Source organism: Kogia breviceps, chromosome 5, assembly GCF_026419965.1.
Source record: "Kogia breviceps isolate mKogBre1 chromosome 5, mKogBre1 haplotype 1, whole genome shotgun sequence".
Taxonomy (NCBI): Eukaryota; Metazoa; Chordata; class Mammalia; order Artiodactyla; family Physeteridae; genus Kogia; species Kogia breviceps.
Window position 1 is genome coordinate 13,519,838 of NC_081314.1, and position 72,089 is coordinate 13,591,926.

General features: G+C 39.4%; 1 protein-coding gene and 1 pseudogene across 2 annotated transcripts; one reads left to right on the forward strand and one right to left on the reverse strand.

Annotated features, from left to right (window-relative positions):
* Positions 1-4,619: 4,619 nt before the first annotated feature.
* On the reverse strand, positions 4,620-48,842 carry SLC25A36 (solute carrier family 25 member 36). 2 transcript variants are annotated; one of them, XM_067033681.1, is made up of 7 exons: positions 48,533-48,842; positions 30,428-30,592; positions 26,141-26,218; positions 23,998-24,098; positions 15,965-16,031; positions 12,833-13,122; positions 4,620-6,224 (listed from the first exon to the last, which is right to left on the reverse strand). In XM_067033681.1, exons 1-7 carry the CDS (start codon positions 48,571-48,573, stop codon positions 6,208-6,210), a joined length of 759 nt encoding a protein of 252 aa, XP_066889782.1. In that variant the 5' UTR covers positions 48,574-48,842; the 3' UTR covers positions 4,620-6,207. The 2 variants fall into 2 exon arrangements, with proteins under 2 accessions (XP_066889782.1, XP_058919810.1); XM_059063827.2 differs by lacking the exon at positions 4,620-6,224 and adding an exon at positions 6,780-10,675.
* A 2,055-nt stretch (positions 48,843-50,897) lies between these two features.
* Positions 50,898-52,650, forward strand: LOC131757617 (SIN3-HDAC complex-associated factor pseudogene; annotated as a pseudogene).
* Positions 52,651-72,089: the final 19,439 nt, after the last annotated feature.

A 72,089-nucleotide genomic window follows, 5' to 3' on the forward strand; every position in this document is an offset into this window, starting at 1 on the left:
GTATGGGGAAGAGGCCTTTCATTGGTTATCCTATGTCTTACAATGTATATTTACAATTTTAAATGAATCAAAATCTTTGTCTTCCTTCTGGTTAATACAAGGTTCATAGAATGTTCAAACTCCCACTTAAACCTCCTTCCTCACTTTCATAAAGTTGTAATGTGCTCGGGGCTTCCCTGGTGGCGCAGTGGTTGAGAGTCCACCTGCCGATGCAGGGGACACGAGTTCGTGCCCTGGTCCAGAAGGATCCCACATGCCGCGGAGCGGCTGGGCCCGTGAGCCGTGGCCGCTGAGCCTGCGTGTCCGGAGCCTGTGCTCCGCAACGGGAGAGGCCACAGCAGTGAGAGGCCCGCGTACCACACACACACACAAAATCCGCCTGCCAGTTCAGGGGATATGGGTTCGAGCCCTGGTCCAGGAAGATCCCACATGAAGCAAAGCAACTAAGCCCGTGCGCCACAACTACTGAGTTCGCATGCCACAAGTGCTGAGGCCCGCAGACCTAGAGCCTGTGCTCTGCAACAAGAGATGCGACCACAACGAGAAGCCAGTGCACCACAATGAGAGAGTAGCCCCCGCTTGCCGCAACTAGAGAAAGCCTGCGCACAGCAACGAAGACTGAACGCAGCGAAAAATTAAAACATTTTTTAAAAATTGTAATGTGCTGTATTTTTCTGTTATTTAAAAAAATGCCACAATTATCTTTTATATGGTTAAACACCTCTTGCATTTGCCTGCCTAACTTACTGCTTTTTTGTTTACCATTTTATCCTGCATTTTAGGCCTTCCATTTGGTCTCAGATTCCTTCTGCCTAAATCTTTTAGGATTTCCTTTGGTGAGCTTCTGTTGATAGCAAACTCCCAAGTTTTAATTCTTCTGAAATTTCTTTATTCTATCCTCATTTCTGAAAGACTTTTACTGGGTATAAAATCCTAGTTTGGCAGTACCCTGGAATTGTTCCATTGTCTTCTGTTATTAATGTGGAGTTAGTTGTCAGCCTAGCTGTCATTGCTCTGAAGGCTCTATCAAAGAAAAAATTCTGGATGCTTTTGTCTCAAATTTTTCTCTTTGCCTTTGGTTATCTAATTTCACAACTTTGTGTCTAGATATGGGCCCTTTTTGGGGGGGGGGGGTAGGAGTTTATTTATTTATTTATTTTGGCTGTGTTGGGTCTTCGTTTCTGTGCAAGGGCTTTCTCTAGTTGTGGCCAGCGGGGGCCACTCTTCATCGCGGTGCGCGGGCCTCTCACTGTCGCGGCCTCTCTTGCTGTGGAGCACAGGCTCCAGACGTGCAGGCTCAGTAGCTGTGGCTCACGGGCCCAGTTGCTCCGTGGTATGGGGGATCCTCCCAGACCAGGTCTCAAACCCCTGTTCCCTGCATTGGCAGGCAGATTCTCAACCACTGCGCCACCAGGGAAGTCCGGGCCCATTTTTATTTATTCTCTTTGGGATTACCTGGGATTTTGAATCTGTGGAGTACTGTTTTTCATCAGTTTGAGAAAATTCCCAGCCTTTGTAGCTTCAGATGATCTCTATGATCCATTTTTCTCTCTGCTTCTCTGGGACACCAATCAAACATCTATTGGACTTGCTGTGTATCCTGCCTGCATCTTACTCTCTCATCTGTAATTTCTTCCTTTGCTGCATTCTGCATTTCTTCTGCTCCATCCTTCAGTTCAACAATTCTCCTTCAACGTTGTCCAACTGCGCTTTAAATTTTATTTTTCATTTCTAGAAGTTATATTTGGTTTTCAAATCTGTTCTACCATTTTTAAGTGGCCCATTCTGTTTTCAAGTAGGCCTTATATTTTTAAAAATGCACTAATTTGCATTTTGCAATCTTTATTTGATACCTCCAGAATCTGGGCGGGGGGATAGGCTGGTTTTGCTTCTATTTTGAGGGTTCTCACCAGTGGTGCAATCTCCTTCCTTGCTTATTATTCACTGTGTGCTGCTCACAGGCCTTGACAAACTCTTGATGTGGTTTTACCACGACCTGGGACGAGGGATGAGGATGGCTTTTTCCAGAAATGAAGGGGACTTGCTTCTACTGTGCACTTGAGAGATTTATATTTCTGGAACCATTCTAATTCATGACCCGAGGGTCCCCCTCCGCACTCTAATAATGCAGACTTGGGCTTTAATTCTGCTTAAGTGTCAGTACTTGATCTAGTCTCAGGGATAGGCTCTTTTCCTCTTTCAATTTTTCTTCTCAGTTCTGCTCAGCACCAAGGAAACTTTGTCTAGTCCCAAGGGGGCAGAAAAAAGAATCCAAATGTACTTCTGGGGTCCCAACTTAACGGGAAGGGCCTACTAGGTTCCTAAACTTAGGGGAGGCCTGCTTGGTCATCTGCTTCTGTCTCCCTCGTTCTGAAAGGCTATCAAGATTATAGTTAGATCAGCAAACACGTCTAAGTGCCTATTAACTTTATAGGTTCTTGCTGTATCTTGGATTTTGGCCTTTTTCCTATTATATTAACTCTAGGATGATAAGATTTTTGAGTATTTTATCTAGTATTTTAATTGCACTCATTAGAAACTTTGGCCCTAAAATGTAGCCCATTATGCAGGTAGCAGAAATCAAGATCTGCACCTTGCTTTGATGTTCTTCAGTTTCGCTCTGTGTATAGGCATGATTTAATCCTACTTAGGATACACTGTGATTCGTGGAGCTATGGATTCATGTTTATCAACTCTGGGAATTTTACCTTTTAAAATATTGCCTCTTCTCTATTCTCTTCATTAATATAATGTAGTATTAGACATTCTCATCCCATCCTCCATGTCTCCTAACTTCTCATTCATACAGTCCTTTGCTCTCTTTGCTGTCTTCTAGGTCAATTATTTAGATATATCTTACAGTTTAAATCACTACACTTATGTCTAGTCCATTTTTGACTTATCTATTGAGTTGATGTCACTTCCTATATTTTAACTTTTGGTCTGTTTATCCCTTATGTTTCTTATTGTATGCTCATCTTAGTAATTACAGCTACTCTGCATTTTCTCTCTTGACAGTTGGAACCTATGAAGTGTTTGACAGTGTTAAATGTGTTGTTTCCGTGTTTCTGTAATCACGCATAGTGGCTGGTCTTGCGTGTTTGGTGATCATCAAGTAATGCTATGAGAATCTCGTAGGCCTAACTTGGAAAGTTTTCCTCTAACGATTTGATTCTACTTCTACTGGTATCTCCATCCTGGAAGCACCTCAGCCTGCTCTGACTCCCCTACTCTTCAGCCCCAGTCCCTACCCTGATTAATCCAGATTCACTCTAATTGTTTAGCTTTGTGCTTGGGGTAGAGTAGTGGAGGGGAAAAAGTCCTTGGGGAACCCTTCTATTTTTTTTGCCAGCAATGCCTTAAGCAGCATGTTCTAAGATTAGCTGTCACAGAAGAGATGAGTTGGTCAGAGGTCCGGCTTACTCATGATACCAAAATCATATATTCACTTGTAAAACCTCCTTTTTTTTTTTTTTTTTGGTACGCGGGCCTCTCACTGCCGTGGCCTCTCCCGTTGCGGAGCACAGGCTCCGGACGCACAGGCTCAGCGGCCATGGCTCACGGGCCCAGCCGCTCCGCGGCATGTGGGATCTTCCCGGACCGGGACACGAACCCGTGTCCCCTGCATCGGCAGGCTCTCAACCACTGCGCCACCAGGGAAGCCCCTATATATTTCTTGAAACATATTAAGCATGACTACTTTATGAACTGTACTTTGATACTTCCAGTATCTCAAGTCTTCATGGGTTTCATTCTGTAGCTTTCACTCAAAATTTACTCTTAAATATCTTTATTTCACGTTATTACTTTTAAAATACATGTTTAATGTGAACAAATATTAAATGTACAGTTAATGATTTTCATATTGTGTACACACCTATTTAACCACTACCCAAATCAACATGTGAGATTGCTATTACTCCAGAGTTCCACTAGGCCCCCTTGTTAGCTCCTCCTCCATACCTTCCAGTAAATATTAATTTGGCTTGTTTATCACGCTGACTAGTTTTGCCTGTTCCTGACCCTCACATAAATGGAATAGAGGATATACTATTCTGTGCCAGGCTTCTTGCATCTAACATGTTTTTGATACTCATCCATGCTATGGCATGTATCAGTAATTCACATCCTGCTTTTCGTTTTGCTTTGCAGTATTCCACTGTATGAACATAAACTGACCTTCTCTTGATGACCACCTTTAGTAATAAAGCTATGAACATTGGAGGACCACCTTTCATTTCTCTTGGGAAACTTTTCCTCCCCACCTGGTAATAACTCTGGGTGACAGAGTGAATATCGTTTTAAATTTTCCTAGAAATGGCATCTTTGCAAAGTAGCTGTACCATTTTACACTCTAAACAATGTATGAGCCCCAGTTGTTTGAACAACCTCGGTATGATGTCTACTTGTCATTGTACAGGGTGCACTGTAGTGTTTCCTTGGTTCTAATTCATTAAACATGTTAAGTATCTTCTCATATGCCTACTTTTTTGTCAAGTGGCTGTTCAGGTCTTTACCTTAAACATTTTGCTTATTAAATGTCCTGTCAGATATACTGTGAATATTTTGTCTGTGGCTGCATTTTTTCTTTTAAATTTTGACATTTCTTTTTAATGGTTAGTGCCTTTTTTGGGTAAATTTCAATCCTTGCCTACTCCAAGGTTGCAAAGATATTTTCTTCTAGGTTTACAATTTTAATTTTTACCTTTAGACCTATCATTCATCTTTTGTGTATGGTGAAGTAATTGTTCATTTTTATTCACATTATTGTCTAGTTGCCCTAGCACACTTATCAGGGGTGTGGAGACAAAAAGCAAAACAAAAAATCAGTATACAGTTTAAGAAGATATAGATCAAATAACCTGGGCCACTAAAACTCGCAGTTCATACAATTTTCATCAATCTTATTGGATAATCTTGAAAGCTAAGGTTCAGAAGTAGCAGTTGAAAATGGGCTATTTATTCTTGACAATGAGACTCAAGGAGGAATTATGAGGTGCTTTTAAGAGTAGGGAACTGGATAACAGAAAACGAGGGTCTACCAGTAAATTTTGTTGGGCTAGATGTAATGAGCTCCTTTGAATTTGACTAGGTTTAGAATCCTGGATCTACCACTAGTTTCAAAATGTCAAGACAGTTACTTTTGAATCAATTCCCAGGGAAGAATAAAAGAAAATGGGTTATTTTTCCTAAGGGACTATTAGAAAGCTTTGATCTTTATGTCAAGGAACACCCCTCCCTGTACCAGCCCATATTTCCATCCCTGTTTCAAAGTCTGGGTAAAAACGCTATTTTTTTCCAGGCAGCCTTTCCAGATTTTTCTAACAGAATTAATCACCATGACACTTCAGAGAAAATACGACATCCCTGAGGTTCACAGGCAGTATAACTGAGGGCTGCCCATCTAAGACAAACTGAACCTATTTGTTAAGTCTTATTTTCTATGATGCTTTGCAGGAAAAAAAAAATCCACTGCTGTTCCAGTAGCCTCAGGACGTAATCTAAGCTCTATATAGATCAAAGACAGACAGGCCATGTTGTTCCAGTTTACTTACTGAGCTCCATTTCTCATCACTCCCCAATGTTTCATTCTAAGCCAATCCCCATCTATCTTTTAGTTTTTTTTTTTTTAAATCATCTCGGTGTCATCTCAAGTGCTGATGAATAACCTAGTGTAGTGAGTAAACATGAACACCCAAATTGAAAAAGACCAGCTGTAACTAACAATCCTTTAAATATCATGTGTCTATTCACCCTATAGGCTGCTGGGAAATCACATGAAATCACTGTATAAACATAGCACTCTACAAATTCACTGAGTTGACTCCATATATAAAAGTAGTCAGCTGGTCTGTGCAATGCAAAAAATTAACAAAGGAAATCATTTAACTACACTTTGCTTGCTTGCCTGAGTATCAGCTGTACAGATGTCACACTTGAACCTTAAGAAATCATTAACTCACAGATTCCTTCTATCACAGATCCTGATATTTGGTAATGAACACACATCCACACAATTTAAACCTGGGACACTTGAGCCAAGTCATACCATTATTTCGCCAGTATCTTCACTCTACCCACCATTTCAGTCTTCAGTGGAAAGAGTACTGTCAGGAGGCCAAACAATTTCAGCTTTACGTTGAGAAATGGAACATGACAAATTTGTCCTGGTCTCCTTACTAACAAAACTAGGTGGTTCGACGGTTGCTACAATTTGGGAAAACCTAAAAAAACAAAACAGACAAAATACAAAGTGGATAGGTACTACATATCACTTATATCTGTGTCACTTGTATTTCAATCTATCATATGTGGATTCATCTGGTTATTATAACAAGTTTCCAGCTCTTTACCTTTAATATTCTTAGCTTTCCCAAAGGCTGAAATTAAAACAAACAAAAGCTCCTACTGTTAAAAAAAAAATTACAAGCTAGGGAGGAGTCAATCAAATAACCTAATCAGGCTCAAATTTCGCAAATATTCTTGGCAAATTAGATATTCTGATACAGGAAAAGTACTGGATTTACAGATCAACAAACCTGTGGGAAAAACGCAAGAACAGAAATTTCTTCCTGAACTATGAGTGGGATTATTTGACCTTTCAATTCCTAGAGGCATCATCTATCACTAGATCTAGCAGGTAGGACCCTAACACTTAACTTGAAAAAAATGGCAATGCACTTTTGTTCTACACATTAATCCTAAGAAAGTACGATTACATTCTCACCATACCAGAGTGTTAGGATACATTATAGAAAAACTGAAAAACGAACATCAGATTTTCATATGCATATTTTAATTTTTGGAATTTTAACAATTCAAATAAAATTCAGCTAGTTAACATAAATACAGAGTAAATGCACATAATTTACAGCCACATACAGGAATTCAATAGCAAATCTCACATAAATGGTCAAAGGATATCAACTCTTTGAATTTGATTATTTAGCTATGACTGACAGGTCATAATTTAATGGTTCACATACCCAGGGGTACACATTCAAAATGTTTATTAACTGAGTAAAACTAGAATCTTCAGTTTCTAAAAGGAGTAGCATAAAAAGCAGAGTGTAGATTGAGAAATATAAGGGCACAATGGAGATCTGTGTGGGCTGAAAGTTAGTACATTGTATTAAATACTTTTATATAGTTAAAATCCCCTTCCAATTTAAATCATTTAGAAACATCTATATTCTTAGGAATGTTAAAGTCATCATTAATACTAGAGGAGAAAAAGGCTGAACTATTATTTACCAGACCCAAAGGGGTCCCTATAGCGCTAAGAGTCCAGACAGAAGAGCATGTAAACAACAAAAGACAGCACGAACAATGCTGGAAGGGTAAAGGATAGACTGATTCCTAGCACTTAAGTCCTTCAAGATCAAATCAGTATTTTTAGTGATCCAAAACAAAATCTAAAAATGCTGACGTATTTATACTCCAGTTAAGAGTAAACACTCATTATTTTTAACAACCCAAACTCAGCTGGTCCTAATAGAATAATGCTATTCCACAATGGGCATTTGGTTTTAGGAGACAAAAAGGCTGGATTAAATAATGTAATGATATTCTCTCTTGGTGTCAGTTAAAAAATCAATTCTTGCGGGTCCCAACTAGTAGGATTGGTTCCATGAAATTACATACATAAGGAAAACCAAGACAAAAGCTCTGGTGATACAGTGTTTCCCCTGGATTTAAAAGCACTGTATGGCGCCCTACAATCACAGGTTGGTCATTCTCAGATTTTTGACTTTGAAATCTAGTAAGCTGTTTCTGTGAGCCGCAAGTACCAGAGTTCTTATCTGCTGCTCTATGAGTATGTTCTTTCAGCATGTACTGCTTTAACCTGAAAAGTTCAATTTTCTGAGATGATTCTCCAATAAAAGGACATACCAATTTGAAGAGTGCTGACTACCTCTACACTAGAAATAAAAAGCTATCTGATAGAAAACAGATGAAAATAAAACACAGTTTAAAAAAGAAGTCCAATGCTTTTAAAGTGTTTTTCTTTTTTAACATTTGCATCAATTAAAAAAAAATCTCCAAAGAAACGTTTCAAAGACAAACTTTATGTACAATTTTTATATAAAGTTTTCTTTTTAAATTATCTTTGTCAAACATAAACTATGGCAGATTGTACTTTGGGGGAAAAAAAAAAACTAAATTTCATTGCTCCTTGCCACTTGTCGCACAAAGAAACAAAGTGTGAGACTCTAAGATCTTTTTCCTTCCAGCACATAAATATACTCACTTTTAAAAGCTGAAAAAATTGCACTAAAGGGTCAATACAAATACACACAGGAATAGAATACGAGTTCATCCTTGAAGGACACTTGTTATGAATTTGCTACAACTAAATAAGATGTTCCTTAGCTGCTGGTTTTTATATCATTCTTAATCATTTGTGGGGTATTCAGATCACTATGATTAGAGAGTCTCTGTCTGACATTCAATACAACTAATGTTTACAGATCTTCACAAGGCAAATTGCACTGTATTAGGCAGTGTAAGTGGCACATGAAAATGAAAACACTATATATTGACACTTTCTTTACAGATTTAAGTTAGAAACCCCATTACTGTTTTTTGGGGGAAGGGGGCATGTTCCTCACAATAAATGTCAAAGCTGAAATTCACCATAAAAGGTATGAATAATCCCAAAGGTAATGAAACTGAATTTGCCTTTGGTCTCCAAAGAGATTGGAATATTTTAAATTCCAATCGAAGCACCTCAAAAACATCCAGTTACTGTTGACTGCAAGGAAGTTAAGGTGTAGGAATTTAAGAGGGCACTGTGTCTCACTGGTGACAGTGGAGAAGGCTTGCAATGACATGCTATGATTTTCTATATGTTAGGGGCACTACAGTGTACATAAGAATACTTAAAACATTTATAGTAAAGATCTCCAAAATATACCTAAATCCCAGAAAAATGTTATGAACACTGTTTCTGCCTAATACATAACCAATACTTTAAAAAAGTAATCTTAACTTGGGAATTCTCTCCTACTCTCACGCTCCCCCCCAAAAGGCCACAAAGTGCATTCACAAAAAGTCATTAAGATAAAGCCATTGCACAAAATGCACAGTTCATGTATACTGAAATGACTACCGCACTGGAGTTTAATTGTATAAGTTTCATACACCAGTATAGCAACATCCATAAGCGAAAGTCTTTTACTTGAATTACAGCAAATATCTTCATAAGGGCCATACATATAATACATTTAAAGTATTAAAAGGTGCAGTTGAACTTAAGAGCAAAACGTAAAAACTATATCCTGTTAACACGCTTAATCTGAATTAACTTGAATCTTTCTATGATTTACCATTCAAGAAATTCGGATGGAATAAATTCCTTGTCCAAAGCAGTTTGTTCATTTATAAAACTGTAAGTTAATTAGGATCACTACCTGCCCAATCAGATTGCAGAGGGCCCTTCTTCTCTAATGTTTATGCTGCCCCAGATATTTATAACGTCACCTTAAAAAAAGAAAACACCTCATAAGGACAAAGCTGAAAATTACCATTTTCTCTACTAAATAAATGCAATGTATGCAGAGCTTCTGGAAATAATTCAAACGTTCAAATTCTTAATGTGAAACCAAATAGAGAAGATTCAGAAGCAGTGAATTTTTTCCACTTTAAGAAAATGATACCTAGGTATGATAGGGGATAACTCAAGTTCATAATTAATAAGTCATTGAAAAGATACTGCATTCATTCATGTATCGTTAGGTTAGAAAAGATAAGAGGACATGCTCAAGTCACTGAAATGGCCAAGAATCAACATTTTACTGGTTTATTGTGTCCCAAATTATTACCATTTGAGTTGATACATTAACAAACAATTTAAGTGTTCACATTATGCTAAACATAAAAGCACCTGTGAGCAGTGGAAACCAAAACATTTTAAAGCTACAAATAAACACATGTTTAACACTACTTCATTTGTCGTCAAAAAGAGTGACTACTAATGCCAAATGATTAACTTTATAGTGCCAGATCCTCTCAAGGAAATGTGAAAATACTACTATCATTGTTATTTTTCAATTTTATAGGAATTATGCAGAAGTTAGAAATTTATGACTGTCAATACTATCTTTGGATAGTTATACAGTTACAGATGGCTCTGTCTAGAAGACTGGAAAAGTGCTCATGGAATAAACACTATACTCTGATTGCCATAAATCAACAAAATGCCAACTGTGTCCTGTGGACATGGCAGAGAAAATGGCAATTTTGAAGAATGTGCGCTTCTAAAGGCTTTTTCTTGGAGGCAGCCAAGGTTTTTATTCACATTACTAAAAAGACTAAGTAATGTGGTTATGATTACTTTAATTCCTACAACCAAACTTCCACTTAGGTATAGTTCCGTGTTCCTACACTATTTCCCTTCTGTCCACCAAGCTGGCTTCGGTACTCCATGGTCCACTGTATCTTTTGGTCTTCCCTCTTTATAGTACAGCAGCCTGGTGGTGCTATCCATTGAGCAGGTAGACCACTAATTCATAGGTAGCCATCATAATGGCTGTGTTTGGAATCTGTCTCACCAGATGAGTTGTCAGACCACGGTAAAGAGACCCATAGCCTTCTTCTTGAACAAGCAAGGACAGTGTCTGAAAAAAGGATCTATATTTTGTTCCCTCCTCACGCAGTCTTGTTCTTACAACTTCTGTATGGGAAAAAAATAAAGTCATTTTATTTAAACACCAGTGTGATACCTTTATACCCTCCTAATACTGGACACATCCCATTTATCAGACTGTTAAGTGTAAGCTCAGGATAAATGAGGAGTAATTTTTAATGTGCAACGTATTGAAACTAGTTACCATAGCCATGTCTTTCACCAAACTCCTAAGCTAGCTGGCTAAAATCACATATACTAATTATAAAATTTCATAGGTTCCTGAATGGTAAAAGACAGAATAAACAAAAGTATCAGCTGTATACTGGATACAGATAAAAGGGAGAATAGATGTGATAAATAAAGGTAAAGCTGGAAAGAGAATAGAGGTGGTATCAAAGATGGAGAAACAAGCAGGAAATATTTCTAAGAAGTGGACATTACAATGAAAAAATAGAATTATTAATTTATTCACAATGGTCCATATACATCAACATGAAATTTCATGTGGATAAGTCTGAAAATGTTTAAAATACTAGTGTCAGCTAAAAGGCCACATCTGGGAAGCAACCAGGCAAAAATCATAAACCTTTAGAGCTGAAAAGGATCTTAAAGGTTAGTCTAATTTTTCTTCATTTTAAAAGGTAAAGAAAGAAATGCGGGCTATGAAGAAGTTTTAGTCAGCTGAAGGCAGAGGCTGGGACAAGAATTAAGAGTTTCAACTGAAGAATCTGTTCTTTCCACACCCATTATTTTTCAAACTTTTTCAACACAATACTCCTGATGGGCCTGAGGGAAATGGCTGAAAGTAACTTTCACTGCAAATGTTAACATTTGAAGTCTCCTATGTCCATGTCATTTATATATTTGGCCATATATAATAATATTATATATATTATTTATATATTTCACTCCAAAATACTGTTTATAAACTGTACCTCTTCTTATAATGACATCATCTCACTTGAAGAGACAGGGTGCTTGCAACTCCAAAACCCCCTCTCTCTCTCTCACTTGAGCAGGTCACCATCTTAGACCTCCCATAGGAGGCCCGAACCTACCCAATGCTGCTGGTTTTATTCATAAATTACGTTTTAGAGCAAATACTCATTTTCTAGCTGTATTTCATTTTTCCTGACAGAGCTTTAATCACATAGCCTTAGCTTTACAAAGGTGACTGTAAACATTAATCAGCACAACGAAAGTGAAGCACTTAGATGAAAAACCCAAACCAAACTAAACCTCAAACATACCAAAATCAAAGTTTATACTTTAACAAAACAAAAAAAAGGTTACAAAAAAACACCTAGCATGTTAGAGAAATTCTTAAGTGGTTTTCTTAGTTATTAATGAAACAGGCTAATATTATAAAACTTAAAAAACAGAAGTTTTAAAAATCATTAATATATACTTATTTGCCAACATGAAACAATGTAAAATAACTTGGTCTTTGGGATTATAGACTTCAAATTTGAGCTCCACCACTGAGTAAGCTATGTGACCCTGAGCAAGTTACTTATCTTAACATTTCTGGTTTCCCATCTGAAAATGAAGACAATTCTGGTTATGTTCTGGCATACCTCTAGACTTATAAGTACTTTGCACGATTTTTGTGCAGATTAGCAATAATGTATACTGTATATATGTATGCAATAATAAAGTATCTAGTATGGCACCTACATTCATACTTTTTTTTTTTTTTTTTTTTTTTTTTGCGATACGCGGGCCTCTCACTGCTGTGGCCTCTCCCGTTGCGAAGCACAGGCTCCGGACGCGCAGGCTCAGCGGCCATGGCTCACGGGCCCAGCCGCTCCGCGGCATGTGGGATCTTCCCGGACCAGGGCACGAACCCGTGTCCCCTGCATCGGCAGGCGGATTCTCAACCACTGCGCCACCAGGGAAGCCCCATACTTTTTTAAAAAACAGAAACTTGCCCAAGTCACCTGGCTGGAATCTGACTCTGGGCTGAAATCTGACTGTCCAGAGCCCATGCTAAGTCACCACCATGCTACTACAGCATACCTATACTGACCTATTAAAACAGCCTTATGTTACTCATACAGATTTAATCCCATTACGGTGAACTGTGTTTAGTTACACTGTAATTCAGTAAAATTATAAATACTCTAATAAGTTGGCCATTGGCTGGGGTGGGAAAATATTTCTGATTTAATAGATTACTCATACACATTCAAGTCCTCTTACCATGTGGATATGCTATAGTTGTGGCACACGTTTTTGAAGTGGCAGCAGCTAGCATCATTCCCACAAAATCTGATGCTTCTTTTACAGACTCTTCTTCATTTTCCATCGTAGAAGCAATCTTATATTCCAGTAGTTTTTGCTTAATACTTTCATAAATAACAAAATGGATAACAGTCTCTGATATGCCAGCATATGAAGCAGACATGCCCCTATAAAATCCTCTAAGTCCATCTGTCTGATACACTTTACGGACACACTCAAAAGCGCCCATTCGCTTTTCCCCACGGTTCCTGAAAAGCAAAAGGGAAAACTTTATTAACAAAAATAAAATAGTACAGGTTTTTAAATAAAGTAAATAAAATATATAGAAATATGCCACTCTACTAAAGAATAACCCTCTTTAATTCATGAGGAAGTAAAATCAGAATTTTAAAACATTCATTTTAGATTTCCTAGTCTTCTGTCCCAAATTTGTCATATTAGATAGGTAACGTATAAGTAGCTTATTTTACTGAATGCAAAATAACTACTTTGAATCTTCAGTTTCACTTAAGTCTGACTGTATGAATAAGCAACAAAATCCACTGTGAGACTGTGTTCAAACACACTGTGACTGCAGCTCAAGATAAAAACAGAACAAAATAGACAAAAACCCCCTCACATTATATTAAATGTAGTTCTAAGTAAGCTGAGTCTTTCGCATTTAATAATATATAAAAAGAATGACGGGAACTTCCTTGGTGGTGCAGTGGTTAAGAATCTGCCTGCCAACGCAGGGACACGGGTTCGATCCTTGGTCCGGGAAGATCCCACATGCCAAGGAGCAACTAAGCCCGTGTGCTGCCAACTACTGAGCCTGTGCCCTAGAGCCCACGTGCTGCAACCACTGAAGCCCTCGCGCCTACAGCCTGTGATCCACTACAAGAGAAGCCACTGCAATGAGAAGCCCGCACACCGCAACAAAGAGTAGCCCCTGCTCGCCGCAACTAGGGAAAGCCTGAACGCTGCAACAAAGACCCAATACAGGGGGAAAAAAAAAAAAAATGACTGAGACACCAATGACAATAGAATATCACAAAGCAAGGAGTATAATTAAGCTAATTTCTGTGTACCTGGGGGATTCTTCCAAGCCCACCCAGTTCTTTCCCAAAAGTGACTGGGTGACTTTAAATCAAATTTCCTATGATCCTTTGAAGGTAATAGCCATATCTTTCACCTCAGTAAATAGTGAATGAGGACTTTTACAGTTATCAAGTATTTATGAAGCATTGTGCCCAAGAAAACTTCCTTAGTGCTACTTAAGGGTGCAGCATCTACTCTTTTACAACTACATAATTTTGAGTTTATAAAAATATTTATTACCTTCATTATGATTCCCCCAACCTTATCTGTCAGAAATGGGTTTAAATGCCACCCATGGGAAAAGAAATAGAAAACTTAACTATTTATAAATTATATACAACTGGATAACATAACAAAATAAAACCACAACTAAGACACCTATCTGATAACCTAGATTCCTCCAATTTTATAAACTAATAATTGTCTTGAATCAATGACTATCCTCAACTAATGGTACTGAATAAATAGCTTCTTAGTTGAATGATCCATGCAACCAACCGTAATTAGTTTCTGCTATCAAATCCTTTCTTACAAGGAAGTCAAGGGCTGTGGGTCCTCAAGGTCAATATGCAAACACATCAGCCCTGTTCTTGATCTGTGCTGTAAGGGAGCGTCCTCAAATCAACCTTTCACTACTACCCTAGCCCCATCCCATTTCCCCACCCCTAAGCCTAGGAAACTGTGCTGCCTTGATTATTATTTTTTTTCACTTACATTAAAGAGTTTTAATCCATGCTTTTCCGGGATCACCTACGATCCACCCTATAGCATACTGAAGCATATGCCCCTGGTAGTTTATCACAGTACAATAGGGACTGGCATCTCACACTTTTTAACCTCTGGGTTGGCTTACCTACCATTACCTTTCCGATCTCTGGCTTTAGGAGATAAACTCTGAGTCCTGCTGCAACACTCAACTTAAGATTTCATTAAAAATTATTCTAGATGAAACAAGAATTAGACATTGCTTGTCAAGTCTCCAAATAGCATACAATTCCACATGACAGGACGTGGAAAACAGAGCTTTAAGCAGGCATAATTATTAATGATTTCTTAGATCAGTTTTATTTATAATCTACGATATCTACACTAGACTTCCCAAACCCTAAAATATAAAAGACAGTGAAAATTGTTATACACAGTCTACTCCAGACTGAAAGGCTAAACAGGTTCAAAACTATCAACGTGATGATTATTATTGTAATACACCAGATAAGGTCATCTCTCTACTTAAAAGTGTTACTTTTTCCCTGTCCTCCATTCTGAAGGTCAACAGGAGTTGAGATGGCAGGACTCTAAGCCACACTGCTTCTAGCCTTCTCTCAGCTCCCAGAATACATCAAAGGCCCTAAACTTAGGATATGTGAGATTTGCACTATTGCCTCTGGTTAAAAATGGGCTCAAAAAACCATCCCTTGACTATTCCATTTAAAGTTGGTCCCAACTGTTTCCTGGTATATCTCTAGAACCTACCAGTACCTGCTCATTATAGATGTACTGAATGATCTTGCTGCTATAAAGTGGCTGGCGGTAACAGATGAAGTCCATGGATACACGAGAGCTAAATTCCACGCCAGAACGCTCTGGGTACAAGGTTCATGAGTTTGAGCAATGATCCTTAAAGACTCAGTCTAGACTCATTGATCATGTTGTTTATTTAGGTGTTAGGAGGCCGATTATAATCACACATGGAATGAATGGAAGTATCACAGCTTGGGCTAGATTAATATGTCCTTTTTCTTTCTTCTTCCTTTACTGAAAAACACAATGCATAATATACTTTCTTTCCTAGAAACTGTCATACTGTCAACTGTTAATGTCACTTTTGTCTCTGATGGTACATCCAAGTTTCAAAACCAAACCAAAAAACAAACAAAACAAAAAAAATCAGCAGCAAATGAAGGGAAAAAATGTTTAGATACCTGGCACTGAGATCTCACTGATACAAATTTATAGAAGAAATTAGTTGAAGCCAACTTTAACAAATTTTGTTTTAATGAATTAACGTACCTTGCATCAAGCTGTAACCGAGTCTTTATAAGCCAAATGGGGTTGGTCGCTGTGATTGCGGTAAAACCTAAACAAACATGTTTAAAATGAACTCTGGTAAAAATGAAGAACATACTATTAACTTCAAGATTTTTAAAACTATATAAATCTATATTAAAGAAAATATATTAATAAACTATCAACTGATGTATGCTTTATAACTTTTATTTTACAATCAACCATGAACATCTGTACTTTTTATTTCCAAATCAGTCTCAAATTCTGACCATAACTAAAAGATTCTTTTAAGAGCAAAATCTGATTACATATAAACTCCTCTTCCAACATATTCAGAATATCCTATGGGTGGCACTCTCTACTCTCTAAGCTAAATTCAGAAACCCATTTCTGCAAAGAAACAGAAATTTTGTGTATTCTAGGGCTTTTTAGCATGCAAACTCTACAATAGCTACTTGGGGTCCAACTAAAACACAAATCACTATGTTCAAAATGGAGTCTACATAAACGTCAGCATTTACCAATATCTGATCTTAAGTTGATTGTACAACAGAAAGAACTGTTGTTTGGCCTTGTGAATACTTTTTATAAGCACACAATTACTAGTACTGTTAAAATAATGGTATCACAGAGATAAGGTTTCTGTTAGGGTTATTAATAGGACAGACCTATTTTTCATCCACTTAAAAACATACAAAAACTTAAAAGTTCAAAAAGTTACAAATCAGGAACTTCCCTCTTACTTTCATAGACACTGAAGAGAGAAACTTAAGGTAGAAGGTAGTTCTATTTTACTTTAAAACTAAAGTACTATGTATTAACTATCAGTGCAGAAAGGTGGTCCCCTAAGATGGCTCATTCCAGATAGTAACATAAGATCTCTGGAACAGTATGTTTCTAGGCTAGTGCATATCTTTTACTTGCTATCTTCCTAGTGTTGTGGGAAAACAGCAGCACATGAAATGCAATCTTGATGATGGAAATTTATGAAGATTGCTTCATCTATACAAAACAGGATTTTCATATAATACTTGTGAACACTTAAGATCACTACACAAACTTGACAGAACTTACATCAACCTACATTTATTTATTTGGCCTTTAAATTCAGTGAAAACTTACATGCAGAAATGTCTAAGGATCTTAATTTTTAATACTTGCTATCAAATACTAGCATTATTTTTGGAAAGGTTTTGAAATATAACCAGCACATTTAATACTAGTAAAGTACTTTCAGGAACAAAAATGCTGTGGGATACACTTAGGAGTAATTTGTTTTTTTAGTTAACATATAGTGGAGAACTAATCATAAAACTTTTTTCACTTTCAAAGTTAGTATGGGTATATCTACAAAGACAAAATAATTTTACTAAATTGTTTACAAAGTAGAATTTAGTCTCACAGGTTCTTTTCCCTTCTATAATGTCAGATAATTAGCTAACTCAAATTTTACTCCCTTAATCCACTATATTAATACTGCGGAAACAGCTAGATGTTTCACAAAGAGATGCTCAAACTGACTCTATTATCAAGCAAAATAACTGAAATAATTTTGGTTTAATAACTCCTTCAATAATTTTGTAATGATTATATAGTCTCCATTTCTCAAGTGCTTTTAATACTACATACATACATAATATAAAACTAGAAAGGGACCGACAATTTTGTAAGCATCAGTCAGTACTAAAATAGTAAAAATTTAATGTGTTGGACAGGGTGTCAGGAAGATGTTTCAAATAAAAAGTTCTTTTCATGCATATATTCTTGATAAAAGGAAAGAGAAGAAAAATATGAAACCAGATCAGTTTAAATATTTTGTTTGGAAAAGATTTTTCTTGCATGTTGGCTTAACTGAGAATAAAGATATGGAGTTCATTTTTTTTCCTCTTGAACCCCATTCTTCTCAGCGAAAATGTCAAACTAAAGATACTCAAATTATATTCTAAAGCAAATGTGCACCTGACATCAGAATTCTGGTCATAAGCCTAATTTAATGATTCTTTATTTTAAACTTAAATATGTGCATTAGCTAAATGTCTATACAGTAATATTAGGAGTTTATTAGTAAAAAGCGGCTTAGCAGCACAAACCAACAAAACACTCTGCATTACTCACAATGGTTTTTATTAACTATGATGTGGAAATTTTAGGAGAAAAACATTTTTTTTAATCAAATTTTGAAAGCCTAAAACGGGGAATGCTTAATATCCAACTTTTAAAAAAGCAGTCTGTCTAGGTAAAAATCTCATTCAATTTATTATACTTTACTTGAAAAGAAGATGAGCATCAAAGCTTTAAAAAAAAAAAATTCTATGTCTAAAAATATAAGCTTAGGACCCAAGCTTACTAACACTCTTCCAAGTCTCAAATTCCTCAATTAGAGGCTGAAAAAAACCCCATATGTGCAAACTTTAAAATATTACAATACATATTTATAGATATTACTAGGAATAAAAATTTCAATACCCATAATGCTCTGTACATGTTAATAAACTAAACATGAAGCAAACAACAGGTATTTCTCACTTAACTAAAATTCATTTCCAGACACAGATTGACCTATGGAACATGACACATTAAAATTTAGGTAAGTGAGAGAATGTCATCATCTTATATCTATACAGCTTGTGCTTACTACAGGTGGGGCTCAACTCTCCCAGGAACAAGGTAGTTCTTAATAAAGACACTAGCCTAACTGCTAGCAAACCATTAAGTTAGACAAAAGAATCAAGGCATAAGCCACAGGTTTTTAGCTATTGGTCCTTTACCAGTTCTGGTCCTTGGGTTTTATGCTATTACATCCTCTTAACCAAAGACACTCTAATTATAAACTTATGGAGACACTATTAGGCTAATTAAATCTAGAAAAATATAATCTATTAATTCAAAACATGAAACAAGCAGGAAGAAGCCTAGAATTATATATGGTAAGGCAGTCTGAAGTTGACAAACAGTCAAAGTTAAACATATCTTCCTACTCCTTTTAAGACAAACAAAGATACTGGGGATGGTGCCCCTGAAATTTAGAAATTTCCTATTACTTTTTATTTTGACATTTAAATTTTGTGACATTTTGATAATATACTATTTCATATTAATATTCTGAGCACCCCATTAAACATTAAAACTGATTTAGAAGTATATGAAGAATCTATTTGTAGGGTAAGAAGAATTAATGTTGCTGCTCCACGGTCAGTTAAAGCAAAATGGCAGTATACTGGCCATACTATTAGTAGTATAGTTAATAGTTTATTAGAAAGTTAAAAAAGAAACTTTTAAAATGCAATTTTAAAAGTTTTGTTTCATCTAATATTCCATTTGATAATGTAAACCAATTAGAAATCCTGGTTATAGTAAACTTGCTGAAAATGTCTATTTCATTAAGTGAGTGATACCTGTAGTATTGCATTTTCAGTACTTTTTATTTCAATTAACTTGTGTAAGAACAAAGCCCACCTAACCTTCTAAGAAAAATATATTAAAACTACTAAAAAAAAAAACCCCAAAACCTAATTAAAACTAAAACAAGATCCTATATATTCTTGTCCCATATTTGGAAAGTAATGGTAGGTATTAAGATCAATGTTTTTGCAAGAAAGTAGAAAGCCAAGTATCAACAGACAAGAGAATAGAAAGCACTGTATTAGACTTTTATGCTAAGCGAAGAGAACTACTGTTTTTTCTAAAAGCTGTCGAACGGCATGATACCATTTATAGCTATGTAAATCTTAAATACTGCTAAGGAATTCTTTGGAGGTCAAGGCTACTATGGCCAAGCTAACGACCCCAAGCTTTTAGTACACGATGAATGAAAAGTTACCCAATTCTTCCTTCTAGAAGGAATATTATAAAGGAATCAGAATTAAAGTTTTATAAAATACTCAGATAATGCACACACAAATTCAGGAAATAAAAATTCATTTCCCGCCTTCTATTAATTCCACAGCTATTATAAATTCCCAGGGTGTGTTTCTTATAACTAGAGGCTGCAAGAGATGCTCAGATCAGTACTCACGAGGTTTAAGTTAGTCCATATTTCTACAGGAAGTGACCTGCGGATGGGGAGCATGAGATGACACGATCTCACTCTTTTCTCGGGAGAAATGTACAGTAAATGCCTAAAATAGACACAGGCTTTTCTGTATCATAACAACAAGCAGTGACCTCATCAGAAACATGTGTACAAAATGAATCCCACTGGAAGGATTTGAGAAATATTTACTGTGAGATCTAACTTTTTGAAAATTTTAAGTTAAAAAAGAAAAGGAAAGGAATATAAGAATGGGCCATAATTTTTTTAAAAAGTACCGAGTACTGAAAATTCTGCCATCTGTAGCAGTTTCAGAGTCCAAATACTTACCTAAAAGAAGATCAATTTTGCCTTAAAGAAAAAATGCTAACCTTGTCAAAGGGGAATCTAAGAAAACATTTAGAGGGGATTATCATACCCCATTTTCCTACCATTATCTACCATGCTCAGAGCTGAAATCACAATTTTCTATGCCTTAACGATCAGCCTACTTAGTAAATCTAAAAAAACAAAAACAGGGGAGAGTTCCCTGGTGGTCCAGTGGTTAGGACTCGACATATTCACTGCTGTGGGCCCAGGTTAAATCCTTGGTGGGGGAACTAAGATCCTGTAAGCTGCACAGCATGGCCAAAAGAATTAAAATTTAAAATAAATAAGTAAATAAATAACTAATAGAAAATTCAAGTAACTTCATTTTGTAACTATAATTTAAAAAAAATATATAGGTGGCTACAATAGTACCTTTCACCTTTTGCACTATGATCAGTAATATTGCACATCCATTTTTATGAAATATTTTGGATTATTTTGTATTCAGTTTCTTGTGCTCTACAAAATAAAAAACAGGAAGAATGTTTACATACAACCACACAAAACGTCTAGCCATCCATCTGGCTAAATAAACTGCCATGGACAAATTATTTAAAAGAATATTTTATAATGCAAGACAAAATTTCTACTTAATGAGTAAAAATTTAACCTTTAATAATAAATCAAATAGAAAATGTATCCTGAAAAATAACAGTGAATGCTATAAGCAAATAAAACCCACTAGATATGTAGTAAATGTTAAACAATTACATTGTTGGTACTGAAAAACTTAAGCAATCACTGTGTGAATATATAATCCAATAAAAATCAGAATTCATTTCTTTTAAATCTGTACTGTTGTATAGAAAAGTATATACAACCCAGATAAAAACTTTTGAAAACTGGGAGTTACTATAAAGAAGAAATGTAATACTACTTTTTTTTGTATACACACCTGTGTCCAGGTGTATACAGAGGGATATGCAAATTCATTTTAGCAAAAACACACAGAAACTCTCAAGAAAATAAATACCCTCAATAGCTAAGATACACTTAGTCTGGCAAATGTCATACGGGGTGGGGGTGGGGGTGGAGGGAAAGCAGGTAAAACAGAGTCACCATTACTTAATTTGATTAAATAGCCTCACAACTAGAAAAAAATTTTTCAATGTATGAAAATTCATAGCTCAAATTTAGAGGTTTACAAATTCTTATACTATTCCCTTGAAATACTAAAACAAAAGAAAATAAGATGGCTTTTAAACAAACTGTCCTTTTAATTAAAAAGGTTTAGTATCTAAAACACTCAAGTTCATATTAATAAAATACAAAATGCAACTGAATTGAGAGGTTACTTGGAATAAAAACTACGTACAAGGTATGTTACTAAAGCTTAATGCATGTGCTATTTAATGTGGCAAAATCTTGCAGACACTAGCATTAGTGGTGTATTTTAGTGCATTTTTTATGATAAAGTGACAAGGTTAGCATTTTTTTTTGAATAGCCAGTTAAAAAACAAGTTTTCACATGACTGCCTCTAAGCACTTTGCACCCCCAATTCATATTTTGAAGACCTCTAAAAATTATTCTGAAGAAAAACCAATGCAGTCTGGTCTAGATTCTTACAAGAATGAAGGGAGCAAAAGGCTACCTTAACAAGTCTGCATGGGACCATTCAGTTTCACCAACCATGTAGCTATGTATAAAAACTGCAAAGCTAAATGTTATTGCTCATGAATAGTGCAAGGAAGCTCTGAAGGCATAGTTCTCAGAAAAATCTAACTGCAAACAAATGGAAGAGGTATTTTCAAATTACACAATAAATGAATAGTGCAAGACTCTCTGAACAAGTATTAAGACTATCAATTTACCAAAATTCAAGAAATTCAAGTCGGGAAATAGAATCAATGTATAAATAAAAACTGAAAACTATGAGTTAACATTTGTACACATTTGAGAAAAAAAGTACAAAATGACAATTCCACTGAAATTCTCTGCAATGTGATACAAATATAGTAATAAATTCTGATTAGATATTCCAATGAAAAAAGATGTTCCAGTGGGAATTAAGATATTCTGAAACTCTAAATTTGTAATACTGAATATATAACTATCCTCAACTTAAAATAATTGCTTACCTACTTTCTTGACATCAATTCTTTCAAAAAAGAAAGATTAACATTTCTTTACAATTTTCTGGGGTTAAGAAACAAAAACATGAACACTAGTAATCCAGAAATATATTCTTAAAGACCCTAATACAGCGGTTATGTAGTTTGAAATTAGCCACTAACTTTACACTCAAATTTGTAGAGGGAAAAATCATATCTAGTTGTATTCAGCATCTGTAAAAGTATATTAAAAAATTCTAGTTGTAATTAGATGATCTCTGTGGTATTAAAGAACTAATTCTCAAAACATAAACCTATGTAGAGCAACCCACTCATTACAAGAATAAGGTAATGGAGATTCACATAAATTACCTAACTTGCCCAAGATCTCTCTCTTCACTGGTAAAGAGTATTTCACCACCTTGATCTTTAAAGCTTTACCTTCCAGCTTTAAAACTTCAATGAGTCAGTCAACAATTACTAAATATAAAAAGCCATGAAAATAATTTCTAAAGTACATGCTCGATTTATTATATGGCTATTGACCTTTCAGAAATTAGTATTTCAAACTTACTCTTAGTTCATTAAGTATGTGGTTGAAATTGATCCAATTTATTTCTAAACAGAAAATGGTTAACAGTTTAAGGCACTCATTATTAAACATCTAATTGCAACTCAATATACTGATCAACAGTTGACAAAAGTAGTTATAATTTGCTTTATAAAGTCACAGCATATTTTGGAAATGTGAGACATGGTTAAATATACAACAAATCTCAGAAAACTATAGAGAACTTTTCTAATGAGAACCAAAGGTCATGGCTTTGTCTAACATGCAGGGCAGCAAATGATTCCAGAACCACACTAGTCAAACCAATCTCCCTGTTTATCTTTAAGGCAGTGCGGGGGCCCAGGACTAGTTCTTTTAATTCAGAATCATATAGTCTCATCAATGATGACAGAAGAGTTCCTGGAAACATTTCTAGAGCACGCATGTACACATATCTGGTACCTACATTTTGAGTGTTATCTTAGTGCGATTTATGTGGAATGATAAACATTTTTCAATACATATGTTATAATAACTCTGAATTATCAATAATATATCACTCATAAAAATTTCAGCATTTGAGCACAGGACAAAATGAATACTTTACCAAGAACTGCCGGCACATTTCAGACAGAAGCCAAAACATGCAGCAAAAGGGGAAAAGGCACTAACAGAAATTGAGGAGAAAACAGTAAATTACAGCTCTGTAACTTATAAGTGTAATTATGGTTGGATTCTTAAAACTGTTAAAAGTGATCACTAAATATTCAGTGGACTACACAAGACAATGTAAATATTATATTACCTGCATGCTATCACAAACTCCTAAATACAAAAATGCCAACTGACAACAGATTTTACATATACCACCTAATCAAATTTATTGTATACTAATAAATGTAAAAATGTTTACAGATGCTAATCAATGAAAAGCACATTAACTGCCTTAACTTTACAAGGTTAAATTAATCAAAATTCAATATTAAGTCTCTAGGTGTCAGAAAATTTTTTGTTTTTTATATCATATATTCATACCTGCCATTGCAGCTGAAATCATGTGTACCTGGGTAGAATCAGGATCAAATAAACCATTCAACTTTTCCTTGCAGTTTGAATAAGCAGCAAAGTATATTGCTCTAAAATAAAGATTTAAATTTAAAAGACATATAAATTGATCTTTATTATTCCAGAGTCAGAAATCTAAAAACATAATGTCTTAGTTTTTTAATTTACATTCTCATGTAACATCACATACATATTTTTTAATGAAGACCATGAAGTACTTTTTGTATCAACTCATTAAAGATAAAGCATCCTCAGATAGTCCTACCCCAATAATTTGACAGCAACTAACTGAAACAGTATAAGACTTTGGCAGGCTTATATAATGCTAATAAGGCTAAGTTAAATACACTTGAGTTAAGTAAATGTGATATGAGTATTTCATGTTTTTTTGAAGAGAGGAAGGTAGAAATGACTCAAGTGATCAAAGTATATGTTAAACAATTTTGAGATACTGTGCTATATACCAATCTATACTACACAAAGAGTAGTTCACAGCACGCTTTAAAAGAACAATTGCAAAAGAAATCAGTCCTATCAGGTCAGATCTTGTTTTCTAACATTTGTAAACATTCCATTAAATCTGTAAATATTTTCCCTGTTAACTCATTGACTGTGACTTCACGCATCCCAACTACCTCCTCACTGTTTAGCTTTCCAGGCATTGAGTTATTTGCTTGCTGTATCAAATATCGTGCTATTACCCAACAATCCTGATTATCTGTCCAATAAGGGAAAGAGTAAACAAACAAGTAAAAATGGGGAAAGTATCACTGCTGGGCTTTTTTAATGTGCTTAAGAAAAAAAGGAAGTTAATATGACTGAAAATGAAACATTCTACTTCAGGAGAAAGAAAAAGGATACACTGAATGATACCAAATTAGCAAGGGGAATAAATAATGCATTACTAGAAATGAATAAGAAAAATAGCATCCTAATGAGAAAATGGGCAAGGAATATACATACATTCACAGAAGAGAGATACAAATGACAAATAATTACAAGAAGGAGGACATGAAAGCACCAAAATAAATCAAATGTATATTTTTAAAAAAAAACAGCAAAAAATCATGTTTAGTCTATTTGGCAAGAGACATGGATAGTAGCCAACATTGGTAATATGTGGATAAAGAACAACTAATTCATTATCTGAGAATAAAAAGATGGCATGCCTTTTCAGAAGGCAACTGAGCAATGTTCACTAAGTTTAAATGTTCATACGCCCTTTTATCCAGAAATTCTACTTTTCGGTAACTATCCTAAAGAAAAATACTTGCTTAAATACTCAAGGATAAAGGTACAGCTATGTTCACAAAACCATTGTTTTTAACAGCAAAAATCTGGAAATAAATCTAAAAGTTTATCAATAAGGGATCAGTCATACTATACAATTTTAAAAGCTTCACTTAGTTTCATGCAAAAAGCTTCAAAACAAATTTGGTGAAATATTTTTAATATGATTCAATTTACGTAAATAATAATGTCTACGTATTTTGCTTTTTATGTGCATAAGCCAGAAAAATTAATGGAAGACTATAAACCAACTGCTTATCAAAGGTGGTTATGTATGGGGAGGGAAGAGGAGTAACTGTGTGGAAAGGTGCACACGGTGAGAGGTGATGGGTTTAAGGTAATACGTCAAGCTTTACACTACACTTATTTTAGTCTTTACAGTAAGAATGAAATTTTGGATCATTTTAAAAAAGAAAGAGACCATAAAAAGTTGAAACCCAATAAATAAGATATGGATCTACTACACTGCTGAATACAGAGCTGGGTACACATTTTCACTCTGAATGTGAACTCTGCAGTGTTCTATCATGGAAGAAGTCAATCTAAGATAAAAAGAAATCATAGAAAAAAATGACAAATTAATGTATTAAGGCCTTCCTGGTTTCTTGAACTTGGTGCAAAAACTGCTTCACAACGATCTCACTAAGGTGCACCTCTGCACCTGCACACGGTGCAAACTGCCTATCCTCTGAGATGTGGCTACTGATACCCATTTGTTACACCATAGTGCTTTATCTTGATTTCTCTTCAGGATCCCCCCTCATGAAGCTTGAAACAAGAAAGACTGCCACAATTTGATTAACTTAAATGTACTTTTTTTTACCTGGAAGGGGCCACCCCCACTAAATTGGGGCCTAATCCTCTAAACAGGGAACGAGGCCCTTCTTTTTCCAAGATCACCCTGAAAGAGAAAAATATTATTTAGAAAGAAATGTCCTTCAAAGTGTGGTATTTTATTTATATAGCAAATGTAGAGTCTAAATTCCCCATGTTTGCACTATAATATGTTATAAATACTCTTTTGTCAGTGTTGCTCACTTATGAAAATCTGTTTTTCTTGACAAAGTATAAATTAATAAAGATTGATAATAGACTTAGTAGCAATAATTAAAAAGAATTCCTTTCAGATTCTTTCCTGAAAGTTTTCAAGACATAATTATCAATATAGATTTCTACAATTATTTTCATATGATCATGCTACTCTTATCTCCAATCTCCTCCATTTTACTACCTTTACCAGCAAATTCAATTCCCAATTAGAAATGTAGTCCCCTCCTAGTATTTGAGGTCCTTTCCTTGATATTGGACAACTCCCTCATACTGCAGCATTATCTTACCCAACCATTCCAGTGAAATGCCATGGCAAAATTTATCACCCTAACATCCTTTAGGGTACTAAAATGGTTAGTCTGCTACTATTTCTTCCTCTACTTAGTTAACATTTACTATATTGAACAGCTACTGTATAAAGACTAAGCAGAGTAAGGAGACAGAAAAGAGGATACGGCCCCTGCCACTGAGAAGTCTGCTATCCAGTTATGGAAAAAAGAATTATATTGAAATAAATAATTTAACAGACCATATCAATAACAAATACTATACAAGCTAGATATATATATGCCCAGTAGGAAAAGGAACAGAGGCATGTCCAAGTCATGGAAGGTTTTCTGAAGGTGAGTTATTAAATGAAGTTTTGGAGTAAGAAACAAAGATTGAGGAAGAGTAGGTATTTTAATTCAGACTTAACAGACTGGGCCAGTGGTTCTAAAGCACCTATATACTTAAGAATGATCTCTTTTTTTGTTTTGTTTTGTTTTGTTTTGTTTAACATCTTTATTGGAGTATAACTGTTTTACAATAGTGTGTTAGTTTTTCCTTTACAACAAAGTGAATCAGTTATACATATACATGTTCCCATATCTCTTTCCTCTTGCGTCACCCTCTCTCCCACCCTCCCTAAGAATGATCTCTTGAAAGGCAGCTGAGCAGAATGGTTAATTAAGGGCCTGAACTGTGGGGCCTGACTTCCCAATATAAAGGGTTCAATTTTGGTAAGTAATGACTTTTCTCTTATACTTATTTTCATCAGCAGTAAACAGAGAAAAACAGTACTTTTGGGGGAAGGGGGCAGGTAGGGTGGTGGTTACTATAAGGAATAAATAAGTTAATTTAAAAAAACAGCTTAAGACTTCCCTTGTGGCGCAGTGGTTAAGACTCTGCCTTCCAATGCAGGTAATATGGGTTTGAGCCCTGGTCCGGGAAGATCCCACATGCCACAGAGCAACTAAGACCGTGCGCCACAACTACTGAGCCTGCGCTCTAGAGCCTGTGGGCCACAACTACTGAGCCCAAGCACCACAACCACTGAAGCCCACATGCCTAGAGCCTGTGCTCCACAACAAGAGAAGCCACTGCAATGAGAAGCCTGTGCACTGCAATGAAGAGTAGCCCCCACTCGTTGCAAATAGAGAAAGCCCACGCACAGCAATGAAGATCCAAGGCAGCCAAAAATAAAAAAAATTTTTTTAAAAAGCTTAAAAGAGTATCTGGCTCACTCAAGTAAGCACTTGATAACTCTTACTATTATCATTATTACTGGAGCATTTGTTCAAAATGCAAATTTCTTAGATCCCACCCTCAAAGTATTCTTGATTCAACAGGTACAGGACAGTGCCCAGCAATCTACATTTTTACAAGGCCACCAGATGACTGACAAGGAAGGGAGGGGGAGGGAGGGAGGAAGGAAGGAAGAAAATTTATTTATTTATTTATTTGGCTGTGCCAGGTGTTAGTTGCAGCACACAGGATCTTCACTGCAGCATGCATGTGGGATCCATCCAGTTCCCTGACCAGGGATCGAACTCAGGCCCCCTGCATTGGGAGCACAGAGGACCACCAAGGAAGTCCCCAGAAGCACTTTTGATAAAACTAGATTAGACAGAAGCAGAATTAAGAATGACAAATTGTAGGGCACATTTTGAAAATTTCCATGTTTGCTAGCCCTTTCTGTGTTAATAATCTCTTTGAGAAGTAAAGGAAGATAAGCGGCCTTTAAAAAAACACACACACATTTGCAAACACTCACAATTTTGCATACAATTTCACCTAATTTACAGACCTCCTGAAGCTCATCCAAGAGCCCCTAAGAAATTGACAGAGCCTGGTGGGAATTCCCAAAGTTCCTGGTTAAGAAGCCATGAAACACTTCACAGCCACTAGGATGGCTATAATCAGAAAGACAGATGGAGTAAAACAAAGGTTGGTGAGAAATTTTATTTTATACTTTATTTTTTGGCAAGGAACTGGAAATCTCATTCATTGGTGGTGGGAATGTAAAATGATGTATCCGCTTTGGAAAACAGTTTGGCAGTTCCCTAAAGTGTTAAATATAAAGTTACCATACAACCCAGCAATTTCACTCCTAGAATATCCCCCAGAAAAATAAAACATGTGTTCCTATAACGGAATTACTCATAATACCCCAAAAGGGGAGACGATGCAAATGTTCATCAACCAATGGGTGGATAAATAAAATGTGCTATGTACCTATACGATGGAATATTTGGCAATAAAAAGATATGTTACAACATAGATGAACCTTGAAAACATACTAAATGAAAGAAACCAGTAAAAGACCACATACTACATAATTTCATTTATGTAAAATGTCCTGAGTATGCAAATCTATAATGACAGTAGATTAGTAGTTGTTGCCTAGGGCTAGGGGGAGAGGAAGAGAAAATAGGAGTGACTGCTAATAGGAAAGGGCTTCTTTTTGTGGTGGTGATGAATATGTTCTAAATTTAGAGTGTGGTGATGGTTTGAACAACTCTGTGAATATACTAAAAACAATTGAATTGTACACTGTAAATGGGTGAATTTTATGGTATGTAAATTATCTCCCAAGAGATGCTGGGAAATTAAAAACCAAAGGAAGAAAGCATGAAACAGACTGATTAGGACAGAGCCCCAGAGTGGGGGAAAAAATGGGAATAAGAGTCAAGAGAGTTTAAGGCAAGAGAATGCAAAATCGGAAGCCATCTGGATACCGATGACAGGTGAAACATTAAACTGACTCTTAAATGAGAAATTAAAACAGAGCCCAGAGGGATTCCTACAGTTCCTCTGAGGAAAGTCAGAGAAGGCAAAACCACTGAAAAATAGAAAAAAAAAAAAAAGATAGTATTGTCACAAAGGTCAAAGGAAGAATTTTAAGAAGAGGAGCATTACATTCGGTAATAACTGTCAAAATCATGCTATTAAAATACTCTATTATTAAGCAGATAGAAGTATATATCCACAACAATGGCATTTTAACCCCAAATTGTTAACAATTTTATTCTACCTACTCATGTACTTAAGTAAATTTGAAAAAAGAAAAGAGTGATGAAATCTTTTGGTAGTGAAAAACACACAGTATGAGTTTACTTGCTACTACAAAATAAACACTACTGAACTTAAGCTCAAATACATTATGTCCCAACTGAGCTGATAAGACAGACACACAAGGCATTCAGTTACATACCTAAGTTTAAACATATAAAACTCAATTTCAATAGTTTTGAAATTTCAAATCTAATATGTAACATAATGAAGTATGGTAAAATGTAAAAAGACATCTTTTTCAAACCATTAAGAAATGCCAAACACTGAAGTAAATTTTAAAATCAGTAGAACTCTGCTTTAAATCTTAGTTATATTTAGGTTATATAAAAATCAGACTGACATTAACTGGATGTACTTACTTGTGTGAGCACTTTGAAAATTAAAAATACACATAAAGAGTTAGCATTTAACATGATCACATTTCAAAAATAAATGAATTTATTTAAACAAAACAAAATACCTACAATGTCTTGAGAAAATAAATCCACTGGATAAATGTAGAAAAATACTCCAAATACACATGATTTGGAAATAATATTACATTTTATATTATCCAACTTACTGTTCCTCTCCATTAGGGATTATTGTTTCTACTGAATTTATGGGAGTAATTCTGTCATTAAGTTTGTAAAAACCTTTTTAATTATGGCAGAATATAAATAAACAAATATGGCATCATTAAGGTAAAACCGACAAAAAAAATTCATGAATACTGTGCTCTCACTTTAGACAATGGAGAGGTCCAGGAGACACTACTCGATTGACACTGGCTCCAGCCATGGTGTTCAGCTGAACTTCAGAGATATAAAGTGTCACAGAAGATGATTGCAGCCGTGTTTTTACAACTTCCAGTGGACATGTCAGAATAGCTCCCACCGTACCACCACATCTACAAAAAAAATGCAAAGAACAAAACTTATCTACTTAATTCACAAATTAGTACACATGAGCAGACCTGTGAAACAAATGAACAACTGGGGCTTTGTGAAGGTACTAAAATTTACGATTTTTGATTTTAGAAGACTAAGTAATTTTTTAAATGTTTCACTTATTTGACTGTATACAAACACCTTTAGTAGTTAAAAGTAACTGAGCTTAATATCTACCTAGCAAGAATAATTAGCTGAAGATTCCAAACAGTGGGTGTTACTACTGAAATTTTTTAGTACATCACATCATAGCTGTTCTAGGGCTTTATTCAGTACTCCTTGCCCAGATATTACTTGTGTTGAAACCTAGACCATTATTTGAAGTATATCCTATTTCTCAAACTCCTATCTTATCTTTCAAAATTCAAGAAATGGTCTTGAGAGCAATACGAAATAAACCACTGATGGATAATCATACATGTCCCCTTATTTTAAATATCCAAATACTCAGAGGCATTTCACCTACAAATAAATACAGAATTTGAGTCTCAAAATCTGTAAGGCCCACCATGTGGGAAGCTGTGCAAAGCAGGTAGGCTTAGCTGGAAGAATCCAATTTAAATATAAGGACCGATCACCAAAACAACAACAAAATAAATGCTCTTAAATGATATTATTTAAACTTTTTAAAGGTATATAAGAGACAGGCTGAGTAATTATTCTTTTTAAATGCAAGACTGGAAAATAATTTTCTCTTAAAGCATTAATAGTCACTCAGTGGAGTTTTCAGAACTGTTTTCTAACCAGAGGAAAATCACTCAAGAGACCACTTACTGCACTGAAAGAGAAAAGCAGACTGAGTCAGAAGTAACCTGGATCTCCAAAACAGGTATTAGAGCAAGAAGAAAAACAGCCCACCACAGAAAGACACTAAACAATTCTACATATAGAATTTTTTAAATGTGTATATACAAAAGATATAACAAAAGGAAAGCTGGCCTGAAAACAATACCATTCCAAAAAAAGTTAAGACAAGAAATCATTAATAAGAGTATTTCATATTAATTTAACAGTACATGCCATCAGGAAAATAAAATTGAAACAAACTTTATTCAATAAAAGTGAAAAATTAACGCAACAAATGAAAAACAGAGAACATCCACATGTAAAATAAAGCTTGATTCTTACCTCATATCATATTTTAAAAAGTAACTCAAAGTGGAATATACAGGGCTTCCCTGGTGGCGCAGTGGTTGAGAGTCTGCCTGCTGATTCAGGGGACACGGGTTCGTGTCCCGGTCTGGGAAGATCCCACATGCCGTGGAGCGGCTGGGCCCGTGAGCCAGCCATGGCCGCCGAGCCTGCGTGTCTGGAGCCTGTGCTCCGCAACGGAAGAGGCCACAGCAGTGAGAGGCCCGCATACCGCAAAAAAAAAAAAAAGGACTATACAAAACTTCTAGAAGGAGAAAAATCTTTTTGACTTTGGGTTAGGCACACATTTCTTAGATTGAACAACAAAAAGCAAACGCATGAATCATAAAAGAAAAAAACTGATAAACTGGACTTAACCAAAGTTTAAAAATTCCACACTCTGGAAGAAACTTAAGAAAATGAAAAAACAAACCACAGTCTGAGAGAACTATTTGCAAAACACTTATCTTGTAAATATGCTTATATTCAGAAACAAAACTCAAAAATAAAAACAACTAAAAAAAGATGAAAAGCTACTTCATCAAAGATATATGGATACAAATAAATACAGAAAGATTTTTCAAAATCATTTTTCATCAGGAAAATGCAAATTAAAACCTCACTGAGGGGCTTCCCTGGTGGCACAGTGGTTGAGAATCTGCCTGCTAATGCAGAGGACACGGGTTCGAGCCCTGGTCTGGGGGGATCCCACATGCCACGGAGCAACTAGGCCACAACTACTGAGCCTGCGTATCTAGAGCCTGTGCTCCACAAGAGACGCCACGATAGTGAGAGGCCTGCACACCACGATGAAGAGTGGCCCCGGCGTGCCACAACTAGAGAAAGCCCTCACACAGAAACGAAGACCCAACACAGCATAAACAAATAAATAAACTCCTACCCCCAACATCTTTAAAAATAAAAAACAAACTCAATGAGGTACACTGCACATCTACTAATGGATAAAATTTAAAAGATTGACAATAACAAGTGTTGATACAGAGCAACTAGAAACCTCAAACACTGCTGGTGGGAATGCAAAATGGTAGATTTTTTTGTGTGGGGGTGGGGCACGCTGTGTGGCTTGAAGGATCTTAGTTCCCCAACCAGGGATTGAACCATGGCCCAGCAGTGAAAGTGCAGAGTCCTAACCACTGGAACACCAGGGAATTCCCAAAAAATGGTAGATTTTGGAGAAAAAAAAAAAAGTTACAGTTTGAAAAAAAGTCTGGTGGTTTCTTACAAAGTTAAACATATTGCTGCCATACATCCCTGCAATCCCACTCCTAAGGTGTTGACCTGGGAAAAATCAACACATATAGGCATATTTTAGAGATATTGCAGATTCAGTTCCAGACCATCCCTATACAGTGACTACCACAATGAATTGAGTCACATGAATTTTTTGAGCTTTTAGTGCATATAAAAGTTATGTTTACACTATACTGTAGTATATTAAGTGTGCAATAATAGCATTATGTCTAAAAAAGTACATCTTAATTTTTTAAAATGCTGATCAAACGTAAGTTTTTTGCTTTGAAAAAAACATGTTTCATTTTAAAATTTATTTTATTGACATATAGTTGACTTACAATGTTGTGTTAATTTTTACTGTACAGCAAAGTGATTCAGTCATACATATATATTTACATTCTTTTTCATATTCTTTTACATTATGGTTTATTACAGGATATTGAATACAGTTCCCTGTACTGTAACAGTAGGACCTTGTTGTTTATCCATTCTATATATAATAGCAAATTTATAAGCTTTTGCACAGCAAAGGAAACCATAAACAAAATGAAGACAACCTACAGAAATGGGAGAAAATATGTGCACGTGATGCAACTGACAAGGTATTAATTTCCAAAACGTACAAATAGCTCATACAACTCAATATCAAAAAAAACCTAATCAAAAAATGGGCAGAAGACCTAAATAGACATTTCTCCAAAGAAGACATACAGAGGGCCAACAGGCACATGAAAAGAAGCTCAACATCACTACTTATTAGAGAAATGCAAATCAAAATTACCATGAGGTATCACCTTACACCAGTCAGAATGGCCATCATCAAAAAGTCTACAAATAATACATGCTGGAGAGGGTGTGGAGAACCCTCCTACATTGTTCATGGGAATGTAAATTGGTGCAGCCACTATGGAGATTTCTTAAAAAACTAAAAATAGAGTTACCACATGATCTAGCAATCCCACTCTTGGGCATGTATCTGGAGAAAACTAATTCAAAAAGATACAGGCACCCAATGTTCATAGCAGCACTATTTACAATAGCTAATATATGGAAGCAACCTACATGTCCATAAACAGATGAATGGATAAAGATGTGGTATTATATACACAATGGAATGTTACTCAGCCATGAAAAAAAATGAAATAATGCCATTTGCAGCAACACTGGATGGACCTAGAGATTATCATACTAAGTGAAGGAAGTCAGACAGATAGACAAATATATGATATCACTTCTATGTGGAATCTAAAAAAAATGCTACAAATGAACTTACAATCAAACTTATGGTTACCAAAGGGGAAAGGGAGAAAAGGGGAAAGGGAGAGTGAGGGAGGGATAAATTAGAGTTTGGGATTAGCAGATACAAACCAGTATATATAAAATAAACAACAAGGTCCTACTGTACAGCACAGGGAACTATATTCAGTATCTTGTAATAAACTATAATGGGAAAGAATCTGAAAAGGATATATATAAAAATAACAATCACTTTGCTCAACACCAGAAACTAACACAACATTGTAAATCAACTATACTTCAATTTTAGAAAAAAAGAGAAAAGCATACAATTTAATGTAAGTTTTATGTGGAAAACTTTATAAGAAAACGAAGACCCTAAGAAGTGGCTAAAACTAAGCATTTTTATGCTAGGTTTGATGAAGAATGGAAAATTGTGGGAAAATGTGATAGGACAGAAAAAGGGTATGAACAAAGAAATAAAAATGCTGTTGGGAAAATGGCTCTGATAGACTTGCTCAACACTGGGTTGCCACAAACCTTTAATTTGTTTAAAAAAAAAAAGGCATTATCTTCAAAATACAATAAAGCAAAGAGCAATACAATGTGCTATGCCTGTATATGTCCACACAAAGACCTGACCCTGAACGGTTACAGCATCTTTACTCTTAATAGCCAAAAACTGGAAACAACCAAAATGTCCATCAACTAATGAAGGATAAACAGACTGTGGTCTATTCATACAATGGAATACTGCTCTGTAATAAAAAGCAGCAACCTGGATGACTCTCAAAAACATTATGCTAACTGAAAAAAAACGGCACAAAAGGCTTTCATTTTATAACATTTTCATTTGTATGACATTCTGTAAAAGGCAAAACTAGAACAGAAGTAAGATCAGTGGTCACCAAGAGGCAGCTGAGGTGGGAACAACTGACCACAAAGGGCATGGAGAAATTCCTGGGATAACAGAAATGTCTTATGTTTTGATTATAGTATAGGCATACATCATTTTATTGTGCCTCACAAGTATTGCGTTTTTTTATAAATTGAAGGTCTGTGGCAATGCGTTATTGTTAGATGATGGTTAGCATTTTTTTAGCAATCAAGTATCAATACATTTGGGGCTTTTTTTGTTTTTTTTTAATTGGCAGTGCCTCACGGCTTGCGGGATCTTAGTTCCCCAACCAGGGATCAAACCCATGCCCCCTGCAGTGGAAGCACGGAGTTCTAACCACTGGACAGCCAGGGAATTTCCAGCAATCAAGTACATTTGATCCTTGAATAACCTGGGGGTTAGGGGTGCCGATCCTCTGCACAGTCAAAAATCCACGTATAACTATATAGTCAGCCCTCCTGTATGTGTGGTTCCACATTTGTGGATTCAACCAACCATGGGCTGGGTAGTCCTATGGCATGCATTTATTGAAAAAAACCTGCCTATAAGTGAACCTGTGCAGTTCAAACCCGTGTTGTTCAAGGGTCATCTGTATTTTTATATAAATTTATTCATTTACTTATTTATTTTATTTTTGGCTGCATTGCATCTTTGTTGCTGTGAGTGGGCTTTCTCTAGTTGTGGCGAGCAGGGGCTACTCTTCGTTGGGGTGAGTGGGTTTCTCTCATTGCGGTGGTTTCTCTCATTGCGGTGGATTCTCTTATTGCGGAGCATGGGCTCTAGGCACGTGGGCTTCAGTAGTTGTGGTGCTCGGGCTCAGTAGTTGTGGCACACGGGCTTAGTTGCTTCATGGCACGTGGGATCTTCCCGGACCAGGGATCGAACCTGTGTCCCCTGAATTGGCAAGTGGATTCTTAACCACTGCACCACCAGGGAAGTCCCCGGGTCATATGTATTTTTAAATTAAGGTATATACGTTGTTTTTTTTAGACATAACGCTATTGAACACTTAACAGACTACAGTAAAGTATAGTATAAGCAAACCTTTTATATGTACTGGGAAACCAAAAAATTAGTATTTCTTAAAAATTCCACTTATGACTTTAAATAGGAAATTAAAAAATGTAATCCCCCAAAAGAAAAGATCAAAACCATGATTATATTTTCAGAAATCAAGCGTCAATTGGACAAATAGTAGGGCCATAAAAGATTTGAAACAAAATTAAGCAAGCCAAGGGAGACTTCTACACTCAATGAATAAGAAACTGATGTTTTTAAACAGCTATGAAATAGGCTTAAAAACCTAATTATATATAAGGCCCCAAAAGAATCTTAAAAATAGGAGCCATAGTTTGTTTATGTTAATTGTTGAGGCTAAGTAGTAAGAGATATGGATCATCACTGTATACACTTTAGTATACACTACAGAACTCAAGACAGCCTGCATGGTAGACCACACTGTATTCACACTATAGTAGTGATTTATTTATAGTAACTCATATTTGTTTTTAATTCAAATTTGCCTAGCTTTTTTTTTTTTTTTTTTTTTTTTTGCGGTACACGGGCCTCTCACTGTTGTGGCCTCTCCCATTGCGGAGCACAGGCTCCGGATGCGCAGGTTCAGCGGCCATGGCTCACGAGCCCAGCCGCTCCGCGGCATGTGGGATCTTCCCGGACGGGGGCACGAACCCATGTCCCCCTGCATCGGCAGGCGGACTCTCAACCACTGCGCCACCAGGGAAGACCTGCCTAGCTTTTTGAAAGCTGTTTAATATATTTACTTTGTAAGTTTATTGAACATAAAACCCAACAGACTCCAAATTTGAAATAAACATGCAAATTTATATTCTGTAAAACCTAAAGAATATGTCCTTGGTTTTCACAATGAACATGAATTACTTCCATAATTAAAATAAATATAAACAAACAAAAAGCAAAGTTAGCACATTCACAGCAACGACTACCTATATCATACTCAGTCTTTCCTGGTTCCGAGAGAATAAACACATTACACAAACAAACAACCAACCTACCAGGGAAGAACAGTATCTATGCCTCACAGGCTTGTTGTAAGGATAATATACGATACATGATATAACCCATGACATGACACATAGAAAGTATTCAATAAGCATTAGCTACTGAAGTTGTCAGCATCTATTACTGATTATAGCAACTAAATTTTTTAACAGAACTATTACAAATACTTTATGGCAGACCAGACATATATACTATGATTCCTAAAAAAACCACTTCAATAAATAAAATACATGACAATCTAAACTGTACAGAGCTGTGGGGGGAGGGCAGTGTAAGTGGGTGTATATACAAGCACTTACACTGTCCTGAAGCAGTTTCACATTATAAAATGCAATAGGTATGTAGTACAGGAATGACACTCCAGTGTTTCTCATGCTGCTTTTTTAAAATCTTATTCATTTTAAAGTAATTATTTTGTACACTGAAATCATAATTGATGTAGAGAACAAAACTGCTGTCAAGGGGCTTCCCTGGTGGCGCAGTGGTTGAGAGTCCACCTGCCGATGCAGGGGATGCAGGTTCGTGCCCCCGTCCGGGAAGATCCCACGTGCCGTGGAGTGTCTGGGCCCGTGAGCCATGGCCGCTGAGCCTGCGCGTCCAGGAGCCTGTGCTCCGCAATGACAGGGGCTGCTCCGCAATGAAGAGGGGCCACAACAGTGAAAGGCCCGCAAACAGCAAAAAAAACAAAAAACAAAAAACTGCTGTCAATAAACATTTAAAAATCTCTATGTATGAAAGCAGTTAAAAGTACATTAGATTTATCTCTTCACCATGTCAAAAATCTCACTCCCTAAAGGAAAATGCCACAAGGACAAAGAGAGGAGAAATTAACACGATTTCAAGCAATGAAGCAAATGGGAAGGATTAACTGCCTTGGCAAAGAGGAAGAAAGGCTTGCAGAAGGAAATACCAAAGAGAAGCAAACAGTTTTGCCCTGCTGAACTCCATACAACAGGCCTAATGACTAAGGGCACCAAGTACTCAAGATGGAGATACGGCTAAGAATTTAAAACAGAAGGACTGGCTGACAGGTAATGTAGCAAAGCTAGGATACCCAGGTGGTATTCTCTTCCTCCCCACCATGGGTAAAACTGTATTCCACGGCAGAAGCCTAATTTTCTGAAGAACATGAACTCAAACTGTGAGCTCAGGTTTAATGGGTACAATGGATGCAAAAAACCCAAATCAGGTTACAATAATGCAATCTTTCATAATACTGGAGACAAAGATCTCATAAATTTCTACAAAGAACAAAAGGTCGCATACACAGGAAAAGTCATAATAGCATCACATTACTCAACAACTGCAGAAGATTACTTATTCTAGAATTCTATGCCAAACCTATTAAGCAGATAAAATAAGTTCCCGCTGGTAAGGAGACATGGGGGAAGGGAGCAGGGAAATGTTGGTTTTTATTGTCTTTCAGCAGCTTTTTAAAAAACTATATGTATACATTTCTTTATTTTTAAATAAATGTTTAATCATAATTTTAGCAGTAAGTATCCTTTAAAAACAGCACGGGTTTTTGGTGGTTTTTGTTTTTGTTTTTTTTTTTTTTTGGTCGTACGCGGGCCTCTCACTGCTGTGGCATCTCCCGTTGCGGAGCAAAGGCTCCGGACGCACAGGCCCAGCGGCCATGGCTCACGGGCCCAGCCGTTCCGCGGCATGTGGGATCTTCCCGGACCGGGGCACGAACCCGCGCCCCTGCATCGGCAGGCGGATTCTCAACCACTGCACCACCAGGGAAGCCCAACAGCATGGGTTTTTAACTGGAGAATGTGGTTGATGTTTCTGGGACCCAATGGACTCCATGAAAAAATGATGTATTTGTGCCAGTGTCTTTGACTCAGTACTCCAAAATAAATCCAGAATCTTGACCACCTCTCACCATTTCCACCCTGGTCTAAGCCACAATATTTTGTCGAGGTTACTGGAGTAACCTCCTAATTAGTGTCTCTCTTCTTCTACCCTTACCCCACTCCCTCCAATGTACCTTCAATACATAAGTGACTGTATTAAAATCTTGTCAGATCAAGTCACTCCTCTGCTCAAAACTTTCCAAAGACTTCCTACAGTCATTCAGAATAAAAGCCAAAGTCCTCACAATGGCCTACAATATCTAACACAATCTGATCTTCCCTGATTCCTCCTGATCTCATCTACTATCCACCTTCTCACTCACTCTGTTCCAACCATACTGGCCTCTGCTCTAATTCTAATTATTAGAGTTTAACACACCAAGCATGCTCCTGCAGTATTGGAGGCTAACAATCATCAGTTCGAAGGGAGATCAAAGGATAAAGAGGCCTTCTGATATCCGACTATCCTCAAGTCTCACCGGTTCAACATTCTAAACTTCCTCTTATATTACCCCTCACCATCCCCACTGCAAGTGCCTTAAAGCAGGGCCTCATTTTATTTCTAGCCTTCTAGCTGGTCCTGAGTCCCTCCTGATCCAGTGATGTGGCCAATGTGTCAAGATCAATTGCAAGGTGTCACCAATGTAATCTGCTACTAACAAAAGTACTAAGCTGGGGGCTTCCCTGGTGGCGCAGTGGTTGAGAGTCCGCCTGCCGATGCAGAGGACACGGGTTTGTGCCCTGGTCCGGGAAGATCCCACATGCAGCGGAGCGGCTGGGCTCGTGAGCCATGGCCGCTGAGCCTGCGCGTCCGAAGCCTGTGCTCCGCAAAACAAACAAACAAACAAAAAAAGTACTAACCTGGATGCTTTACTGTTAAAAGAAAAAGATACAATTCAAAGTCTCTCACTCATTTGCTTTAAATGCTTTGATTAGCAAAGAATTCCAAGGAGAGAACAGCCAAGTTTGATAGCAGAAGAGCATATAAATGTGTTATTCTGTAACATCAAAAATCTACAAAGGGGACTTCTCTGGTGGCACAGTGGTTAAGAATCCGCCTGCCAATGCAGGGGACACGGGTTTGAGCCCTGGCCTGGGAAGATCCCACATGCCATGGAGCAACTAAGCCGGTGAGCCACAACTACTGAGTCCTGGGCTCTAGAGCCCGTGGGCCACAACTACTGAGCCTGTGAGCCACAACTACCGAAGCCCATGCGCCTAGAGCCCGTGCTTCACAGCAAGAGAAGCCACCGCAATGAGAAGCCCGTGCACTGCAACTAAGAGTAGCGCCCACTCGCCACAAGTAGAGAAAGCCCGCACACAGCAATGAAGACCCAATGCAGCCAAAATAAATATATAAATAATTTTTTTTAAAAAAAAGATCCTGTTTAAAAAAAGAAAAAAACCTAGAAAGGGGGTTTCTAAGGTTATGAATCAAATAAAACTGTTAAATGCCCTTATACCCTTGGTATATCATCCATGTTAGAAAATCTCAACTATGTATTCTTTGTAAAGCTATTTGGATCAATGCTAATTCTAAAGTTTCAAAGGCAAATGTCACACCTTTTAAAGATATGAGGCCAAGGTTGCTTGGTGAGAGTCAGGTTATCATATAACTGTGCATTGATTTTAGAGAATATTTAAGAATTGTTTAACATGGTTATCACGAAACACCTTTACAAGACATTTAAAACTATTCTATTTTCATGATGTTTGAGAAATCATACAATAAGTAGATCAAGTCACCCCAGGAATTTACTGGAATGTAGACACATTTTTAGCCTATGGTAATTTGGGAGTGTAAACGTCTCAGAACTTTCAAGTGTTGCTTCTACTTGTTTACTGTATATAATGAAGATAAAATTTTTTGACTTGCCAGGAGTTCTAACTACTCAAGGGCTATGGATCCCTTGAGTAAAGCAATGGCTAAAAGCTGCTTAGAATGGAAATTTTTTTTTTTTTTTGAAGCTAGGCACAATGTAACCAAGAAACTGGTTAAAAAAACAAAACAAAAAAATCTGGGAAAACAGATCTTTAAGAAAGAGAAAGTACTCTGAAGGCCCTAAAATACTCTCCCTCACCCAAGTTACAGCAACACAAGAATGAGGAATGTGGGAGGTTGGGGAAGATAGGGAAGGGGAAAAAGAAATTGTTCACTAAGTAAATATGAATAACAAGCAGATCAGTTCAGCCATGATGCCAAGAGTCATAAATCCGTAAGTCAGTGCAGATGCAAAACCTGATCAGCAGGATAGCCCCAAGGGCCTGAACCACTAGATTCAGTTCCCCTGGTTTTAGGGAACTTTACTAGCCACACCTATGGAGGAATTTAAGGTGCCCCAGGTTTCTGCTAAGGAAAGGATGGGTCAAGGAAAAGAAACGGGATTCTAAGACTGTGGCTGTTACACATATATCTTTGATTCTGACCTTTTGAGCATGTATGGATTAGGACACTTGTTTTGAATAAGCAAGGTTAATTTATAAATGGACAAAATCTATTCTGATTGGGTCCACAATATTTGTGTGTATGTGTGTGTACGTATATACACACATGTATATGCAGGTACTTTAGAAATGTATTTCTGTTAACATTAAACAAAACTATTTTGTCAGACACCTGCAGTGTCTAGCTTTGTAAAGCAAAGTGAATAGGTTAAAATATTTTGTCATTTTTCTGCTGCAGGTAACAGTCCCCTGTAATTTCCTAATTAGGGCACTAGTCAAATTAAGAAATACCGCTAAGAAAGAGATTCATTAAAATGTTAGCTATAGGGACTTCCCTAGTGGTCCAGTGGTTAAGAATCCGCCTTCCAATGCAGGGGACAAGGGTTCAATCCCTGGTCAGGGAACTAAGATCCCACAGGCCACGGGGCAACTAAGCCGCGTGCTGCAACTACTGAGCCCACATGCTCCAGAGACCGGACACCACAATTACAGAGAAGCCCATATGCAGCAACGAAGAGACCTCCTGTTGCAACTAAGACCCGACACAGCCAAAATTAGATAAATAAATATTTTTTAAAATTAAAAAAAAAGAAATGTTAGCTATAGAGTTTTGCAATCTCAAAACGTGTAGCCTGTCTCTGTAATTCCATAAAAATCATTATGGAATTGTTACTAAAGATTGTTTTTTCTGATAATATATTTGTAGAGGTTATTTCTTCTGAAGCTTTAACGTTTGGGCAAGAAACAAGTTCTTGAAGAATGAAGGACATAGTCTACATACTCGACAGACTAACTTAGAAGTCAGATATATGAGTGGTTGAAAATAATGGTATTTAGCTGGGGGTTACATGTAGTGTTTCTCATGCAAGAAAAAAATTAACAAGCTAGGCTTATTTGAAATGCTAAAGCAAAATCAAAACACTGATAAACTGAAAAAAAAAAGAAAAGAAAATGTTAACCAACAACTTTGATAAACATGGAAACAGAGGAAAGCCGTTACTATACAGCCCAAGATGTAGATGTATAGTCATTAATGTAAGGAGAAACAATGATATCAGGACTAAAATTCACTATAGAAGCAAAATATGCTGAGGGTATGTGGTAGTTTGAGTAAAAGTAACCCTCCCCACCCAAATTACTGCTTTGTTTCTTTGATCCCCTTTTGCAACAAATCTCAAAATCCTATTTACTGTCTCTAATTTCTCTCCCACTCCCATCAGATTTCCCTCCCCCTGCTCTTCCTTGGAAATTGCTGATCAAGGTAACCAAAGGTCTCCACAATTGTTAAATTCAATAATTAATAGCTCTCAGACCTCATCTTAATGGACAATAACACATGTCCTTCCTAAATAGTGTATATTTGTTTCTTCATTTAACTTTCAGAACACATTTTCTTGCTCACTTTTTAAGTCTACTTTGCTGGTTCCTGCTCTTCTTCTGATCTCTTTTGCTGAAATTTCCTCTCTTCTGCTCTATATTCACTCCCTTAGTGACCTCGTCTAGGATCATGTCATCATCTATGTTCCACTAACTATTAAATGTTATCTCTAGTCCAGAGCTCCTTCCTGGAGTCACCTAATATACCCATCCACCTAAACAACTGGCTTTTTGACTTCTCTACTTCTCAAAATTTTCATCTTAAATGGAACTACATACCGATCTTCCCCCACCCCAACCTTATTCCATCCACAACCTTCCCATCTCAGTTAACAGCAATTCCCTCCCTCTAGGTGCCTGAACTAAAAAAAACCCTGGAGTTATTCTTGACTTTTCTTCACACCCCACATACAGTACATTACAACCTTCTCTGAAGAACCGTTACGTCTCACTTTGATTACTCCAGTAGCCAAATCATTTCCCTACTTCTGGGCCTGCCCTACGTACAGTCTATTCTAAGCATGGTGCAACCAGAATTTGGCTTTAAAACTCCTGCAATCACTCTTCCCATTTCAGAAAAAAGCGAAAGATCTTCAGTGGCCTAACAATGGCCTACTACTCTGGCTATACTTGCCTCATTTCAGTGCTCCTACCCTCCTTAGGGTCTTTTCACTGCCTGTTCCCTCTGAATAGTTAATTCTCGCCTCTCCATGTCTTTGTTCAAAAGTCACCTTCTCAAAAAGACTCCACTATCCTCCTACTTAGAACTACAGTGCACCCCCATTATTCCCCTTTATCCTACTCCACTTTTCCCCAACCATGGCACTGAAACCTTTTAATTAATGATATAATTTACTTAGTGTAACAATTCAACACCCCCTTTCAGATACCTGTGGATATGTTTCAATATTACATTAAAACTGGGCATGTGGTAGGCTCATGAAATTAGTTGCAATATGGAATCTGAACTATACCAATAAACTTTTCATATTGTTACATTAGAATCCATTGTTTTATTTTACATTCTGAATCTTTTACCTATGCACTACTCTATAACATCATGCATTGGTTATTTGAAAAAATATTGGTTCACTGGATTATACAGGTCTTCCAAGTGTAGATATGTTTTGTGATACAATATTTTTAAAATTACATTTTCTATCTATTCAAGATTTCTAGGGACTTCCCTGGTGGTGCAGTGGTTAAGAATCTGCCTGCCAACACAGGGGACATTGGTTCGAGCCCTGGTCCCGGAAGATCCCACAAGCTGCGGAGCAACTAAGCTGTGTGCCACAACTATTGAAGCCCATGTGCCTAGAGCCCATGCTCAGCAATGGGAGAAGCCACAGCAATGAGAAGCCCGCACACCACAATGAAAAGTAGCCCTTGCTCACTGAAACTAGAGAAAGCCCGTGCCCAGCAACAAAGACCCAACGCAGCCATAAATAAATAAATAAACGATTAAAAAAAAAAGATTTCAAAAATTCTAATTTTTGCTTGAAAACTCAAATTTTATCATATGGCAACAAATGTTATCATTTGTTGTGGTTTTCCTTGAACCAACAGGCCCACTTCTTTCATTTTTTGAGAAAATGTCCGGCAAATATTCAAGTCTGAATTGTCATAGTCTCTCTATCAATTGTTCTTTCAAGAGTGGTTCTCATGAAAAAAGAGGCTAGTTCAGATTAAGGCTGAAACAACTGTAGAAATGCTTTACTCATGTTCCCCATTTGCCAAACAGAATATGCAATGAAGATGTGTACTCAAGAGTCAAGATTTTTTTTTTTTTTGGAGGGGTGCGTGCCACGTGGCATGTGGGATCTTAGTTCCTTGACCAGGGACTGAACCCACATTCCCTGCAGTGGAAGCGTGGAGTCTTAACCAGAGGACCACCAGGGAAATCCCAAGAGTCCAGACTTAAAACATTAATTTTTACTGCTTCAAGAACATTGCAAGTGCTAGTGACTACTAGCACAGTCTGGTGATGCTGCCTTGATGTATGCTAAGGTTAACAGCAGCTTCACCACTCATTGCTTTTGTACCATCAGTCCAAATGTCAACACAGTGAAAAGGCAAATAATGTGTTAGTATTTTTATGGGAAGAGCTTTAATGTCTCAGACCACCGAAAAGGTCTTGGAAACTCCCAGGTGTCCCTGACCCACAATGCTACACTAATCCCCTTACAGGAAGTTTGAGAATACATCAGGATAAGCAAATTACCTTAGTCCTGCAATCTATTAGTTAAGAATTAAAATGTATTTTTAAAAAGAAATAAAAGAAGAAAAAGGTTATAAAAATTATGGAAATAAGGCTAATAAAAGAATGTAGACAAAGTCTAAATAAACCACATTATACCTTTAAGTAGTCTACTTCTGCCCTGATTTTACAGGGAAACAGGTGAAGTAATTTAACAAATATTATGACAAAATTTCTACAAAATCAACATTATCTGACACCCAAATGGAGTTTCTTACTGAATAAATGAAAAATAAATGGTTTGATAAATGAATGGATTAATTCCAGGATATAAAAGTAAACCATTTCTTAGATAATCTGAAATTACTAACTATATGTATTAAGCTCTCACTGTCATAGGAGCTAAAAAGGAAGGAAATTCATCCACTTAAATGTTGAAGGTTTATGCCTTCCATTTGAGGCAATCTCTCTCTCAAATGGAAAAAAAACCCAAACTGCCCCTTGGTGGAAATATGCAGCTGACACACAACTAAACAATGTACATCTATCAAAGAATTTAAAAACATACTGCTTATGTCTTCATACACAAACATATAGTGTTATTAAAAGCATAGCTAAAATTAAATCATATTTACACCCTTTTTGGGCAGCTGTGAGTAGCCTCCATAACTCAATCAACCTAACCGATGACCTTACAAACTCTGAATATTAACCCTGACAAAAACATAATGGGACCAAAGGGTGTGTTAAAGAAAGCACGAGTTATGCATGTGAGTCGGTCACCCAGACTCAAGGTCCAGTGCTAGTCTGTTTCAAGTTTCCCTGATTTAATAATATATCTATAAGGCTACTAGAAATCTGAGATCCTGATAAACACATATTTGAATAAATTATAACCATCAAGAAAACAATTCAAAGGCTCCATCTTAAGACAATTATTGTCTAAAGATAAAATGCCACCGTGAAAAGTTATTGGTTCTTGCACAACGGCTAATAAAAAGATCTCTCTCCTTTCCTCTATCTTATTACTGAAGTAAAAAATAAGTTTCCTAACTCCTAATTTACATAATTCTATCATGATAAAAAAAATGAAATCTAGTTTTCTATGAAGAACGTCCAAAAAATGATTGCCTAAATATGCAACTTTGAGCTATACTAGACATCTTCAATTAAGAACAATGTTACCCACAACTCAGTTTGCATTTCCATAATGCTCAGCATACAGACTTCCAGAATATTCCACAGAAATTTCATACAGAAATCTATTCTTAATGATTTCATTTAATATAGAGCTGGGAGGTTCTTCAGAGATTATTTTAACTCTCATTTTACCTGTATGAAAAGCTATTTAATGTTGGGTAAGTAAATTTTTTATACCTTGGTATTTTCCCATATTTTGAAGGGGCTAAAACCAGATGATCTTTACCATCCTTCCTAGTTCTACTGTTTCTCTAAAAAAGGTGAGCCAAGTTTTACTGAAATGACTTATGAGACTACATATAAACATGAAATCCAGATGGGATGCAAAAGAAGAAAATTTATAAGGCTGAGTACCTATCTTGTGTCAGGACCTATAAACAAGTACTTCATTTAATACTCTAAAAAACCTGCATATGCTAGGTTCTTTTTGGGGGGTAGAGGGGCTCCTCAATCTATCTGGGTTTAGATGCTGCAAAAATGCCCTATTACTGTTTTTAAAGAAAACTCTAACCATAAGGGCCTTTCCATGCATTAGTAACAACAACGCGGCTGATGATCCTAATCCAAACTGGGAAGTTAGTGCAATCAAGCTAACATTTCAAATAAATGTGCCCTATTTTTAACAAAACTTGACATCTGAATATTGAATGCAGAGCAATAAAAATGTTAGGACCTAGAATAGGGCCTGAGAGATCATTTAGTACAACTTCCTCATTTTACAGATGAAGATGAATTAAAATCAAAGCGCCTGTCCATTTTTCGCTCAAAATAGTGGCCAGAAGTAGATGTGTGGTCTCCTAACTTTAAAAAATTACCTTATGATCTAATTACAGGAGGGAACCCAAGTATTTGCACAAGACATCTTTACAAGAACATCTACATGGCTAATGGTTTTTAAAAAACGATTTAATTTACCAAGATTATTCTTACGTATCAGAAATATAGAAAGCAAACCCTGACTAAACCCTGTCTCACGAATTAAATGAACAGTATTAAATAAAAGTATTTTAATGCCAGATCAGTGCCTGGCCCATAATTGGTGTACAATAAATGTTTGTTCAATGAATGTGCCAACTCAAGGAAAGTACTGTCATCACTGGCAATAGAGTCTATACGTTTAAACTCCAATCACGCCACTGTGAATAGAATCGCCTATGTATTACTTTAATATTCTTAAAGTAGTCGATTTAAAAACAAACTGTATGCTTTAAAGGGATGCGACTTTATATGGTCATAATGGCAGCGAAGAGCCTCAGCATAATTCACCGTAGCCATTTTTGATAAGACTATGATCCTACAGATAAGAAGTAACTCCTAAATTTAAAACTGCTACGACTCTCCAAATAATTTGGGAAGAACAACCTAAAAAGGAGACTAAACTGGGTGAACAAAAGATGTGTAGCACTCAAGTTGGCAATCAGGGAACTGAGACTTTAAATTTAGTCTTAATCTTGTACACACAGTAACTACTGCCAAAGCTTCTGACCTCTCCCCTACCCCACCACTTTCTCCTTTTAAGCAGACGAAAAGCAGCGGGTGTGCAAGACGCCTGGTTCTCAGGAATAGAATCCGACCCCAGAAGCACTGTCGCTTTGCAGCGCATCTCGCAACCTGGAGAAAGGAAATTTTCCAAGACCTAGAAACCTACAGCTATTGCGGGCGACAGAACCCCAAAGCCTTCCTGTTGGCGCCGGAAGCCCCCAGACAACCCACCGGGGCCGAGAAGGGCCCGGAAATCAGCTGCCAGAGATTCGAGGCGGGGCGTGAGCGACGTGAGGCAGCCCCGCAGCCGGCGCGCCAGGGACTGAAGGAGGAGGAGGCCCGGCGCCCATTTTGTCCTCGGCCTCCGCACTTCCCGCTCCTCCCCCCCACGCCGCCCCGGCCGAGCAACCTACGTGAGGCCTGCAGTTACTGGCCTTCCACGGCCCCGCATCCCCGACGTCCGCTAGGCCGCGGCGCGTGGACTGGGACTGCGTGGATACCAGCCCCGCCGGCCACTCTCTAGGCCTCGCTCCGGTTCCGCGGGCCCAAAGCCTGACGTCCTGCCGGCTTCGCCCTCCCACCCTCCCCGCCTCGGCCTCAGTCCCGTGGGCTCCCTCAGCTCCGCCGGCTCCAGTCCCCTCACCCCTCCCCGCCCGAGCCTCACTCTCCCGGTCCCCGGGCTTGAAGCCCCTTCTCCCTTCTTGCCCGTATCTCAGGCCACGGCCTTCGGCCTCAGCCCAGCGCCCTCAGCCCCAGTCTGCAAGCCTCTCCTGGGACGTACCCTCCGGCAAACAGATGCACCAGCGTGTCCCTCTGGCTCATTCTCTCTCCTGCATGTCCTCCGGGCGCTGAGGCGGGACGCGGATCCGGCCGCCGCGACGGCCGCAGCTTCCGCCCCGGACTGGAGCCGCACGGCGCCCCAGTGACGGCGACGGGAACTGACGGAGACGCGGCTGCAGAAGGCGACCGGCGCGGCCCTCCCGCCGCGCTGCAGCCACGCCGCCTCCCACCCTGACTAGGTTTTCACCACCCGCGTTGGAGGGCAACGCGGCGGCAGCGGGGGCGTGAATATTCCGACCCTCCCCCCCCGCGATATAAACAGAAGCTACCATTGGCCCGCACTGCGTGACGTCAAGCAGCCGGCATTCCTCTTTCACGTGATCGCTGAGGGGTTTCTCAATGGAAGGGGCCGGGAGGCGGGGCTAGAGCGCGTGCCCGGAGGGTAGTGGGTCACCAGGTCCTCGCACTTAGTCTGCCCGCCCGGAGTGCTGCACCCGGTGCCGCCTGGGCTCGCGCAGACAAACGGATTCGAACTTCACGCTCCCGGCCCCGACCACGTGAGAAACGACCTGGATGCCCGGTACGCAAGCGGAGTTGGGACGCGAGCCTGCCCAGTCTCTGATTTACTTTTTTTATACTATTTTTTTTTTAGAGCTGTTTGACGTTCACAACAAAATTGAAAGGGAGGTACAGAAATTTCCCATTGGCCCCTGCTTGATTCACGTTTTAATAATTGGATCTATGACCCAGCATTTATACTTCCTAGTGTTTACCTCAGAGTAGCACTCAGTGCATGGAAAGGCTTGTACAGACACTCGTACAGGATCACAAATAACAGTACGGTGTTTACAGACAATGCTTAGTGTAGTATACTATTAGTGTAGAATAAATATTCTTTATTTTAGAAAGAATAAAGAAAACTGGCATTTACTCATTTTTCTAACCAGCAAGTTTTTTCTTGTACGTATATACAAGAAGGTCAAGGACTGAGGGAAAGAAAATGTTGTATCCCTCTACAACATGATTAAATATTTAAAATTTTTGTTAATTAGTAATTATTTCTAAGGTGCAGAAGTGCAGGAAATAATATAACATAATCTGTATTCATCACCCACAATGAACAAATGTTGATATTTCCCTCCTCTTTGTTTGGTAACTTCCATTTCACCTGCAAGGTCCTCACCACACTTTCCCACCCATGTGGGGTTATCCAGGGCTCACCTTCCTTTCCTTCCAGGGCCATTTCCTTCACGAAGTCCTCCCTGATTGCCTTAGCTCTCTATGCTCCTTACCTGCTCCTAAATTCCCACAAAATGTACAGACTGCATGTCACTGGCAAGTGTGCATCTACTCCACAGTAAATGCTCATCTGTAAAATGGGCATAAGAATACCTACCTCACAAGGCAGTTGTGGGGACTAAACACCTTAAAATTATGTAAAGCACCACAGCAGTGCTGTGTAAGTGCTACCTATGATAATTAGTAATATTATTTTACTGCATTGTATTCTTAATAGCAAAACTGTCAGCAGCTAATATTGCTTGAGCACTTACTAATATGCCAGGCTCTGATCTACAGCATGCTCTTATTAAACTCTCACAACTGCCCTATGAGGCCATTGATATTGTTCCCTCAATTTGTCATGAGGAGACTGAGATTTAGAATAATTGACTTGCCCAAGATTATCCAGTTCATTCAGAAAGAGATTGGATTTGAATCCAGCAGAATCTCTCTGATCCCAGAGCTTCAGTTAGTGAAGTAATAGCTGCACATTAGAGAGGGAAATTTTGAAAAAAACAAACAAATGAAACTCCAAAAAGTAGAAATAAAAATTGACACCCTGGCCATACTTTCCCCCAAACCCTTGTATTAACTTTTGGCGGGGGAGAGGGGGGGTGTTAGTTCTATCTTTTTTTACAGCAGTTTTATTGAGGGATCTTTCACATGCCATAAAATTCAGCTATGTATAGTGTACAGTTTAGTGGTTTTTAGTATATTCTGATGGTTGTAGAGCCATCACCATTACCTAATTCCAGAACACTTTCCTCACCCAAAAAGAAACCCCACACTTGTTATCAGTCACTCCCATTCTCCTCTCGCCCTATCCTCTGCCAACCACTAGTCTACTTTCTGTGGATTTGCCTAATCTGGACTTTTCGTATAAATAGAATTATACAATATGTGGCCTTTTGTGTCTGGTTTCTTTCACTAAGCATACTGTTTTCAAGGTTCATTCATGTTGCAGCACACATCAGTACTTCATTCCCTTTTATGACTGAATAATAGTCTGTCATATGACTATATCACATTTTGTTTATCCATTCTCAACGGATGGCCATTTGGATTGATTCCACTTTTTGGCTGCCATGGATAATCGTGACGTGAATATTTGTGTACAAGTTTTAGCATGCAGATACGTTTTCACTTCTCTTGGGAATATACTTGGGAGTATCATTGCTGGGTCATATGATAATTCAATGTTTAACCTTTGGAGTAACTGCCAGACTGTTTTCTAAAGTGCCTGCACCATTTTAGATGTATTTCATTTAAAACAATGGCTGTAGCTCCATGTTTTTGGCATAGTGAATGCTGTGGTAATTACATTTAATGAAGCTTCTGAAACTGGTAAGGAGGGAGCCCAAGTTCTTACATGGAGTGAATTATTCCCGTAAGAGCAATAGCAATTCATAATGTGACCGTTTACTCTGGAACCTCATTCAGATGGCATCGTGGAAGGAGACTCTGCCCCATGCGCATTCCGTCCGATAGCCCCTGGGGCTGCCCACTGGGGTGTGGTTGCTGAGGCCTTCATTCTTGTGGGGATTCCAGGGTTAGTTGGCTGTCATGTTTGTTGAGGTTCCACTGTACTGTGTCATCTGCCAGCTCTTTTATAATGTTCCTTTCTCATTCCTGTCAGCTAATGTCTTTAAGTGATTCCTTCAAGACCAGCACGAGATGAGGTTTCTTGAGCCCTTGCCCCTTAAACAAACAAGCTTCTAGGTGCTTCTCCAGAGTGATATTAAGGCAGGGTGGGTGGGGCTAAATGACCTTGCTTTAGTGTCAGGCACACCTGTAGGTCTTCCAGACCCCCATTCCTACCGAGGGGTCTTCTGGGAACTGTAGTTTTTAACTGAATGTAGAAAGAGAAACTGATGGCGAAACTGTGGATGGCCACAACTGGTTGCTTGGCTCAAAACAAACAAATAAGCTCATTGTGAAGTAGGGGGGACTGCTACTTTATTTCCTGATTGGTACTAACCTCAAATTTTAATTGCTGCTGAACTGCAGGAGACAATTGTTCTAGACATGGCAGTTGAGGAGGAGGGAGCGATTGGAGGCGGGGGATTGGTTTGGCATGCACTCCTGCACCCCGCACCTCAGGAACGTTATTGCATGTGGATCGGCTGCTTTTGGAAGACTATTGCCCAGAAGAAGTGTTTGGTTTTCACAAGCCAAAGATATTCCAAAGTATAGAGGGCTGCTGTATTTGCAGAGCTAAATCCTCCAGTTCTCCATTCACTGACAGTAAACTCTATGGAAAGGACTTCCAGAGCTGCTTTCGGTTACATGAGACTTGATCAGGAGACATCTGTAATGCCCGTGTCCTGCTGTGAAAAGATGGAAGAAATTACCAGCAGGATAAAAAAACAAACAAACCCAAAAAACAAAACTGGAATCATGTGGTAGATGCAAGGGCAGGACCCAGTCTAAAGACTACACTGAAAGCAGAGAAAGTGAAAACTCTATCTGGAAACAGGATAAAAAGCAACCAGATCAGTAAACTGCCAAAGGAATTTAAACGTCGTAATTCTGATGCTCACAGTACCACCTCAAGTGCCTTTCCAGCTCAATCTCCTTGTTATAGTAACCAGTCAGGTGATGGCTCAGATAAAGAGATAGCTTCTGGCTCTAACAGAATGCCAGTGTTTTCCATTTTGGATCTCACATACTGGATAAGACAGAAAATATGCTGTGGCATTATCTATAAAGGCTGTCTTGGGGAAGTCCTCATCTGACACACACCTATTCAAGTCTTGCTGCAGCAATAAGAAAGCAGCTGCTGAGAAGCTGGAGGAGCAGGGGCCAGAGCCACTGCCTATCTCCACTCAGGAGTGGTGACTGAGGTTTATGTAGAAAGGAAATAAAAAACAATTTAAATTTTGGAAAACAAAGCAACAAAATTATCCTCCTGCTATTCTGCCAAATGATGATTTCTAGAATAGTTGTTTTTTTAATAGAGCTTTTAAAAGAAATTATTTATTTTATTTATCTATTTTTGGCTGCGTTGGGTCTTCATTGCTGTGAGTGGGCTTTCTCTAGTTGTGGCGAGTGGGGTCTACTCTTCATTGCGGTGTGCAGGCTTCTCACTGCAGTGGCTTCTCTTCTTGCGGAGCAGAGGCTCGCATGGACTTAGTTGCTCCAGGGCATGTGGAATCTTCCCGGACCAGGGCTCGAACCCGTGTCCCCTGCCTTGGCAGGCAGATTCTTAACCACTGCGCCACCAGGAAAGTCCTTAGGATAGTTTGAGTGGGTTATTTTTCCTTCAGTTCCACAAACTCTGAAGCCAGTGTCTAGCTTACTAAAAGAACAAAAAAAGTGTACATAATATAGGCTTGGCCAAAACGTTCGTTTGGGTTTTTTCTGTACAATGTCATGGAAAAACCCAAACGAACCTTTTGGCCAACCCAATATTTAAGATGCTGAGTATTTCATAGGAAAGTGAATGCAGCTGTAAAGTGCTTTTAAGTCTTTTTAAAAAATCCCCTTGGGCTTTCCTAGTATCCATTTATTTAAAAAAAATCCCCTTCTAATGAATGAAATTAGGGGAATTTCAGGGGACAGAGATGGGATTTGTTGTATGATAAATGTATGTAGTTTTAGTCTTTCTATATTCAGAAGCAGTGGTTAGAGCATTTTTTTAAGATGGCTGGCTATACTTGTTTTCCTTTGTTATAATAAATTTGTCATAACTCAGTAAACATGGACTTGCCCCTAGAGGTAGTTATTAATAACTCTGAAATATTAAGGTCTTGCCAAGGTTCTGATGATTCAAACCTGTACTACTGAATATTAAGCAGGACAGACTAAGCTCTCTGGTGCGAATATCTTGAAAGAGTAATTTCTAAATATACAGAGGTAACTTAACTGTATATGTTGCATCCTGTGTCACCTCCCTCCATATTGATGTTTTTTGTTTTTTGTTTTTTGCAGTACGCGGGCCTTTCACTGTTGTGGCCTCTCCCGTTGCGGAGCACAGGCTCCGGATGCGCAGGCCCAGCGGCCATGGCTCACGGGCCCAGCCGCTCCGCGGCATGTGGGATCCTCCCGGACCAGGGCACGAACCCGTGTCCCCTGCATCGGCAGGTGAACTCTCAACCATTGCGCCACCAGGGAAGCCCCATATTGATGTTTGATAAAGATTTTTTGGGTTTTGTTTTTATATTTATTGATTAACAAATATTTATTGAGCATTTATGGTGCACTGCTATAAAGTGAATTTTTTTTTTAATTTATTTTACTTCTGGCTGCACTGGGTCTTTGTTGCTGCACTGGGTCTTTGTTGCTGCACTGGGTCTTTCCTGCTGCACCCGGGCTTTTCTCTAGTTGAGGCTAGTGGGGGCTACTCTTTGCTGTGGTGCACTGGCTTCTCTTCTCAGTGCGGTGGCTTCTCTTGTTGCGGAGTGCAGGCTCTAGACGCACGGGCTTCAGTAGTTGTAGCACACGGACTTAGTTGTTCCGTGGCATGTGGGATCTTCCCAGACTAGGGCTTGATGAACCCGTGTCCCCTGCATTCGCAGGCGGATTCTTAACCACTGCACCACCAGGGAAGCCCTGATAAAGATTTTAATTTATAAGAAACTTCTAAAGCAGAAGTTCCTCTTGGGGAAATGTCAAGTCTTTAGGATAAGCAGTCCTATATGAATAGTACCAAAGCATTACCACTTGGTAGAGAACACACTCTATTAAAAATGTTAAATTATCTGAAAAATAAAATGTGCAAGTCTTCAGGATGGCACACGAAAAAACAAAAGTTAATGCTCCTTGGGGCACATTTCTTAGAGGGCTTGCAAGTGTGTAAATTGTTTATGTTACATGACTGGTGACTTCCTTGAAAATCTGCACAATTCACTTTTAGCTCTGGATTACTTCAGTTGACCTTTGTGAAGGTTTTATCTGTGTAGAATGGTTGTTTGACTTGTTTTAACCTATTAGGGCTTCAGGTTTTTGTGGGTTTTTTTCATTTTATATTAAAGTAAAATTCTACTAAAAAATTTTTTTTTCATTGCTATGGGCTGAAGAAAAGTTAATAGCTATTCGTTGGGAAGTGGAGCAGAGATGGACCACCGATGCCATTTTTCCCCCACTTAGCCTTTGTTGGTCTTGTAGGTACAGAAAATTCATATGGGTCCTAGATTGGCAACATTAGTTTTAAATATTTGGGTAAGATTTTTAAAAAAATCTTTGTGTCTTTTTAGCTTTTAGTGGGAGGTTTGGAGAGATTGTTTTATATTCTCAGCCAGATGCCATTAAGTTTTTTTCCTTATTTTGCTTTTAATAAAAAGTAATACATTCAAACAATACAGAAGTGCATGAGTTAGAAATTAAAATCCTCACTTCAGCCTCCCTTCCTAAATCCTACTCCTCAGAGGACATCATTGGTAAGAGTTGGGTAAGCATCCTCCTGGGTACTTGATGCCTTGATGGTAATCATCTCAAAGAGCTTCAGATGTGTACAGTACTCACCATGTGCCAGGCCTTGTTGGAAGCACTTTTCATGTATTTTAGCTGTAGAACCCAATGAAGGACATTTTATAGACGAGGAGACTGAGATGCAGAGGGGTTAGAGGATTTGTCAAGGTGACTCAACTAGCACGTAGCTGAGTTGGGTTGGAAACCTAGGGAGTCGGCCTCCAGAATCTGTACTCTCATCCTCTATTCTACACCATCTCCAATGTTCATTGGTTGAATGAGAATATTAGCTATAGTTTCAAAAAAAAAGAGGGGGTGGGGTGGGGGAGAGGGGGCTTTTGAGAGAACTTAAGGAGATGTGGTGCCTAGAGGACAAAATGTGTACTTATATCTGAGCCCCAGATGGAGTCATGAGGGCAGTGACTCCCAAATGCAGGTTTCATGTCCCATTGAGCCACCTCTCCCATCAGCAACATCAGTTACTCTGTGTCACATTTCAATTCAATCATGGTTAAAGGCTCTCCTTAGATACACAGGTGATAAGCAGAGCTTGCACTGGAAATACATAAGGAACTGATAGAAAATGGATTTCCCCCAGAAAGATTCAGTTAGCTTGTTGGAAACACTGTCCACCGGGGAGCAATTTAGGAATGTGTCCCAGGTGGCTTGGAGAAAAACCCCAAAAAACAAAATAGGACTTTTCCTACCCTCCAGGACAGGAGTATTAGAAGGGTAGTGAGACCTTGCAAAGAAATGCATAGATTTTGTTGAGATAGGGTGTAACACACTTTTGTGTGGACAATGCCTGGGACCTCAACGGTGTGTGGTAATGCAGAAGTTGTGCCCTGCCTCCCATTTAAGAAACCATCTAAGGGCCTTACTAAGGGTCCCTGCTTTTTTTTTTTTTTCTCTGTTTTTTTATTGAAGTATAGTTGTTTTATAATGTTGTGCTAATTTCTGCTGTACAGCAAAGTGATTTAGTTATACACATATATACATTTAAAAAAAAAATAAATTTATTTATTTGTTTTTGGCTGCATTGGGTCTTCGTTGCTGCGCACGGGCTTTCTCTAGTTGGATGAGCGGGGGCCACTCTTCGTTGTGGTGCGCGGGCTTCTCATTGCAGTGGCTTCTCATTGCGGTGGCTTCTCTTGTTGCAGAGCACGGGCTCTAGGTGCGCGGGCTTCAGTAGTTTTGGCTCGCAGGCTCTAGAGTGCAGGCTCAGTAGTTGTGGCGCACGGGCTTAGTTGCTCCATGGCATGTGAGATCCTCCCGGACCAGGGCTTGAACCTGTGTCCCCTGCATTGGCAGGTGGACTCTCAACCACTGTGCTACCAGGGAAGCCCCAGGGTCCCTGCTTTGAAACCCAACTTGCCTGTTGGCATTTGAATCTTGTTTTTAACATTAATGCTTTGTTTTTATCTCAAAGTAATAAAGGCAAAGAAACAACCCAATTCAAAAAAATAGGCAAAGAACTTGAATAGACATTTCTTCAGAGAGAATGAAAAGATGCCCAACATCACTAATCATTAGGGAAATGCAAATCAGAATCACAGTGAGATCCTACTTCACACTGATTAGGATGGCTACTATAAAAACAAAACAAAACAGACAAACAAGATCAGAAAATACCAAGTGTTGGCCAGGAAGTGGAGAAATTGGAACCCTTGTGCATTGCTGGTAGGAAAGTAAAATGGTGCAGCTCCTGTGAAAAACTCTATGGCAGTTTCTTAAAAACTTAAACATAGAATTATCACATGATTTAGTGATTCCACCTCTAAGTAGGTACCCAGAAAAACTGAAAGGAGAGACTCAAACAGATACACTCACATTAATGTTCATAGCAGCACTATTCGAAATAGCAAAAAGGTAGAAACAACCCAAGTGTCCATCATCAGATGAATGGATAAACAAAATATGGTATATACAATGGAATATTTATTCAGCCTTTAAAAAGCAGGGAAATTCTGACACATGCTGCAACGTGGATGAATCTTGAAGATATTATGCTAAAGTGAAATAAGCTGATAAACAACAAATTGTATTGATAGGATTTCACGTATGTGAGATATCTAGAATAGTCAAATTCATAGAGGAGGAAAGTAAACTAGTGGTTCCCAGGTGTTAGGGGAAGGGAGGGAGGAGTGGGGAGTTAGTGTTTAGCGGGTATGAAGTTTCAGCTTGTGATGGTGGAAAAGTTCTGGAGTGGGATAGTATAATGGTTGAACAATAATGTGAATGTACTTAATGCCATGGAATTGTACACTCTGAAATGGTTAAAATGGTAAATTTTATGTTATAGAAATTTTACCAGAATAAAAAAAACACTTCAAGCAATGCATATGGTTGTAAAAAAGTAAATATATAGTATTAGAAAAGTTATAATAACTTCAGACTTCCTACTGATTCCTCAGTCTCCTTATTTTTGCTCCTAGAGGTAGCCACTTTCAACTTTTTACTTTTTCTTTAGTTCCAGATTTCTCAATTATAGCAATTCATGCTGTTTTTCTTGATCTATTAATTTCAGATGTTATCCATTACACTTCACATTATCAGAGATGCAGATTTATCTTTCTTACTCCACCCCTAAACTCCCCATTTTTCCTGCTTCATCTTCCTAATTGTTGTATCATGATTTTTTAGTAAAATTGATAATTATTTATCATCATGGCTATATACATTTTGTCCACTGCAAAGCCAAATGGTGTACATGCTGTTCTTGCACAACTTTTTACTTTTCTTGGTTAACAATTGCCCTTTTTTTCTATTTGCCTAATTTTCTCTACCTGTCCTAATTTTTTCCACATACTACATCATATCTATCTATCAATGGCTAACAATATTATTTTCTCAATGTTTTAAGATCAGTCTGTCAATCCCATTTTCTTCCCCCTCCCTCTGGAGACCTCCCTCCTGGATTCTTCCATCTTCCTGCTCCAGCCTGAACTAGTTATAGTTACTCTCTTGGCTGCACAATTGTCATCCTGGGATTTACATCCCCTTACCTGTTTTCTGGATCTTATGTTTTTTGGTTTTTGGTTTTTGTTCTTCTTCTTTACTTGCTGCTTCATTCTGCTGAAGTACGTTCTTCAGCAGTTGCCAAAGAAGAGTTGCATAGGAGGTATTATTATTAGATTTTGCATGCTTTTATTTTATCTTCATATTTGATAATATGGCTAAGTATGGGATTCTAGATTGAAAATCATTTTCCCTCTGACTTTTTTTTAATCGACTTTAAAAAAATTTATTTATTGGGCTTCCCTGGTGGCGCAGTGGTTGAGAGTCCGCCTGGACGCAGGGGACACAGGCTCGTGCCCCAGTCCGGGAAGATCCCACATGCCGCGGAGCAGCTGGGCCCGTGACCCATGGCCGCTGAGCCTGCGCGTCTGGAGTCTGTGCTCCGCAATGGGAGAGGACACGGCAGTGAGAGGCCCGCGTATCGCAAAAATAAAACAAAATAAAATAATTTATTTATTTTTATTTATTCTCAGCTGTGTTGGGTCCTCGTTGCTGCGTGTGGGGTCCTAGTTGCGGCGAGTTGGGGCTGCTCTTCGTTGCGGTGTGTGGACTTCTCATTTGCAATGGCTTCCCTTGTTGCGGAACACGGGCTCTAGGCACGCGAGCTTCAGTAGTTGTGGCACACAGGCTCAGTAGTTGTGGCTCGTGGGCTCTAGAGCACGGGCTCAGTATTTGTGGTGCACGGGCTTAGGTGCTCTGCGCCATGTGGGATCTTCCTGGACTAGGGCTCGAACCTGTGTCCCCTGCATTGGCAGGTGGATTCTTAACCACTGCACCACCAGGGAAGTTCCCCCACTATGACTTTTGAAGTCACTGCCCCATTGGTTTCTAGCATCCAGAGCTAATATTGAGAAGCTTGACTCCATTTGTAACTCTGGTCTTTCTATAGAACATGTTTTTTGCTATTTTAACCTTTTAGGATCTTTCTTTTATCCCTGGTTTTGGGAAATTTCACCACAAAGTACCATGATGGTGGTGGTCTCTTCATTCATTGTGCTGGGTACCCTATGGGCCTTTTAAGTCTGTAAATGAAAACCTAGAATTCACCCTTGGAGTGTTCTTTAACGGTTTCACGTGTGCTGGTTTGGGTCTTTCAGCCCCCAAAGCCAAAAAGTATAGTTGATTTTTTCTCCCCTGAACAGTACCTGGCAAGAAGTTGGCACTGGGTCAATACCCAGAGTCAATGGCCGAAAGTTAAAAGGATTGACTTCTGGTTTGGCAGCAACGCCGTGCAAAGCAGCACTTGGCAAATATTTGGTGGCGAAGAGAGTGATAACAGTTTTATTTCATAGGTGGCCAATTCCCTTCAGTCTGGGTCCCCCCTCAGGCCCCACCCCAGAACTGCTTCAGCAGCTTTCCACCTTCTCCATCCTTGACCTCAGGCCATGCCCTCTTACCCTGCTTAGTAGTTGGGTGAACAGAAGAGAAACAGAAAACAGGACTGGGAAGTCTCACTGACCTTGGAGTTAGGGTCAAAGGTCAGTGTCGGGGATAGCCCCACAGCCTGTAGTCAGAATTACCTTGGAAAAGCCTTTGAATCTCCCAGAAGTGTGAGGTACTAACAACTTCTTTTACTTTATGTTTCTCTCTGCTCCTCAATTAATCCCTTAATGTCTTCTTTCAGGATGTCCGTGAAACCATAGCCATCCAATTTCTTGGCCACAGCGAAACTGTTTTTCCTTTTTTCATTGATTGGGAAATACTTAAAGTTGTTTTCCCAGCTTTTCCATAATTTTGGCTCTGTAAGACTTTCACTTTCAAGCAAAATGGAGTAACAGGGATCAGAAATATGAAAATCCAGGCAAAATATATAAAACTGTAAACAAAAAGAACAAAGAGCATTGCTCGTCATCCCCTTATACAGAGAATTAAGTCACAGTGCCCGTGTGCCCTGAGGGGAATTCAGGATGGAAAAAGCTGGAAGCATTCTGTGCTTTTGGATGTGCAGTCCCCTAGAGAGTTATTACAGTTTATGCAGTTATTTATTACAGTTATGCAACTTTTATTCAACAAATTTTTATCAGTTAGGGATCTGACACGTTGGTGGATGCTTTCACATGTATTATATCATCCTGTTCTCACAGCACACCTATAGGGTTGGATTTCTTTATTTTTTTTCTACTTATAAGAAAAGGGGGGACTTCCCTGGTGGCACAGTGGTTAAGAATCCGCCTGCCAATGTGGGGAATACGGGTTTGATCCCTGGTCTGGGAAGATCCCACATGCCGCGGAGCAACTAAGCCTGTGCGTCACAACTCCCCTAGCTTGGCACTTAAGGGTGATGTCCCTGTCTACCGCCCCCCTACTCTCCTACCCCTTCCTATAAGCGCAGGTCCCTCTAAGCCAACTGAACTGCTGGCGTTACCCACATTCACACAGTTGCTTCACTCCTCTGGGCTTTCAGAAATGTCCCAACACCTCCCTCCCCTGCTGTGTGCTTGCACAGCTCTGTGCTGGCGCTGGCCTCTCCAGACCGTGCCCCGTCCACCCCGCAGGCTCGTGCACTCCCTGAGAGCCAGGATTCCTGGCCAACTGCAGGCCCCACGCTTCCCCAGGTTGGGAACCGTTTCATATTTGTCTATGTAGCCTCTTGGGCACTTGGCATCGTGGACATTAAATATTTTCCACGTGCCTACCCTGTGCCAGGTAGTGTCCTAGCAGAGCAACGAGACGGACAAGGTGGCAGCTCTCACAGAGTTTATGTTCTGCTTTACAACAGACAATAATACGCTGGTCAACAAATCAAGTAATTTCATGCTGTGGAACTATTTTACCATGAAGAAAATTAAGTGATGGGAAGATGTAGTTTAGACTGAGTGCTGATGGACATACTCTCTGGGGACACGGCTTTTATGTTGACTGCTGAGAAGGATAAAAAAGAACCAGCTGTGTGAAAATGGGGGTTGCATTAGTTCCCTAGGGCTGCCATAAGGAAATACCACAGACTGGGTGGCTTAAACAACAGAAATTTACTTTCTCACAGTTCTGGAGGCTCGAAGTCCACGATCAAGGTTTTGGCAGGTTTGGTTTCTTCTGAGGCGTCTCCTTGGCTTGCAGATGGCCACCTTCTTCTCATCGTGTCCTCATATGAATGTCTCTCAGCCCGTGTGTGTCCCTGTTCTAATCTCCTCTTATAAGGATACCAGTCCGATCGGATTAGGGCCCACCCACATGACCTCATTTTACCTTAATTTCCTCTTCAAAGGCCCTATCTCCAAATCCAGTCACATTCCGAGGTACTGGAGGTTAGGGCTTCAACATAAGCATTTTGGGAGGACACAACTCAGCCTGTAACAGGGGTGAAGTGCATTTCTAGGCATAGCAAGTGAAAAGGCTCTGAGTGAGTTTAAGGAAAAAGGAAGGCGGTGGGGCAGAGCAGAGTGAGCAAGAAAAGACAGGTTGGGGCTTCCCTGGTGGCGCAGTGGTTGAGAGTCCGCCTGCCGATGCAGGGGACGCGGGTTCGTGCCCCGGTCCGGGAAGATCCCACATGCCGCGGAGCGGCTGGGCCCGTGAGCCATGGCCGCCGAGCCTGCGCGTCTGGAGCCTGTGCTCCACAACGGGAGAGGCCACAGCAGTGAGAGGTCCATGTACTGCAAAAAGAAAAACATGAAAAAGAAAAGACAGGTTGGAAATGGAGTTAGATAGGTGGACAGGAGCCAGCTCATGTAGGCACTTGTAGGTCTGTCGACCGGAAAAAAAAAAAAAAGCACAACCTAAAAGTTGAGAATTATGTTTTATTCAGCAGGCTTACTGAGGATTTAAGCCTGGGGATTCAGCCTCTCAGATAGTTCTGAGGAACTGCTCCGAAAAGATAAGGGAGGGGGCAGGATGTGCAGGAGTTCAAACAAACAAAAAACAGGTAGTCAAACATCAAAAGATTACTGCTAATTAAAGAAAACCCCGGACATCTTAATGAATTTAGCACTTTTCTGTGTATGGGAAGATGCAAGAGTCTGGCTCATTGAAATCATTCCTTTGATAGGCACCTTAACCATCTAGGGCCAGTATCCTGTTTTTTTCCATCCTGAATCCCCTCAGGGTACACAACTGGGGGTAGTGGCTGCTGGCTTGATGGCTGCAACATCCTTTGTTTACTGATATGGCAGGCGACTTTTTTGGCTGCATATGCTAAGTGAGAGGAAAACCCACTGGAGGCTTTTTAGCACAGTAGTGCAAGGACCCAGTTTTCTTTTCCTTTTTTTCTTTTGGTTCACAGTCAAATACTGCATTTTATTTGAATAGTCAGTTTCCTATCTTTTATGTAACTTTCCCCTGCCCCATTGCCCCACCCTGCAAACTTACAAATAGAACCACTTGGTTAGGGAAATAATAAAGATACAGACTTTGGAATTAGAAAGATCTGGGTTTGAATTATCCTTCTGCCACTTTGTGATATCAAGCAAGTTAATTAACAGGCTGTGACATTCAGCTATTTCAAATGTAGAATTGAAATATCAATACTCACCTTACATCATGATGATTTCAATTATGCCTCCTAAAGTAATTGCCATAAACTAAGCACACAATCAATATACATTGAATAATTTTCTTACTGAAAGCTATATAGATTATTTTAACACATCAATTGTATTTTATTTCTTTTTTCTCTTAACCAGTTTTTAATTGAAGTATAGTTAATGTACAATGTTGTGTTTGTTTCAGGTGTACAGCAAAGTGATTCAGTTACATATATATTTATTTATGTATTCTTTTTTAGATTCTTTTCCATTATAGGTTATTACAAGATATTGAATATAGTTCCCTGTGCTATACAGTAGGTCCTTGTTGTTTATCTATTTTATATATAGTAGTGTATATCTGTTAAGGGACCCAGTTTTCAATTTCAAAAGATCACCCTGGTAATGTGTGGAGGCTGAGTGGAAGGAGGGCAAGAAAGGAAACAGGAAATGCCTTAGGGGGCTGTTGCAGTTGGTGGCTTGGACTGAGTGCTTTCAGAGGAATAACGAGTAGTCTGGGGTGCCGGGGAGAATAGGTGAATGGGGAGGATGAAGAAGGTCCATGATACCTTTCATTAAAATGTAGGTTTTGTTTGTTTGTTTGTTTTTGTTTTTTTGCAGTACTTGGGCCTCTCACTGTTGTGGCCTCTCCCTTTGCGGAGCACAGGCTCCGGACGCGCAGGCTCAGCGGCCATGGATCACAGCCGCTCCGCGGCATGTGGGATCTTCCCGGACCGGGGCACGAACCTGTGTCCGCTGCATCGGCAGGCGGACTCTCAACCACTGCGCCACCGGGGAAGCCCCTAAAATGTAGTTTTTCAACCAAGATTCATCATTATGGTGAGTAGAAGGTGCTAATTTAAGAACACTTTCCACGAATAGAGCAAAGTCATTCCAATGAGTCTTGGATAATTTGACTGGTGCCACTCATTGAGCCTTGACTATGAGATAGATGGCTTGCTTTACGTGTAGTTTCATCTCATGTTCATGACAACCCCTTGAGGGAATTGCCACCATCATTGTAGAGATGAGGAAACACAAGCTCTAGTGAAACCACAGGTGAGCATCAAAGCTGGAAATGCACCCTCGAACCCCCAGTACCCTGTTTTTCCCCCTGCTCTGGGCCCTCCCAAGGTGCTTTGCTCACTGCTCACTGTGGGGCTCGGAGGAGGGCTGCTGGCTCCTTTACCTTCTCTGAGCCGCTGCGCCCGTCTCAGATCTGCCAGCAAGGGGAGCCTCACAGACTTGCCGCGCAGGCCTTTAATGAGATAGAGCTGCTAAAAAGGAACATTTAGCGGCGTGTTTTATTCATTTGTTTTCTGTGAAATATTAATCATGAGCTCCTGCTAACACAAGGTTTGGGAAGCAGTGAGTAACTTTGACTTAGGGCAATCTTCAAAGTACTGAACCTGGGACGTCCGTGGCAGTCCAGTATTTAAGACTGTGGTTCCACTTCAGGGGACTCAGGTTCCGTCCCTGGTTGGGGAACTATCCCACACCAAAAGAAAAAAAAAACGGAAGTACTGAGACCTCCCCTCATCTCCACCCTCCAAGTTCTGTTTTCCGAGCTGAGCTCTATCTCAAGATCCTCTCTTCTGAAAAGGAAAACAAAATATTCAAAGGGAAAGAAAGGGAGGGAGAAGCCCAGGGTGGGAAGGGCGGCAGCTGGCAATGCTGGGAGAGCAGCAGTCCAGGAGGAGGTGGGGTATGGGACATGGCAAGGTCAAGCTGAAGACCTCCTCTTGCAGCGTGGACCACTGAGAGGGGGACGTGGACATGAGCTTAGGCCACCCTCCACCCCCCCACGTGTTTTTCTGCTTGCTGGGAGGAATGTCAGCAATGGACACCCAATAGAGGTGGTCTTTATTTTTACTCAGCCCACAGCACACACTTGCCACCTTCTCTTCGGGGGTGGGGGGGGCCCAGGGCTAGGAACAGGTCTAATAAACAGTCAACAAGAAGAAGGGAGTGGCCAGTATGTGGGGTGGGTATCCAGTGATTTTCAGAGATGGTACAGCCTCTGCCCTGGGGCATCCTCATCATAATAGTAGTAGCAAAAGGGTCTTTTCCCCCAGGTAGGAGGAAAGGTGTTACTGTGTTTGACCTGCTGATAAAGGAGGTAACTGGATTGCTGCCAGTCTGAGAAAGCAGACAGGTCAGGGAGCTCCCAGGCTCATGGTCTCTGTTCTCAGGGAGCCCTTGATTTGTCCTTGGGCAAATTCCAGCCCAATGTAGTTTCCAATAAAGAACAGGAAATGGTGAACACATGCATGAAAATGATTTAGGTACTTTGTCACATTTGAAGAAGTTTTAGGTAATATATAGGCTACCTGTTTTAAGTAGCCATTAGACACAGACTTTAAAAACCATTCTGTTTTTTAGATCCAAATACATATGAGAATTTGGTATAAAAGTGGCATTGCAGATTAGTGGGGAAAAATGAATTATTCAATAAAACATGTTGGGATTACTAGATTATCCCATTTGCAACAAACAAAACTTGGGCTTCCAATCTCACTCCTTTGATAAAAGTAAATTCCAGATAGATTTAAATACAAAAAAGTAAGCCAAGTCAAGAGAGTGAGAAGACAAACCAGAGTTTGGGAGAAAATATTTGCAAAATACATATCTGATAAAGGACTGTTATCCAAAATATACAAAGAACTCTTCAAACTCAAAAATAAGAAAGTGAACAATCCAATTAAAACATGGGCAAGAGGACTGAACAGACACTTCACCGAAGAAGATATACAGATAGCAAATAAGCATGTTCAACAACTTATGTCATCAGGGAAATGCAAATTAAACAATGAGATACCACTGCACACCTATTAGAATGGTCAAAATCCAAAACACTGGCAATACCAAATGTTGATGAGGATGTGGATCAACAGGAACGCTCATTCATTCCTGATGAAAATGCAGAACGGTACAGCTGAAATAGGAGGGAAGGGGGCAGGGCACAACCTTTGAAAGAATGGCTAGCCGGAGAACATGACATAAACTGATTAGAACCAAATGGGTCCAAGATGGCAGACAAGTCGACTTCCACTAGAACTTGAGCCTCAGTATATGCTCACTGTAACACATCAGCAAGCTAAATGACACACCCACAGGCGCCATGACAGTTCCAAGACTGACCATAAGGATCAAAAAGTGGGTGGTGCCCAATTCCTAGAAATCCCCGCCCCTTCCTGAAATAGCTGGAATACTCCTCCCACTCATTAGCCTATGAAATTACCCACCCGTATAAAAACTGACAACCCCATACCCTGGTGCCTTCCCCACCTTCTGAGATGGCCCGCACTCTGTCTGTGGAGTGTGTTTCTCTCCAAATAAATCTGCTTCCTACCTATTACTTTGTCTCTCGCTGAATTCTTTCTGTGATCATACATCAAGAACCTGAGCTTTGGGACTTTCCTGGTGGTGCAGTGGTTAAGAATCTGCCTGTCAAGGCATGGGACATGGGTTCGATCCCTGGTCTGGGAAGATCCCACATTCCAAGGAGCAACTAAGCCTGCGCGCCACAACTAGTGAGCCTGCGCTCTAGAGCCTGTGAGCCACAACTACTGAGCCCACGTGCCACAACTACTGAAGCCTGTGTGCCTAGAGCCCATGCTCTGCAACAAGAGAAGCCACTGCAATGAGAAGCACGCACACTGCAACAAAGAGTAGTCCCTGCTCACCTCAACTAGAGAAAGCCTGCGTGCAGCAATGAAGACCAAAAGCAGCCAAAAATAAATTAATTAATTAAAAAAAAAAAAAAAAGAAGAACCTGAGCTTCATTAAGTCCTGAAACCAGGTGTGTGTGATCTCATTTGGAAGACTGTGGGTTTTGTCCATGTTCGACTCCTGGCCAAGTGGGTTCAAGTTCCAATCAGGGTTTTGGACAGGTTTGAGTCCCGACATGTGGGTTCTACTCCCAATCTGAGGTGGACGGTTTCACAGCCACTTTGGCTTCCACTTTGGAAGACATTTTGGCAGTTTCTTACAAAACTAAACATATTCTTTACCTACAATCCAGCAAATGTGTTCCTTGGTATTTAAGAGTTGAGAAGTTATGTCCCCACAGAAAAATCGGCACACAGATGTTTATGGCAGCTTTATTCATAATTGCCAACATTTGGAAGCAACCAAGAAGTTCTTTGTAGGTAAATGGATAAATAGACTGTGGTACATCCATACAATGGAATATTATTCAGCACTAAAAAGAAATGAGCCATCAAGCCATGAAAAGACATGGAGGAAGAACCTTAAATACATATTCCGAAGGGAAAAAAGCCAATCTAAAAAGAGTACGTACTGTAGGATTCCAACTACATGACATTCTGGAATAGGCAAAACTATGGAGACAGTAAAAAGATCAGGGGCTGAAGGAGGGAGAGATGAATAGGCAAAGCACAGAGGATTCTTAGGGCAGTGGAACTATTCTCTGATACTATAATGGTGGATACAGGTCATTTGTCAAAATTACACGTTTGCCAAAACCCATAGAATGTACAACCTATGGTAAAACCTAAGGTAAACTATGGACTGTGAGTGACAAAGATGTGTCAGTGTATGTTCATCAGTGGTAACAAGTGTGTCACTCTGGTTGGGGATGTTGACAGTGGGCAGGTTGTACGTGTGTGGAATCAGGGAGCGTATGGAAATTCTCTACTCTCCACTCAGTTTTGCTGTGAACCTAAAACCGCTCTACAAAATAAAGGGTATTAAAAAAACTAAACCATCAGAAACAAAACAAAAAAGCAGAGCCAGGCAGTATTATTCATAATAACCCCAAACTGGAAAAGATGCAGCAGATGAAAGGATAAACGAATTATGGTTTATCCATATAATGAAACACTACTCAACAATACAAAAGAAAGAAAATATGCACAACAACATGGGTAAATCTCACAGATGTTAGTGAAAGAAGCCAGATACAATTCCAATATGACATTCTAGAATAGGCAAGACTAATCTAGAGGGACAGAAAGCAGACACATGATTGCCTGGGTTGAGGCTGGAGGTGGGGATTGACTGTAAAGAGGATGGAGACACAATGGAGGGAATTGAGTGGCTGGAACTCAGTCAGTGAGGTGATGGAAATGCTCTTTACTGCTGATTACTTGGCTGTATATATTTGTCAGAACTCATTGAACTGCATATTTGAAATGGGTGCATTTGTTGTGCGTAAATTATACCTCAATAAAAGTGATTTGAAAATGAAACCATAAAAATGTTAGAAGAAAATGAGAGACTTCCAGAAAGTGAAAGACAAATACCATATGAGTTCAGTTATGTGTGGAATCTAAAATATGGCACAAATGAACCTATCTATGGCACAAATGAACAGACTCACAGACATAGAGAACAGATGAAAAGGGGGAAGGGGGAAGGAGAGGGATGGACTGGGAGTTTGGGGTTGGTAGATGCAAGCTATTACATTTAGAATGGATAAACAACAATGTCCTGCTGTATAGCACAGCGAACTGTATCCAATCTCCTGGAATAAACCATAATGGAAAAGAATATTTTAAAAAATGTATATATGTGTATAACTGAGTCACTTTGCCGTACAGCAGAGATTAGCACAGCATTGTAAATCAACTCTACTTCAATTTAAAAAATTTTTAAAAAGAAGAGAAAATATGAGAGGCTTCAAAAAGTATATAATTTTGTCTTATCTAAATAGGGCATAAAACCTAGATGGCATAGAAGAAAAGACAGACAATTTTTTTTTTTTTTTTTTTGCTGTACACGGGCCTCTCACTGCTGTGGCCTCTCCTGTTGCGGAGCACAGGCTCCGGATGCGCAGGCTCGGCGGCCATGGCTCATGGGCGCAGCCACTCCGCGGCATGTGGGGTCTTCCCAGACCGGGGCACGAACCCGTGTCCCCTGCATCAGCAGGTGGACTCTCAACCACTGCGCCACCAGACAGACAAATTTGATTATAGAGATGAAAATTTTCTGTAGAGCAAAAAAATACCATGTACAAAAGAAAACAAGTGACAAATTGGGGGAAATATTTACAACTTGGTTTCTCTTGTTCTTAAAGAACTTGAACTGAAACAGTATGTAACTATAAACCTGTGTTGTCTCAAAACTGAGCCTGGGTGAGGGATATAAGGGCATGTATGTTTTGAGGAGGACTTGGCTTGCTAGAGGAAATTATACATATATATGTATTTTTGTTCTTATTGGAATAGAGTTGATTTACACTGTTGTGTCAGTTTCAGGTGTACAGCAAAGGGAATCTGTTATACCCACTCTTTTTTTGGATTCTTTTCCCATATAGGCCATTACAGAGTATTGAGTAGAGTTCCCCGTGGGAAATGATTTATATTAACAGGGCTTATCCCATCCCCACCTGAAACTGAGAGATACAACCATAAATTCACCATCCAACTTTGGTCTCAGACTGCCGGTGGGCTGCTGATGTTGCCATTGCTGCTGCTGGTGGTAATGACCTCTCAGTGCTGAGTTTGGTGTATCTGTGCACATCAAGGTTGGATAAGGAGGTACTGGGATCTAGGAAGATTTTTATTCCCAGGACAGCCTCATTCCCCACCCCGTGTCTTGATCAGGATGTAGGAAATATCCCTTTCTTATGAGCTCAAACTGCTTTCCCAAATGAAATTTTTTTTTTTTTTTTTTCCGGTACGCGGGCCTCTCACTGTTGTGGCCTCTCCCGTTGCGGAGCACAGGTTCCGGACGCGCAGGCTCAGCGGCCATGGCTCACGGGCCCAGCCGCTCCGCGGCACGTGGGATCCTCCCGGACCGGGGCACAAACCCGCGTCCCCTGCATCGGCAGGCGGACTCTCAACCACTGCGCCACCAGGGAAGGCCCCCAAATGAAATCTTAAAAAGGAAACAAATGGAAAACTTCTCCTGGGCGCTGCTTCCCTGCTCCACTGCCTTGCATCTAAGCATTGTCTAGGAACCTGGTTTCTGATTAACCAAAGTCTAGTTCCAGATTAGACTGGCTGACCCTGCTGATCTCACATTTGGCCCCAGGCTCCTTTTCTCTGTGGCAGCTCTGTCTGAATCCTAAGTGAAGACCACCTGGCTTCTAGGCCAGGGTCAACTGTGTGGCATAAAGTCCAGGCCTGGTTAGATGCTGTGTCCTGCCCAGAGCTGGCTTCCTGGTCTCAGGCCTTGGGCCCCAAGTCACACACACCCCCACCCCGCCCACTCTGAATGGTATTTCCACTCTAAGGCGTGCTGCGGGGTTGCCTTGATCCCAGCACTGGCCCCTGGCTTCTTGAAGAGGGAAGTCCCTTCCTTGTGTGTCCCTTAGATCCTCTCCTTGCTCTTCAAGCCACTCCCCATTTGCTTTGAAGTTGCTTGTTTTTCTTCTTCAGGCGCTGTCTATGGATCTGAGCTCCCAGAAATCCTTCTAAACCTTCTTGGTTACCTGCTATGTGCCAAGTACTTAGCTGGATGCCGGGATCAGCCCTGCCCTCAAGTTGCTAAACCTCACAGTTTAGTGGAGGTGGTCAGACAAGTAAACAGGCTGTAACAAATCATGGCTGTGATAAAGGGAATTCCGCTCAGGGTGGAGAGGAACAGGGGGAACCTAGAAGGCAGAGAGACTCACCCAGCTAGGGAGATCAGAGGAGATTCCTGCAGGAGGTGATGCTTGAGCCCAGTTCTGAAACGAAGACAGGGAGACATGTCAGGAAGATGCCCCAGGCAGAAAGAATAGCCTTTCTGCTATTCTGCTATTTCATGCTTCTGTAGAAGCATGAAACAGGAGAGTGAGCTTTGGAACATGGAGGTGATGCTGAAAAGTCAGCCTCTGTGCACCAGAGCTGAATCGAATCTTGGAGACAGAGTTTTGGGTGAAGCAGAAAAGAATAGCTTGATTGTTTTGCCAGGCAAAGGGGGACACAGTAGGCTCCTGCCCTTGAAAACTGTGTGTCCAGACCCAGCAGGATTCGGTGAGGAGTTTTATACCAATAGTTCAAGGGTGGGGTTGCTGATAAGATTAGGGTGTGTGCAGGGTCTGCACTCCTTTAATCTGGTCTCAGGTAATCTTTTTTCTTTCTTTTTTGGCCATGCCACATGGCTTGTGGGACCCCAGTTCCCCAACCAGGGACTGAACCCAGGCCCTTGGCAGTGAGTCCTAACCACTGAACCACCAGGGAATTCCCCTCAGGGAATCTTTTTTTTTTTTTTTTTTTTTTTTTTTTTGCCGTATGCGGGCCTCTCTCTGTTGTGGCCTCTCCCGTTGCGGAGCACAGGCTCCGGACGCGCAGGCTCAGCGGCCATGGCTCACGGGCTTAGTTGCTCCGCGGCATGTGGGATCTTCCCGGACCAGGGCACGAACCTGTGTCCCCTGCATCGGCAGGCGGATTCTCAACCACTGCGCCACCAGGGAAGCCCTCAGGGAATCTTTTGATGAGCTTCTCTGGTTACTTTAATCTGGCCAAAGGTGGTCTTCTCTGGAATGAAGAATGCTGACATCTTCCACTTGGGAGTTTTAATTCTATAAAGAGCTTAAAGATACTGTTACGTGTATCCCGTGAGGCAGAACCAGGACCCTGCTCCAAGGCAGCGCTATTATTTCTTGGCTATTCTTTCCTTGTCTCTGCATTCCCTCCCTTCTTTGATTAGCAACTGTTTGAATCTGCCCTTTGGGACTCCGGGAAGGTCCTGGAGGCTGGAGTCTGTTACCTACAAACAAGGAATGGGAAACCCAGAAAGGCTTCTGTGCCCAGGAGCCCCACAGGGTCCTGCTCGGTTTCAGAGGAAGGAGCTCGTTTTCCTCTGTTGGGCTATATTTGTCAGGAGCTTCTCTTCCTTTTGTAAGGCCCATCTTACCCTGGATTAGCTATCTAAGATCTAATATAAAAGTTAGCAACTTAAAACGGCAAATGTTTATCATTGTATACAGTTTCTGCAGTCAGGAATTGGTAGCAGCTTAGCTGGGTGGTCTGACTCAGTATCTCTCACGCAGTCCCAGTGATGCTGTCTCCCAGGCCAGAGTCATCTGAAGGTTTGACTCAGGTTGGAGAATCTGCTTCCAAGCTCGCTCACAAGGCTGTTGTCAAGCTTTGGTTTCTCACCATGTGGTCTCTCCTTACGGATGCTTATAACAAGGTATAACACCATAGTGGACTTCAGTGAGAGAGTGGTAGAGAGGGAAGCCACAGCCTTTTGTAATCTAATCTCAGAAGTCACATCTCGTCACTTTTTTTTTTGGTAAGTGAATATAGCTCCCCATTTGTATTTGCCTTTGAAATGGAAGTCTCTTATTCTTTAGGACATTTTTTTTAAAATTTATTTCTGGCTGCGTTGGGTCTTCATTGCTGCACACAGGCTTTCTCTAGTTGCGGCGAGCGGGGGTTACACTTTGTTGTGGCGTGCGGACTTCTCATTGCAATGGCTTCTCTTGTTGCAGAGCCC

Excerpts from the sequence above, each read along its gene's own strand:
- SLC25A36 (XM_059063827.2), bottom strand. The coding sequence starts at position 48,573 with ATGAGCCAGAGGGACACGCTGGTGCATCTGTTTGCCGGAGG. Across the intron at positions 30,593-48,532 it reads GTGCATCTGTTTGCCGGAGG|ATGTGGTGGTACGGTGGGAG; the intron begins GTACGTCCCAGG and ends TTTTTTTTGTAG. Across the intron at positions 26,219-30,427 it reads GGACCTCTCCATTGTCTAAA|GGTGATCTTGGAAAAAGAAG; the intron begins GTGAGAGCACAG and ends TTTCTCTTTCAG.